Source organism: Harpia harpyja, chromosome Z, assembly GCF_026419915.1.
Source record: "Harpia harpyja isolate bHarHar1 chromosome Z, bHarHar1 primary haplotype, whole genome shotgun sequence".
Lineage (NCBI taxonomy): Eukaryota > Metazoa > Chordata > Aves > Accipitriformes > Accipitridae > Harpia > Harpia harpyja.
The window spans coordinates 47,754,051-47,817,757 of NC_068969.1; the positions used below are offsets into that span (position 1 = coordinate 47,754,051).

Genomic DNA, 63,707 nt, shown 5'->3' on the forward strand with positions numbered 1-63,707 from the left:
CACAAACAGAGCTAGACAAAATAACCTGTTAGCTCCAAACCCTCCCCTCTCTGGTCTGTAGAGGGAAGTGCCGTTCATATCAGAATGACCTTTGCGGGTACAGGCGGAGAGACCTCTCTGCCCAGCCACTTCACCCTGCTGAGATGCATTCCAGAGGCAGCTGCCTAACGCCAGGCTTACTCCTCATTCAGTAGCAGTCAGTGCATTCAGACTGAAGTATTTTGACAGGTAGGAGGATACCATGGCACAAAGCCATAGTACCGGTGCTGAAGAGAGAGGGGAGAGGCCTTGACAAAATATACTCCCTCAAAGCTAGCTGCTTACTGTAATCACACGTAATTTATTGAACATGAAAGACAGGCTGATACAGGCAGGGTGTGATGACCTTGCAATTTATTTCACTTTTCTTTGTCACAGACAAGACACAGCTGGGTCAGACCAAGGTTCTTATCTGCTCTGTGACCAATATATGCTTTTTTCCCCACCTAACATTGGTTTTCTTTACACAAACCAATTAGGAGAAATTCCTATTCAGAAGTTAGCAGCTCAGATACAGTGCAGGTGTTTACACTGACCCGGCTCAACTGCTCACTGCCAAATCTGTCCAGAACACTATCCAGTATCTCTGTGGTCTCCAGATACTGTAGGGACCCTGCCTTGCTAACCCTGCCTGTGCTTGCTCGGAGAGGGAGGGGAGACCACCAGGCCTCCTCCCACAGCCATTGCAAATAGCGCTTGTCCTTGCTTGGTGCATCCTGACACTTACCAGCTTGGACCACCAGAAAAGCAGTGTTGAGGTTTTTTTCAGATACCATTTTGGGAACATCTTAGGGTATCACTCTGAGTTTCTCGCTACTGGAATGTACAGCCCTTATTACATATGTCTATGCGATTCCAGGCATTGGATGGTTTACTTGAATTCTAACAGGTTCATTTCTTTTGTGGCAAACAACATTACCACATGTAAGATATTTATACAGAGTAAGATGGAACATGTATAAAAATACTAGTCTTGTCTGAGCTCTCCTCTTTTGTTTAAATAATTAGTGTGTTTTGTTGACATTGTTAGGCTTGAATGACTTAGAAAGTTTAAAAGTATACATTCACCTTCCTTCACTGCACCCAAACTCCCTTGCACTCTTTTCATAGCATACAGTGCTATACTCCTTAGAAACTTGACTGACTTCATTTAACTGTAGACAACTAGGATAAGTATATTATTGACACATAGGCAGATAATAGGGTATGAGTGACTACCTAGTGACATGACAAATATGCTGCTTTCATGCCAAGTGCCATAAACAACCATGTATGTGCTGCCTTTTTATAATCCACAGGGCAGGTTACATAGATAGGACAGTTCAGAGATCCGTTCTTATGAAATACATATGCTGTAGGTAGTAAACATAGATTTACTTACTTAATGGGCTTACCTGCAGAAAGTCACTAACTCTTAACACAGTAGCTTAGGATGAGAAAGCACTGCATGTGTATTCATTTAGCAGGTACTGCAGTACTCCTGTGGCAAATATCCCTTTGTTCCAAGTATACTGTAATATTTTTTGTTTAGTTCTGCTAATTAATAATCAGACAGTGTTCACTATTATTCTCCCAGGAAAGCACTGTATTATTTCCTTTTGCCTGAACAGATCTTCCCCATTTGTTAATGTACTGTTTTCTCTTTGTGTGTTACAAGGCATTAATATGGTTCACCTGTACTTGCCTGATCTCTTGATCTGATGCCACAAAATTTCATAGTGCAAAATGCAGTCCAAGGTTTTTTTCCTCATAAATGAAAATGAAAGCAAAATATTCAGCTCTGTAGTGCTTTCACAAATCAAAGAGTAAAAGTGAAGGATTTAGGATTCTCTCTGATTAAAAAAAAGCTTGCAGATAGTACTAAGAGTCAGGGATAAAGTCACATAAGGCAAAGGCAGATAAGGTAAGAAAAAAGTTGTGTATTCCTCCCAGTCTTCACAACCTTTTCTCCCAGGCACTTGGGATGCTGTTAAACAATAACAAGAAACAGCAGATTATTTCACCTTATGATGGTCTTGCAAGAACGAAAGGAGACTAGCTTCAATAGTAGTAGAGTCATCCAGTCACTTCTGCGTTCCCTAGCGAGTTGGGATCCAACCAGTTTAAGAAAGGGCTCTCCCAGATATCACATGGTGGATGTGGCAGAACACAGTGTATAGGTCCCTCCAGAGTCCCTTCTATGTTTTGTAACACTTAAAGCCATGCAAAGAGATGTAATGCTCAAAGAGTTGGAAAAATAAACCCAAACTGATGTGAGAATGTGGCTGGGGAAAATCAGCTCATGAAAGCCAAATCTGACATTAGTTTTGGACTTCATTGAATTTATTTTTTGCACAATCATAACCTCAGCAGGTTGCTCTGGGAATTATAACGTAATGTTTTTCTTCATAGCCTTTAGGCCATCAATTAATGAATTCTTGGCGATTGTTACTATTTGTATAACATAAAATATATCAAGTTTATCTACTTTCCCATGGTGTCCAATGAGAGGATGATGGAGCCGTTCTCCTAACTGAACTTTAATTGTAACATCAACGAACTAGATCCTGATTCACAGACACTGCTGGTGTAAATGTCCTGAGTACACTCCATGTCAACTCACAGTGCTTCTTAGAGAAAAGCTTGCTAGAAATTGTATTTCTAGCTGCTCTCTGATGAACTAGCTCATTACTTTCATCAGTGGAGCCTTCGACTCCTCTACTTATTTTCATCTCTGTTTTAACATATACATTTATAGACCTTTTTGGATGGATGTTGTGGAGACAATGTAAGACTGGTGAGAATCCTTTCTTAGCATAAAAGCTGGCTAACAGCTCTGAAACAGATCCACCTCCTAGGAATGATGGGAGGCCCTGCATATAAAAAGAATTCCTGTGAATTTTTTAAATTGGGGAAATACAGAACATTTTTATATTTATCAATTTGTCTTCTTCAAGGACCTACATGCTTTCTTTCTGGTAACTATTGGAGTTCCTTGTTACTGCACCTAACTTTTCTTGCCTACTGAAAAGAAAGGTACCTTACATAAGTCCCAATATTTGGGGGGAATTCTCCAGAATCTTCACTGAAATGGATGGGTGTCACCCAGACAACTGCTCAGAGCAGATCAACATAGATTTTCCATTTATACAAGCAAATGTCACATGGCAAGTTACTATATGTGCACTAAGCTCTCTCTTGTTCCCTACTTTCAGGGCAAATGAATCTTTTCTATCAGACGTTCAGAAATACAAGACGTTTCTCAACTATTTTAATTCTTTTTCTTGAAAATAGAGTATAAAATTAAACATAAAGGTCCAAGCCTAATGAGTTATGTTATAAATAACCCAGTGCTTGACATTTCTTCTTTGTGCATAAACTTTTTTCTTCTTTTCCATTTTAAATCATGATTTATAAACTGAGTTTCACAATCCAGCTGCTAGCCTTGGGCATCCATTCCAGAACAGTACTGGAAAGGACAGCAGGTCATCTGGAGCAGAGGCTGTCATCGGTTCTTCCAGCTGGTCCGTAACCTGACAATAGCACTAGCTGCAGAACAATGCAGATGTAGCAACAGTTATTGAAAGAGAGTAAGAGAGAAAAAAAAAAATCACAAAGGAGGCTGAAAATTGATTACAAAAAACTCTGCAAGAATTTACATTATTGAAATCCAACTTTAGCATATCTAAACAGCTTTGGTAACACATGGGTAGCCTGTACTGCATCATCATGGAGTTTAGAAAAATGGGATTCTATTCTCCAGGCAGATTTCATTAATTTTAAAAAAGCATTCTGTTTTACAGAGTTATTTCCTGCCTTCAGGTTTACATTGGGTGTGTGAGCACCTTCCAAGAAACAGGCTGGATTTTTCACTGGGAGTTTTTTTCCAGCAGATCAGATTCCCACAAGAAGTACCCAGGTGGGAGGTCAGCCATGACTTTTGGCCCAGCTTTCAGTCATGCTCCTGGCATCAGGTCCATGCTGAAAGAGCCGAGAAGGGAATCTGATGTCTAGGGGAAACAACAAGCAGCTGCCAGAGAACTGAGGGCGGGAAAGAGCTGCTTGGATGCAACACAGAGTAATCATTGTGTCCTTATGTGGCATGTCCAGACCACAACATTAATGCAATCAAAGCAGGGAAAAATGGACTGGGAAAGTTTTGAGATTATTATCAACAATTACCAGCATCATTTCTGCACTTATTGCATTTCCATTTTCTTCCGTGGAAAGATACAGCGCTGCTGATGGCTCTTCTATAGCAAGTCGTTTCATTCAGTTCTCTTTGCACCACCATCTGTGAAGATAACAGAGGAAATAAAGGCAAAAGAAAGACAGAAGCTAGAAAGCAACAATTCTAGAAAAATAAGCTGTAAAACAGCATAAGGAGGAAAAGGAAAACAAAACACATAATTTAATAAGTTAATAGAGCAAAATATTGGAAGGCAGGCAGGGAGGATCACCATATTGTCCCAGGTTCTGTTTAGGCATGCAGTATTTTTTCCTCTACCTTGAAAGTTTTATGTCAGTTTATTCCAAAAATTAGAATGAAAAACAAAAGATAGTATGTTCTAAAAATGGATCTGTGCATTTTGTCAGATAGGAGACAGATGAGCATAAGGCAGTGGGATGAACCAGAAATTTCTTGAGCTCCATTCCAACTCCATCTCCTATGATACTATGATAAGGCAGAATGTTGTCACAGACAGATACGTAACTGACAAAAATAACTGATCAGGTTGAACGAATGTGAGAGACAAGATAATTTTTTAAAGAATTCTTAAGAAAATACTGTATACAGGATTTATATTGTGACAGAATGATCTAAGTGATTTTGGTGTATGTTTCAGGATTACTATCTTGCTTCACGTGAATTGGAACACTTGTTTGTGTTGGATGCTTCCCTTTTAAAAAATCCCCTGTGGCTTCTTTTTCAGATATAAATAAAGTTGAAAAAAAAATCTGAAGTGTGGATGAAGGAGGAAAAACAACCAATCCAGACTCCCTGGTACCATTCAGTGGCAGCAGATGCCAAACATAACAAATAAGTTTTACAACAAGCTTTATGCACTAGTCACCTTTTTCAAAAAAACTCTGAGGCAAGAAAAAATGAGAGTTTAATTCTGTGCCCCTTGATAAGGACTTTTCAACAATCCATGAAACATGGGTATCTCCAGTGCAATGAGAGAATCCAGTGCTTGTTCTTACATTTATGGCTACAGTCAAAAACCAAGCAAAAGGAACCAGTTTACAGAAACTGTGTAGGTCCAAAGGTAACAGATGCCACCCTGCAACCTAGAAGAAAGGAAGTGACCCAGTCTTCTCCCTATTCTGACTAAGATCACATATATACAGACCACTCTTGAAAGACATTGTTCAGACTACTCTGTCGTGTCTCATGAAAGAGTTGATCCACTCATGATCAACTCCACACGTATTAGAAAGCTTTCTTATTATCTGCCCAAAATTTGCCCATATGCAAATAAGCCTTTACCTCTTGCCACATTATGCAGAATGGTTCACCATCACTTTTCTTTACACTATTCTTTACAAATTCTCATAGATTAGTATCATGTCCCTCGTTTTCTCAACTTTTCCTCACAGATCATGTTATTTAGCCTCTTATCCTTTTTGTTGCTGTCCCTTGAAGTCCCTTTAGTTTGTCTACACCTTTCTTACTGTGCTCTGCAGACACAATATTCTTGACCTGGGGCCTGAACACTGAGTTGAGATAAAAAAAAACCCCTAATCTGTTTCTCATGCCTCACATAAAATGCTCCTGTTAATATTCCCAGAATGAAAATTGCCTGTTTTGCAGGTGATGCCCTCAGGATCAACTTGTGATCTGCTCTACACTCTCAGTTTCCTGATACAGTTTTGTTTCTTCATCAGTTAGTCCTTGTTTTGTATTTGTGCATTTCATATTTGCTTCCTGACTGTGATACTTATTTTTTTAAATTCTAACAGACAATTCTCAAGCTCTTTAATTTCAGAATTTAATCCTCTTTCAGCTCCTCTCACTTATCTATAAAGCATCTACAAATTTATTAAGTCTAAATCTGTTTCATCAACTAAATCACAGTTGAAGGACTGACCCAGAATAGATACCTGTGGTATCAACTTACAACGTCTTTGCATTTTGGCTGTGAAACATTGACTATTCCTTTTTGATATGGCTTGTTGACTCCTGTTGTGGTAGATGGATGAGATAACAACTTGCTGCCACTTCCCATCAGTTTCAGATAGCTTCTCTGGGAAGCAGATGTGTCTTTGAAATTGCATATTATGGTAATTACTCAAAGCTATCAAGTGAAATGCTTTTTCTAAAGACAACAATCTACTTAGGGTTGCTGGTCAGTGATGTGCAATGGCTTTGATTCAGTAGATTAGCATTTTTCAATATTGCAAGCCATTTCTTACTCTTTTTTTTGTTGATATATTCCTCATCTACTTGGATGGACAATGTGTGAAGCATTTTTTATCTGGCTAAGTGGTGCACAGGCTTTATGATGCTTTTCTGGTGTACATCTCTGTGACTTTTGTGACTGAATTTGGTGTCAACCTTATAAACAAGCATGAAGACAAGCTCCAGTCACATTACTTTCACAGTAAGTTTTGATGCACATAGTTGTCTACCAATGTAGCTACTTATCAAACCTAGAGAAATGGTGGTCCCTGGACAGTCGAGGTTTGAAGTTAGCCACCAGATGGAGTCTACCTAGCTCCAAATGTAACACAAAATACTCTGTGATCTCATAAGGAAAGGACAATTTCAGACCATAAATTTTAAAAGTCTGAGAATATGGAACATAAGGACATGAGTGGCAACCTTGAACTACGTTCTGGGTATAAACTGTGTTTCCAAGTGTAGTTTACACACCTGTGTTAGAAAAGGAAGTCTCTTGATTTACTGAATTCATAAAATAACATGTTGCTTATGCCAGCTTTGACATAAATGTCTCAGAAAAATTAAATCCAATGCATTGTTTTTCTTTGAGGAAGAAAAAATACAAAATCCTTTGACTGAGACCAATTAACTTTTCCAGAAGTCACATGCTCATCTAAAATAATAGGTTCCATGTCAACATCCTGCCTTAGCAAAGAGAAATATATTCTTGGCAATAGCTTAGAGCTGTTATAAGAGAACAAAAAGCTCACTAGTTCAAAATAGCATTTGATTCATTTTTTTATACTTCTGGTTAGATAACAGTATGGGAATTTCCTAAGGCTGGTGGTTTATGTTCATGATTTTTTAAAAGAAGTGGCTTCTAAATAACATTTACTCTAAACCAGAAAACCCGCAATGCATTCCTGTCATACTGAAGTCATAATTACAAATCCACTAATGTTTTCCATTTGACTTAATTTGGATATTCTAATGCTTGGATCTAATAAAGAGTACAATGTCAACATTTAAGTTTTTCATCCATCAGAACCTCAGAGAAGACTTTAATTTCCTCTATGTTTTAAAAGGCTTAAGTAAAAATATATTAGCCCCTGAAAAAAAAAATCAAAGGAATTTATCCCATGTAATTTCAAATGGGTTACACTAATCATGATCTTGACTCAGTATCATAAATTGTGTAGATCATACTGAAAGATGAAGATATATTAAATACTTTTAATTCTACCCTGAATCCCACATTGCCTCAGGGCATACAGAAAAACTAAGCAAATGGCCGTATCTTTATATACCTGCCTATGTCCTCATCGCCAGCTTTCAAGATACCTCCTGAATGCTCCAGCCGTATCCTCAGTATGACACAAGTACAGGGGACAGTGTACACAGTGCCTCAAGATATGCCACCCTCCCCCAATCCCCATCCACTCCTCTGTACCCAGTGGAGGGATGTAAGGACCATTGCCAGACTGTTTCCTGGAGCCTGGAACAGGGAGAGTGCTGAGCAGGGGTCAGATCCAGTTCTTTGAGAGATGCTTAGCCTTCCTCATCCTTTCTCCATGACCAGTTGGTGCCTGGACCTGGCAACCTGTATTGGATAGCACAGCAAACATCTGTCTTCACAGGTTCCTGCTGCCTAAACACCTGCACAAAAACATTGGTGCCAGTGCTGTGCTTGCATTTCTCCCAGTCCTCCCAGTCTTCACCAGTTCTTCAGGTAATGTTGCCTCTGGGTCAAGCCCTGCTACATGAGTAGCCTGCTCACAAAAAGGATATGCCAGCATAATTTTTTCAGCCGTTCCTTGATGAATAGGTACACAGAAGTCAGCCTGGCACACTCAATGACAGTAAGTGCTGGGGCACATACCAGAGTCACAAAATGAATAAACTGTAGCTGCCAGATGTATACTCCTGACAACATGCTGTGATGGTGAGGACCACACAGACTGCCCCGAAGTCTGTTTCTGGACCACGAACCCGCAGCCACCAGCATCCTTTCCTGCGGGTGCACACCGTATCCTGTCGCTGCATGGGCTGTGCTCCATCCTCTCCTGCTCCATGTTACCTGTCATCTGGAGAGGGGATGGGACGTCTCCTGTGCTCCAGACAGCATGGATGAGGCAGCTGCTTACTCTGGTCATGGCTCCTACCGCTCTGAGAGCCCCAAGTGGATTTTTTCCTTGATGGAGGCAGGCACCTTCCCAGCAGCTGCCTATTGCTAGCACAGTGGTGTGGATTTCTAGGAAGTCTCTGGAGTGTTTAATTAAAAGCCAAAGAATAACTAAACCTCAATCCACACAGGTGTGCCAGTGTCCAACTCTTTTGATCTCATTAGGAAACAGGTACCTGAATGATCCTGGGGATGTGAGGTAAGTTTTTAGATAACTAAAAACATGCAGATAGTTGCTGGTCTCACTGCACGTCTGTGCAAATCAGAGTTGTATGCACTGCCTTTCTGTCTATGCTACTGACAAAACTTAGCCAAATGTAGGAACAGAGGAATCACCACAATAAAGCAGAACTACGGTCCTATCCCAACCACTGAAAAAAATTCTTCTCCCACATAATAAAATGAATATAGGGTAAATCTTCCAAATGTCAAGAAGCAGATTATTTATATTTTAAAACATGAAGACTAATTAACCTTACAAATATTTAACTTAGTTTAACTATGGGTGACACTACACCATATGAATGTCTAAGCCTTTCTCAAGGTTTCAACTAGCATGTCTACATTCAGATTTTTGTACTGAACCAGATTTATTTAATTTTTATAGATCAAAAAGTACTGCCCCTGAATAATAGTTTAATCATTTGGTATGACAAAATAAATACTCTCTAAACAGGAATCTTAATTCTTAACTATTGTTCCAAAACCATTATGTTTTCTTCACCACTTCTCACATGTGCTATTCATTACTTATTTGCCATGCAAGACCTGTTTAATAATTTTAGTCCTGTGTTTCTGTCACCAAGTATGTGGGAGTTGTTTCCAGGCCACTTGTGGCAAAATCTGCCGGGCTCGTTCAGATGGCAAACCCAGCTGGATCCTGCCTGGGCTGGAAAAAATCACTTCTGACTGCTCATCTCAGCTGGTTGGTTGGAGGATCAGCACAGCAATAACCTCCCGTAGGACACGGCAACAAAAAACAGAGCACAATTTCATCCTCAGCTAACACAGGGGGAATGGGGCTGGATTTTTGGGCAGAGCCATGTGACCCATCTGCATTGAGCAGGTACTGCTCCCAACACACACCTTGTACTGCCCATTGCCACCAAGCAGTTCCCAGCATGTTGATCTTACTCATTTGGCTGTTCATCTGATGGCTTCCAAGAGCGATCACTCCCAACGGCATTGCAGGCAGGTCTGCTGTGGCGAGAGGTCAGCAACCATGGACAGCCAGGTGAGCAGCTGGAAAAACATAGTGTCCTGGTTTCAGCTGGGATAGAGTTAATTTTCTTCCTAGTAGCTGGTATAGTGCTATGTTTTGGATTTAGTATGAGAATAACGTTGATAATACACTGATGCTTTCAGCTGATGCTAAGTAGTGTTTAGACTAAGTCAAGGATTTTTCAGCTTTTCATGTCCAGACAGCAAGAAGGCTGGAGGGGACACAGCCAGGACAGCTGACCCAAACTGGCCAAAGGGGTAGTCCATACCATGTGACATCATGCCTCGTGTATAAACTGGGGGGTGTTGGCCAGGGCGGAGGGGCTGCGGATCACTCCTTGGGAACTGACTGGGCATCAGTCAGTGAGTGGTGAGCAATTGCATTGTGCATCACTTGTTTTGTATATTCCAATTATTTTATTATTAGTATTGTCATATTATTATTATTATTATTATTATCATTATCATTATCTTCTTCCTTTCTGTCCTATTAAACTGTCTTTATCTCAACCCACAAGTTTTACATTTTTTATAATTCCCTCCCCCATCCCACTGGGTGGGAGTGAGTGAGAGAGCGGCTGCATGGTGCTTGGTTGCTGGCTAGGGTTAAACCACGACACATAGCTTTGAAACACCACAAATATGAACATCTTTTGAAAACAAATGCTTCAAAATAGCACATATTTTGTAGAAACTGAATTGGTCTATGATGAGGAAGGTGGGTACATTTGTTGCAGGAAATTACTCAAAATAATTCAAAGAGCTCAAATATCTTGAAATAATTAATTCCATGGACTTGATGTGTTTGTTGTTGTGGATAAATCATCTTGTCAGCTATATATGATCTGTATTCCTAGCATCAGGCAGGAAGTGGAAGGCTGCTCTTCCTTCTTCCGTTTTAATCTGTAGAACTGCAGACAAAAAGGAGGAACTGAGATATCAGTCCACTATCCTTACATTAATGTCCCAGTATACTAGCAGCCACAGGAAAAGAACTTAGTGATCTCCAGGACAAACAAACTTTTTTTGTTATACACTAAAAAAATTTGTTTTTCAAATGTTTGACTGAGAGAGAGAGAGAGAGAGAGAGACTGATAGATATATATACACTGATATATGTACAGTCTGTATATAGAGTACCAATAGATATAAAAAGAGTATATATAGAGACCGTATATATATTCTGTATAGAGTATATATAGAGTATATATATAGTCTTTATATACCACATATATACACTACATATCTATATATATAAATACCCTATCTATATATCCTGAGACATATATATTCTATCTTCCCACCCTTCCACTCTCTATGTATTGTTTTATAGTGGCTTTTTCTGTGTGGATCAAAGAGGACATCCACCTGAGTTGCCCAAGGTAAGAGCCAAACGTAAGGTAAGACTTGCTATAGGTTTCCTGTATGGTCAATAGAAAGAGATAAGGGAGATAAGTGGGGGTGGTCTAGAGTAAATTGGAATTGCTCTCTGAAGGTGTGTATCTCCTGCCAACTAAACAGGGAACATAGAAATGAGGATGTTTACATTACAGGCAATTTAATATCATGCTTAAAATTAGGTAAGACAAAGTTCTTTACAATCTGGCTTTATCTGAAAGGGAAAACGTGCCTAGGATAGAAAGTCTCTCCTTAAAATAGTGCTAGGTTTTTTAAGGAGGACTGTCTAGGTAAAGTTCAGGCAATCCCACCATGTGCCACTCTGGAATGCTTATGTGGAATTTCATTAGTATCACTTTATGTTCATACTAAATTCATCCTGAACAAGTTCAGTGATTCACTCATTAACTTACTGGCAGAATCATACTTGTAACGTATAGATTGAAATGAGATGCTTGATGCCCTGATTTTTGACATACACAACACTAGGTTAATCAAAGCAAGGAAAATATATTGTAGGATACAACATAAACTAGATAAATAGAAGATTAGAAAACCTCATGCACCTTTCTGTAGCTAAATTTCTAGTTTATCTGGGTCAAGCACTCGAAAAATCCCTTCTAAGACATCAAGTGAATCTCAGCAGTTTGTTTCTGAAGCTCCCACCTCTTTACCAATGGATTCCTCACTGTCTTATGACTGCATGCTCTTCTAAGGACTTCCATGAGGTCTTGAAGATGTTTTCTTACAAAGAAATTTGAAAATGTGAGTATTAACTTATTTAGACAATATGTTGATTGCCTTCTCAATGCTTGAGAGATTAATCTTTTTTTCTTACTCTGTGTTTAGCAACTGTTATCACTTGAAGCACAAACTTGAAGGAAATAGATTTTCCAAGCCCAAACTTACACCTCCACAGGATAAATTTAGCTGGAGCATTGTGAAATAAAATTTGTCAAAGAAAGACAATCTTGTAAAGCCAGATTTTGGCTTAACATGTCTGAAAATACCTTAAAGAAAACCAAATATATGTATTAGATATACAAACATATGTATTAGATACCGTATTAGCTCTAGTGGCAACAGTGCCAGACTTCTTTTGCACTGTTGTTCAGTGGATGTTTGCAAGCTTTCCTGTTACTTATTGGGAAAGCTGTAATCAACATTAAATTGATAAACTAATTGTTGTAACAGTCAGAGACAGTACTATTTGGTGGAAATCAATTATGTTAGAAGTTTTTCATTTTTCCTACTTATCTTTTGCCTGGTCTGGCTATAATGTAGACAGATGCCCCAAGTCAGTTTACAGCAAAATTGTAAATGATGTAAATTACAGCTGCATTTGGGCTATGGAACTTTGAAATAAAGCAAATACTGGTTCGTGCATACTCACTGCGCAATTTTCAATGAAAAATTGCTTTCACATGCGCTTATCTTATATGTTCACAAAGTGGAAAAAAAATCTCAGTGGATTGTAGATTATGCTCTGAAAAAAATGACTGGAGACATTTGAAACAACTTCTTCTGGCACCTAGTTCTCTCAATCCATGCAAATACAAACATTTTGAGAGATATTTTTAAGTCTGAGTGTGGTTTTTGTTTTCTTTAATTTTAGGGCTCTGATTTTTCTAAAGCAGCAGCAGTACATGTGGCAGTGCATCTGCAGGGGAGGGAAATAATTTTTTCTCAGACTAATTTTGGATTAGGTATTATTAATAGTATTTTGTGTCAGGTTAATTCTACAACCACTTTATAATTTTTATGATGATGAATACCATAATCAGCCAACAAGCCACATTTAAGATTAAGGCTCAATAACTTAGAAAGTTTATAATTTAGGATATATGCGTATGCTTTGTTGAATGAGATTTTCTCACCTAACCGCAGTTGTCCTAAAGTCAAGGATCTATTTATGTATTTGTATAAGCATCCTCTCTGGAAATGGAAATAGGCACTCATCAGGCAATCCATCCTAGTGCAAGAGTTAAAGACAGGTAGGATTCTAGAGACATCGTCTTTTCCTTTGACTGTCTCCTGTAGCCTACAAATTGAGCTGCATAGCTTAGACTAGATTCTTGCCTTTTAGCCAGCTAAAGTTACGAGGGGTAAGATGTACCCAAAATGTATATGAAAATGCTAAGGGAGAACCAAAGGGCAGGGGTTTGGAGCTATGTGTTGGATGTGCACGTTCTTAAAATTCCAACAGTGGTCTCAGAGAGATTTATGTTTTCTTACTTTCTGTTTTAAAATCAAAGTGAATTACCTCAAATGAACCACACACAGCAAGCTGAGAGGGGCAACCTATTTTGAAGCACTGAACACCTATGTAACAGCAGACACAATACCTCCCTCCTTTTGCACATACGTAATTCCAGCAGAGGAATGGCTGGAACCCGAAACACCAACCCTCCACAAGCTCTTTGGAGACTCTCGTGACAACTCCCTAGCAATGGCTTCAAAGTCATGACAACATACAAAATACATTGTCTCCAGTGTCTGAAACATAAATAACAAATATTGCTTCTTATCTATCCCAAAGAACTAGTTGCAATGTCACCCTTGCCTTTTAAGCACATTTTATAAATGGATGAATTAGCCAGCACTACAGTTTAATGTTTTAAGAATACAGCTCTTCTTTCAGAAAAGTCCTGTGATCAGTAAAACCTGCTTTTGTTCCTATGGTAACAACAGAAAACTCTCAGCCACCTTAGGATTTAGCAAGGCCCCCATCACTGGGATCCCACAGAACAGGAGTAGGGTGCTGTACGCGAGTATCACAGCCTCTGCTTTGCGCCAAGCAAGCAGGAAAATAATCTTCCTTCCTGCAGGCTCAAGACTTGGCAGAACAATACAGTGCTCCCAAGGTTTATGTTTATGATGGTGTACTGGAGAGGTGGTTACACTGATTTTTGCTGCATGTCACTTCCACTTTCTTCCATGCTGCCATGTTGTCTACCTTCAGGTTTTTGCCATGATTCTCCATAAGGTTCTCACACATGCAAAAAGCTTCCTCTTCATTCACGTTCTCCCCTACTCCCTCCTCAAATCTTCTAAATTAAGATTAGCTGGAGAATTGTAACTCTTTGAAAGAGAAAGACAATATAAACTTTCTTCACCTACCAAGTGATAACACACAACTATTTTGAGCTCTCATCTTACCAAGTCCTACACTAGATGGGGATAGTACTGCTGGCTAAAAGACGTACACTGAGATACAGCTCTGGTTACAGGATTTTTTTAACAAAGTGTGTGCTTTCAGCAGGTGATTTTTTTTATTCTTCTAAGAATGGACATTTGGAAAGGGATTTTGGGTTTGTTTTTTTTCCCCTGAAACTGTTTTCATTACGGTTCTGACCCTAATGTTCTCACTAGATTAAATTTCCCCTGGAGAAATTAGATAAAAATAAATGGTAATGTTAAATTCTCCCCTGGTGAGGCAGAGATGGTAAGAGTTAGGAGGCATTTCTGAGCAGTTCCTAATACAGTACCAGAAACTAGCTGCAGAAAAAGACGATCACCTCTGACCCTGTTTCCCAGCTGAGGAATAGAAAATGGTTCACAGTTGAAGAAACTTGGAATCTGTTAAAGAAAAATGGCATAATAGCTACATGAAACCTTTTCTCCGACTGGAGGGATTTTCAAATGGTAACACTTGATGTGCCACACAGGGATGGCACCAACAGAGACTGTGCACTTACTCATCTCTGAGACTGGGCTGAAGGTCCAGACTTGTTCCCCACACTGTTCTGTTTTTCTAGGTACCCTTGCATTGTCCAGTGTTGGTTGAAAGAAAGAAGACAATTCAAAACATCAATATAAACAGATAGCTCTAAAAAAGGAGTCAAAGAATATGTATTGAAATTAATTGCTACCCAGCAGCTAAGATTGCATATGAATCTTTAAGCAGACTGACCGCTTCTAGTGCTTCTACCTCTAACTGAAAGTCTTAGCAAGTTAGAGAATAGTAAAAAATGGATGTTGACTTTATTGATTTGTTGTCAAAAAATCTTGTAACAATTTATCCCTCATAAAATGAGATAAAATTGATTAATAAAATGCTGTGAATGTTCATACCTTATGTGGGACCAGCTGCAGACTTTACATGATTTCCTTACATTCTCTGAAAGTAGGAAAGCAGGTCAAGACAGCTTTATATTTATAGAAATGTATGAAACTGAGTTATGCATGGATCATGGGCTTGCAGTTACATGACCCAAAAATTTTACTGGGCTGCAGTTGAAACAAATAATTACTTGTCATTTAAGAACGCTTAGCACACTTTAATGTGATTAAGACTATACTCCTCTCTGTGGCCATAAGCAGATGCTTAAAGAAGGGCTTGCTTCAGGCAAGTGCATATGATGCTTCTTCCAAGTACTGTCCCACCTCCAACCATTCTGGGGCTTTTTAGATGCACAGCTTCTCCTTTAGCAAGGAATGTCTCAGGTCTACCACCTACTAACATCCTTATATTTGTTTTCAGCATGACGTCTGTTTTGGGACGCAACTCCTTACGAGCTTTGAGAGACAGTGGTCAGTGAACAGGTGACTGAAGCCCGAAGCAAGTCAGGATATCTCAGAGGTTGCTGTGTGTCTCTTATCAAGTTGCAATGGCCCAGTTTAGATTTAAGGCTAGTAGTGCCAAAATAAAAACACAGCTTTGCTGGAAGGCATTCTTTCCCTTGTGAAGCATAAGCAGTGAAAGACAATCCCAATAGCAGATAAATGCATGTCAAAGTAACCAATATTTCTTGCTTAGTACTCACCTGCCATCAATGCTTATGAAGATGGAAAAAAATTACTATTCTTCTACATCATCTTATTATTGTAATGGGATAAACATACCCAGCTAATGCTACTAGAGCTTTATATTTTAGTGTACTGCAACATTAGATGAACTGGGGAGCAGAAATTCCCATCCCATTAATTGACTGAGGGCACTACCAGTCACTACTCCAAACGTGAATGAAGTTTCTAAGTGGTAAAAGAACTGGCCTCTTTCACATATATAAAAATTATTTTTCTCTAATAAATGAAAAAACCTGACCACTCACTGGCAAAGAATAATACAAAGGTGACAGAACAAATTAATTTTTTGTAAAATATGCAGTTAAATACTCAGATGGAAAGATGGCATATGTTTCACAGAAGAACAATCATCTTGATCTGAAGTGTAATGTTCATTTGGCTGACTGGATGAGTGGGCATATGTGTCAAATGCACAGACTTTGTAAATATTAGCATTTTGTAATTTTTCTTAGGAAGGTTGACTCACTGAGGACCTTTACTGCTGTGTGCAAGTGCAGGCACCACACAGCTTTACTGCTGTGTGCAAGTGCAGGCACTACACAGTATCACATTATTCCTTTTTTAATATTTTATAAATGGGAAAAATCAAATCTCCAAAATTCATCTACTCTAATTCTAAGCACTCTGGTGGTTGTTGTTCCCTCACTGCACTTAGCCATTTTCTTACAATACCTCTTAGTGAGGAAATATTCCTTTAGTATTTCTTGAACAGTTATCTTTTATGACATTTTCATAAGGAAGCTAATGAAACATTATATGTTAAGCTAACATAGAGTAGGTACAAAATTGGTTAGAAAACAAAGTGGAAGACTATTTTTCAGTGATTACCATTTTTATGGAAGGATGCATTGAATGAAAGATGACAGTGGTCTACCATAGGCCTGATATGATTTAATATTCTCATCAGTGATGGAACAGGGAGATTGCATATTGCATTTGCAAGTGATACCAAACAGCTGTAGCATACCAAGAGAATTCAAATGGTCAAAACAGATTGGAGTAAATGTCGGCAAAAATAAAGACAATATTCAGCAGGGAATGTGAGATTTTACTCTGAAGTCTGACTAAACCACTTCATAGATGCAAAATTAGGCCAGTATCAGTTCTGAATATGATCCCAAACTGAAGGAACCCCAACAGCACCATGCTGCTACAAAGTCATACTTCATATGAGGATGTATAACTGGCAGCATAGCGATGGAATTTTAGGTTAGGGATGAGGAATACCTTTTCTGGTGCTAGATAGCAAAGCACTAAAGCAGCTTGCCTGCAGAGGTTTTGGGTCTTCATCGTTGGAGATGTTTAAGAAAAGGTTCAACAAACATTTTCCAGCAGATGGACTAGAAAACCTCCTGTGGCTCCCTGCAGATTCAAACCACAGGGGCTGACCTAGAGCTTGTATAACTCACTATCACTCTCTTCTCCAAAATAGCTTCTTCTTAGTCTTGAGTTTCTTTCAGTTTCATTGATATTTTCATTATTGAAATGACACAATATTGCAGTGGCTATTACATTAGTACAATACTAAGACGGAGTCAGTGAAGTCTGACACATGTAAGAAGTTACAAAAATCTGACATGTTTGATTACAAAACCTTGATTCACATTGCTTAAAACTTTGCCATCTTTATTTTGCATGTAATCTAAGTTGTTTTGGACAGATGGACAGAAGTACATCCAAGCTAAGCAATAAATGGTATATTGCCCACCTCCAAATAACTTCTTGTAACTATTTCACCACTTCAGCACCTCTGTGGCCTGAGCTACGGAAATGATGTGGAGCCCTAACACTGTTGTATTACTCCTTTTAAAAGCCATTTAAAATGGACAAGATTGCAGTCCTCAATGAAACTTGTTTCCAAGTGAGTGATTATGCAGAAGACATTTTTGATTTCCACATCTCCTCTGAAGGGCTGGACTGCAAAGGCTCGCAGAGCTTACAGATGCTGCAGGCAGAAGCAGGAGAGGTATGGTCAAAGCTTTGTGCAGCAGATGTATTGACTTGGAGGAACTGCTGTCTGGTGGGCCAAAACCAGAAATGACCATTTTTGGAGGATTCTCAGCTTCTCTCAAGGCTAATCAAGAAAAAGTGTGGAACTGACAAGGGCTAACAAAAGGAAAGGAAAGGACAGAATAGAGAAGGAAAGAAATAAAAGTTCGCCCCTAAAGATGGGTGTGGGTAAGGCTAGTACTGTGATATTGAGGCTTGCTGCCTAGGTGAAGAAACTGTTGAAATGTTAGGTACTCTAGAAAAAAACAAATCCTAGCTGCCTCAGGTCAGGCATCCAAATCAGTAAACACTTTAGGTTTTAAATTTTCAGTCTCCGCTCATTGCCTGTGTAATGGGCAATATACTCCCACAGGAATATTCTGAAGATAAAATTCATCACTGCCTGTGAAACGCTTAGATTTTGTAGTGACGAGCCTCAGAGAAAAGCTTATGAGGAGACAAATCTTTTTGTCTTCAGAGTAGGGTTGGAACTGCATATATTAAATTAAGTATGGAGCTAACTGTAAGGCAACAATAAGGAAAAACAGTGTCTGTAACTGTGCAGTCAATCTCCTTGGGAAGAAAGCTCCTATAGAAACGTTAGCATGTAACCAGGTAATTAAAGCAGGCACACCACATATACACAAAGGGCTGAAACAAGTTCCACGTGTAAATTTAGCCTTGATGTTTCTACTGTTCATGTTCTTGACTTTGCAACCTTAATATCCTTCTCACGTAGCATTAGAGGTGGCTTTATTGGCTGCAATGGAAGGGGTGGCTGCAGTTTCCGTTAGGATACGTGGGCAGCTTCCTCTCCTCTCCCTTAGATTCTGACTTAGTAGCATGAGGTAGAGTTGACAGCTACTATGTATTTGTTGAGTAACACACATATTAATACCCATATTGACAGGGATGAGGCTTGGCTTTAAACTGAGGGTTTTTTTGCAGTAACACATCACGATCTCATGTGTGATTGGCTTTTTGCAATCATCCTAAGTTTTCCTGCAGCATTAATGGTTTTCCATTTTTTTTCCTTGATTGGCTTTCTCTATTTTGGATTATTTTTCCACCCAGATTTACTAATCCACAGTTTTTCAAACTGAAATCTCAATTAGTTAAAAATCGAGGTCCTGTACTTACCTTTGTATTACTCCTTGACCCCACTGCCACAAAATTATCTGTAAGAGATTTCTGTGGCCACACATCCCAGAAGCATTAGAAAAGTAAGTTAAGAAAACCCCAACCTATAAATACAATGTTACTTTGAATCAGAGGAGCTAAACTCCTTATATACCTTTCTTAATGAGTCACAAAAAAAAAAACCAAAACGCAAACAAAAAAGCAAACCACCACAGCTACCATCTTGTTTGCTCTTCGCTTTATTCTGCTTCTGTAGCATCCTCAACTGGTGTGATAGACGACTACTTTAAGGTATTTGAGAGAGCTGATCTGTAGTCTAGCCACATGAGTGTTGAAAGCATGGGTGTGAATCCTGATGAAGTCAGAAAACTAGTGGAAAACTATTAAACACCTAAGTACTATGCTAGATTAGTACACTTCCCAGAAATCTAAAAAATTTAATACATATCGTATGATCTTTCTAATCACAGCAAATAAAATTATGATGACATAGCTTAACGTATAATGTCAAAGGACACAGAATTGTTACTGAGGTGATTGTATCATAATTTCTAGATGAAGTGTGCACGTGCCAGTTATTTGAAAAGCTTCCAGGAGCAGCATAGCGGAACAGGAATACCACAAGAAATTAGAAAGGCAGTAAGCATGTAATGATAGTGCCATCCACAAAAAATGTAGATGCCGGAGAACTGCACTTCTGGATAGAAAATGTTTGCATATTTTGAATAGCTTTTTTTCAGTTTCTTATTCTGCATTTTTAAATCTTAAAAAGACCTCTGAATGTTATGTAGAGATATACTGAACAGCAATGGGCTGAGTTAAGGAATAGAGTAAATATGTGAATAGAATATATTTCATCTCATAGTCACTGCAGACAACCTTAGCATCACTACTGTTCTATGCTGGAAAATGTCCCATTCCCATGAAACTTAAAAATACTATTCAACGCAGTAAATGACATGCAAGTTATTACAGCTTCTAGTAACAGTGATATTGTATCTATGTTGGTCTCAAAATACGTCTTTTACTCCAGTAGCAGACAACTTTTTTTGACCTGAGGAAAATGAGAAAGCTTGGCTGTTCCTTCTCAATCTACTTCTATATGTCTAAGAAGACAAATTGTTATTTTCAATGGAACTTTTGCTCATAAATCTCCTCTTTTTGATAACTTCTTTGTTATTTGCAAGCAGAAGCTTGGAGTTCCTGAGCCTCAACACAAATTTAGCTCTCCTGAGTGGGAGATTTACAAGGTCTCACTCAAAGCACTGAGGCATGAAATGTCCTCAGATATCAGCGGGTACAATGGACATTCTCTCTTAACTCAGCAGTTCACATATCTGAGGAGAGAGCTCTCCACAATTTCTCATGTCTTGAGCTTGAACCGTACAGGTAAAATTATGTACAGCACTTACATGTTTCTAAGATAACATGTATTTCTGTTACATATTTACAACTTGCTCATGATGTGATTGGCAAGAGGCCAAAGGAAAACAGTACGTAAGACTGTATTCTTTCCATTTAGCCTTTACTAGGCACTCTGCAAACACTAGAGAGGTGCCACCCTTGCCCCAGAGAGCTTATGGTCTGTAGAAACAGACTCATTCTTTCTATGTGAAGAGTGCTGTCCCCACTAGAGACAGTTTAGAAATTAACTTCAACACAGCAAACATTAACAAAGTCCTCACAAAGCATGAGCATGCCGAGCGGATGAAACCTGTGGTTTATCAATGTGGAAGATCAAGATAGTTTTTGAAACTTGTATTCAATATAGGAGAAGCAACAATAACAGCTCAAATCAAGTGTAAGTGCCCTAGGTAATGCTTACTATATAGACAGTGTTGACATCCGAATTGAGCTTTTTTAAAATGAGTATTAGAACTTAGAATTTTGAAAGAATTGGTATCATTTGTGAGCTAACTCACAAATGGAGGGAGGGAAGAAAAGCAATTCGGAAATAGTAACTTAGGGAACGGGCCAGCAAACACTTTATTTGCACGAGACGTTACTTCAGTGGTCGTCAATAGTACCGCACCTGACCAAACGACTGCAAGAGTGGGGCATAACACTTCTAATCCTCACTCCCTAAGATCTCATCTGAAACAGTGTGATGAGTGGTTTCCTCACGGAAAACCTGTTCTTAATTCAATGACTGACACGAGATGGAACATCAAATTTCTTGGAAGTTCCTCCCAACGCCGTAGTGCAGGGCAGGGGGTGGAGGGTCGCAATGGCGCCAGCGTCAGTCAGTCACGCCGCGCCGGCTCCTCGCGAAAGTGGGACAAGGTAAAACGCCCCGCAAGGTTTCAGTGGGGGGGCGGCAGCTTCCCCTCCAGCGGGGGCTTCCCCAGGCTTTGTTCCCAGCAGACACCTCACGTCCAAGGCTCACGGCTACCTCAGGCTGCACCCACGCCACCCCGCTGCAGGCAGGGGGACCCCCGGGACAGCCAGCTTTCCACGCCGGCGGGTAAAGCACAGACACGCGTGGACGCTGCCTCCCTGGGACGCAGGCTTTGAGGGGTTCCGCAGACAGCGACCGACTTCGCGGAACTATTTCACGGCGACGGCGGGCCCCGCTGCCCCGGGAAAGGGAATCTCCCGTCCTCCCGCCACCGCCCCCCCCCCCCCCGGCCCCGCTCGCTCGCTCCCGCCGCCTGCCGTGCCCCTCCAGTCACGTGGCTGCAGGGGGCGGTGCGGCTGTCACGTGAGCGCGGGGCTGGCGGCAGGGCTGGAAGGGAAGATGGCGGCGGAGAGGGAGCCCCCGCCGCTGGGGGAGGCGCGGCCCGCCGACTTCGAGGAGCTGGAGGAAGGCGAGGACCTCTTTACCAGCACCGTGTCCACCCTGGAGGTGAGAGCCCGCCCGTCCACCGCGGGGCCCGAACGCCGCGGCCGCGCCGGCGCCCGCCGGGCCCTCCCTTTCCCGCCAGGCCGCAGGTGCCGCGCTCCTGGCCGGGGCCCCCGGCCCTGACCGGCCCGGCCCCCGGCTGCGGCCCCGCCGCCTGCCTCTGTTCCGGTAGCGGCGACTCCTCGGCGCTTCCCTCCCGGCGGGCGAGTGGCCTCGGCCCCGCGGGGGCTCGGTGGTCCCCCTCAGGTCTTCTCCTGCCAAAAGAAACCCGAAACTCTTTCTCCAAGTACCGCTGTGCCAGGTCGCCGCTTTCCTTCGTCTTACCCCCTTCTCGTACAGCCGGGCAAATAAATATTTCCACCTTTCCTCTTCACACGACGCCAGTTTCGCTGGTCCTGTCCCCCCCCCCCCCCGCCCCCTTAGCCCTTGTGTGGATTGATAACAACCCATTTTCTGTCCGAGGCTTCACCCCCTTCCCGTTTGCCAAAAAAAAAAAAAAAACTTGCAGAAACTTCTTAATTCTCTCTAAGCCTTCTGCCGCCGGAGCCGGCGCAGCGCGGGGCTGCCGGAGGCTGAGCCTGCCGTCGCCGGGCGGCCGGTGACTGCCCCGCCGCGCCGCCCCGCCTGCCGCCGGTGCCCCCCCCACGCCCTGCCGCCGCCGCCTCCGAGCAGGAGGGGCCGTTACGGGCGGCTGAAGGCAGGAGGCATGCATGCGTGCAAGGCGTTGTGAAACGTGCAGTTGGTCAGAGAAAACAGAGTCTGGAAGGTCTGAAAACTGGGGGTGAGCACATCTCCAAACCGTGGTTGCTTTCCGTGCGTGCGAGGCAAAAAAAACCAAACCAAAAACTGGAACAACTGAATGCGTAAATAGGTCCTCGTTCTGAAAAATGCTTCTGCGTTCATTCACTACAGCGGGAGCTTTTCTTGCTGAGTTGTTGTGGTCATGTTTCACCTGTGTGTTTTACCAGTACCTTGTGGAACAACTTTGTTCTTCCTGTGTGCAGCTGCCCTTTTAAAAAGAAAATTGTTCCTGTTCCTCTTTTCCTGAAGAGTTTCCTGTCCCTGACCTTTACAGTAATTGGATCAGTGCGTGGTTCTTTGTTTTACGCTGGCTGTTGCTTGTCATTAACAAAAAAGGCCAGTATACAAAGAGGCTCTTAAATGTATTTTAAAGTCACTTGCCTTCTCTCGAGTCACTTTTTTTTTTTCTTTTTATTGATGCATAATCTGTGCATTGGTAGAAAAAGATCTGTGGAAATATGCTGTGAAGGAATAGCAAATGATGTGAACCTGCAGTTGACAAGAATTGTATCAAAAGATTTCTGTGTATCTCTGTGTGATACAGTGTGTGTTATTGGAGTCGTGGTCTCTTCGCTAAGAAAGGCTGCAGTATAACATAAACAAATGTCTTTACTGATGTGGTCTGGAATTAAAGCTGCAAGAGAGAAGATAGATTTAGAGTTTAAATCACAGTTACAATGAGAAGTCCTCATCTTAATGATTAAAAATGTTTACTGAAAACTCCTCTAACTGCAAAAACTGGCAAAGAAATGCACTTTGGTTTGGGTGGTTTCGCTGACAGTTATGTTGTGCTGCTTTGTGTTTGCAGAGAGTCTATTTGAAAGAAAGTAGCTAAGTAGAAAGGGGAAGCGTCTTTGCTTAAAGAGAAGCTTTGAAAAGCTTTGTCAGTAAAGCTTTTTTTGATGTCTAATCAGCTACAGCATTTAGGGAAGAGCCTTAATCTCGTGATTTTCCTGCAAATTTGGAAGGAAGAGATCCTAAAAATTGAACTTCTCACTAGCTTGAATGTAGATTATTTAACTCAAGTGTATAGGACACCTTAGTCCAGAGAAGAACAGTTATCTCTTGGTGTGGGCCTAATTAAACTTCTGTCTTGAGTGTTGTTTTAGTCCTGTAAATATTCATGAAGTAGCTGTTACTAAATGGCAATGGAAGTTCTATAGTAACAACAGAATGGCATCCTGCTTTTCATAGTTGATCACGTATTTGTTTGCTGATACCAGAGGAGAGAGCATGGCAAAGGACGGTGAGGTCCAAAGCCAACTTAGATGAAGGCTATGGTACTTTGAAAGGGTTCCCAACTGGTTTATCTTGGAGCTGTCCATTTGCTTTTTGCATGATTAATTTCAGCCCCCCTCCTATTTTTTCTTGTTTTCATTCTCTTTGCAGCTCACAAAAGGCTGTTCCTTCCTTACCTATGATTTTGTTGTGCAGTAGAGAAGCTACAAGATTTCTAACATGTCTTCCAAGTAGCTTCCATGTTAATGAAGTCTCCATTTAGAAAACACATGCTAACTCATCTAAGTTTCATCTGACAAAATACAAGTTCAGTGTATATTATGAACAGCAAATATGAAATATTTAAATACAGGAAGGCTGACTGACTTCGGTGGCTTATCTGTATAATGAAATGGAGAATATTGTTTATTTCAAGTTGAATTCTCTGATGCAAAGAAAAAGAAGCTGGAGTTTTAACTTTCTTTGTGCACGTACTAAAAGTTAGTGACTTAAATTAAATCCTCTTAATTCTAGAATGTAAAACACACTGAGCTGTAATACCTGGCATTTCTGGGATGCGGTGAGAACACGTTTTAGGACTTGAAAACTTGTTGGATGTACGAGAATGAGAATGCTTCCCTTTCTGTGAACGTAGGGCACCTATGAACTCTGGGCACCTGGCTGAGCAGCAGCTTGTCTGAGCTGGTGGGGTGCTTATTTCCTCATCAGATACCCACAGTGCCTAAGAGCAGTAGAAGGATTGTTTGGTTTTCGTTGTGCCAACCATATTGTAATGTCTGGAGGACTGCTTCCATTAAATTCATGGTCACTGAGTGGTCTGCCTTTAGCTGTCAGAGTTGCTTTCATCAATGAGAACAGCTGGACTGAATCAGAAAAATAGTCTCAGCCAAGACTGCATTTACAACGATACTCAGTGGTGGATGCCATGTGAAGAATATTGCTGATGATTGTATGTATGTGCTGGTAGTCACCTGCAGTGCTCTCTCAGATACCAGTTTTTTGTAGCTCAGGGACCTCCTGAGCCCTAGGTAGCATTACAATACTAATAATCTTCCAAGGACTTACCTACTTGCTGAATTTTTAAGTGCATGGGGTTTTGGTTTGGTTTGGGGTTTTTTGTTTCAAAAAAAAAAAAAAGTGTCTATGACACGCGCAACAAGAAGTTCTGGAAGTTAACTGTGCATTATGAGAAGAATCGTCCTGTTACAAGTTTGTAATCAACAATTTGCTGATTTGCTGTCCATGTCCTCTGCCGCTCTTAGGAGGGACCACAAACAACTGTATGAAAGTCACTTTTGGCAACATATATGAAAAAAGAGTATGTTAGATTTTCTGAAAAATTGCATGTTTAGTGTTACTCTCATTTCATCATTTCCCCCTCCTCCTTGCCCTAGTCTGTTTCTCTGCCACCTTCCTTGTTGCACCACTTCTTACTTCATTTCCCCTAAACTTCTCATTTCTGTACTGTCTGTCTCTGTTTTGTAAAGCAGGTGTTGAGTGAACATGTAGCTAAGCTGCCACATATTCATTTCAACTGGTATTTATATTCCTGGGTTTTTTTCTAATGGAAGAATACATGGAGGCACTTGAAACCAATCAGTAAGCAGTAGATGTGGTAATCTATCAAGGACTGTCATTTAGGGCAGGGTGTGTATATAATCTCATTGCCAGTTTATCAGTTGATGTCAAAGATCTGCAACATGCATTTGGTTTTTGCACAGAAGGCAAAACATTAGATAGACACAGAAGTCCAGATGTCTTTAATGATATCCATTGAATTTAACAGTGACAATTATAGAGGAAGCAGTAAAGATCCCGTTGGAATATCTGAGTGGAAAATATTAAGTCCTTCAACACTGTACTCTACCTCTGCACAAAACTAACTCTGTATCCAAGATTGATTGGTGTAATTCTACTGGAAATGTGTGTCTTGTTCCTTGGTGTTAAATCCAGGCTGTAATGGAAGTACATAGGCATTCGTTCTAGTGTGATTGCTTGCGTCCTCTTACTTTCTGCTGAAAATGTTACTGTCCTGCTGTTGAGTCTGTTCTCTCTGCCCATGCTGTGATGTGTGAGCTTCTGTAACCCTATTTCAGACAATGAGCCTGGTTAACTTGAACAATTAGAATAGTATGCTGGTTAGCTTTTGTCAGCCTATTATTGTGTTCTGACCGAAGGAGGCTAGGAGGGGTTCAGACAAGTAGTTCAACTGGTTTGGGGGGGACTCTACTATTAAGAGAAGAGAGGATGTCCAAGCATCTAGGGCTGTAATTTCAGCCAACAGAAAATGTGAAAAGTTGTTCTTGTTTCTTCCTAAGTCAAAGCTATAAAACAGTTATTGCCGCTGAATGTAATGCACAATAAAAGAGGAGAAAATTGAGCTTGTTATTGCCCTTGCAAATTGGAATGGGCCCATAGACTTCTCACCAGAAACTTGTTTTCTAGGAAACAAGTAAAGCAGGATCCTGACTGCCCTGCATATCTGAATGTCGTGGCCATTGGGTATCTTGGTTGTTGGATGCTTCACCTGACTTACTTTCAGCTCAGGAGTCTCTCAGAAATTTCACAGGCCAGTACCTTTCAGGAAATGGACATGTTTGTGACATTTCGTGAATTGTTGGCGTCAAGTCAGTTTAAAATTTCTAAACAGCTATGCCATCCATGTGTGTCTGGGCCATGAGGTTTTTTGTTAGGCACATCTTCCATTTCTTGTCTGATACTCAGATTTTCACTGCGCTAACTACTAACTCTTCTAACAGCTATTTTAATCACCTTTTTAGCTGTACTTCGCAGAGATAAGAGAGCAAAGTTGGGGTCCTGTCTTTTAGCTTGCACCTGTAGTAGGGTGTAACTGGAATAGCTTAATATGTTAGTAGTTGTTTGGGTGCATGGGTGCTTTTTTTGAGAGGCTGAATAGTACTCTCTGACCCACTGACCATGTAAAATAATCAGATTATTAGGAATTAATTGACTGTAGTTTCTGATACATTCAGAGCTGTGGCTTTCTGGGTTTTCATAGTTCCCTGAGGACTATGTCTGTTCTGAAGATAACTTTTGAAGATAATGAACTGAACTTTGTTGCAAAACTCTTAAAAACAAGCTGATGGTGTGTTCAGACCAGTAATGATTTTTAATAAGTTTCTACACATTATCTTTTTCATATAAAACCCCAACTGTCTGTGAAATTATTTAACCCCATCCTTAATTTATCTTGTTTGAGAATGACAGCTGTTTAAAAATACCAAAGAGCCACTGAAAAATTAATAGGCCAGGAAATACCTTATTCAGCTGTCAGCTTGTTGCAGTTGAACTCCAGCTGGCAGCTGAGCCCTGCACAGCCGCTCACTCACTCCCCCCTGCAGGATGGGGGAGAGAATTGGAAGAGTAAAAGTCAGAAAACTTGCAGGTTAAGATAAAGAAAACTTAACAGGTAAAGAAAAAGCTGCGCACGCAAGCACTATATAATGAATTCATTCACTTCTTCCCATTGGCAGGCAGCTGTTCAGCCATCTCCAGGAAAGCAGGGCTTCACCACACGTAATGGTTACTTGGGAAGACAAATGCCATGAACTCCAAATATCCTCTCCATCCTCCTTCTTCCTCACAGCTTTTATTGCTGAGCATGGTGTTACATGGTATGGGATATTCCTTTGGTCAGTTGGGGTCAGCTGTCCTGGCTGTGTCCCCTCCCAGATTCTTGTCCTCCCCCAGCCTTCTCACTGCAGGGCAGTGAGAAACAGAGAAGGCCTTCATGCTGTGTAAGCACTGATCAGTAATAAATAACTAAAACATCCCTGTGTTGTCAACACTGTGCGCTCACAAATCCAAACTGTGGAACTATACAAGCCATTATGAAGAAAATCTATCCCAGCCAAAACCAGTACACAGCTGAAAGGGTATTTCAAAGGAAAGACATTTTACTTGTAAATCAACTAATATCTCCTATTCTTAAAAACAGAACTTGAATTTTATAACAAATATAAATTTGTTATATCTTCATAAAACAAATAACACACAGACAGAACTTCTGTTTCACTGGAAATCTTTCTGAAAGAGTTACTTCTAGACTTTGTGTCTTGTATACAAATTATACCAGCTGCATGAATAAGCTTTGCCTCTTGAGCTTTCTGAGGTGCTCCTAAGGTCTGAGTCCTTTCCTTTTGCAAGTATCCTCCAGTTGTGGTTTGTGGAAATGGAGGTATGTGAAATTTGGAGAAAGCCATCTGTAACTGGTACGTTAATGACAGCTGTGAAGCCAGGTATCCAGAGAAGAATTATTGGCTTTCTTTAACCGTACCAATGGACAGTATCTTTCCCATGTTTTGGGTTTGTGTGGTGGGGTTTTGGTAGTGGGGGAGGGGCTGCAAGGGTGGCTCCTGTGAGAAGCTGCTAGAAGCTTCCCTGGCTCCAAGTCGGACCTGCCTCTGGCCAAGGCCGAGCCCATCAGCGACGGTGGCAGCGCCTCTGGGAGAACAGATTTAAGAAGGGGAACCAGTAGTGAGTAGTGGAATTGGAATGTGAGAGGAGCCCCTGTGCAGACACCGAGGTCAGTGAAGAAGGAGGGGATGCCCCTGCAGCCCGTGGTGAGACAGCAGGCTGTCCCCCCCCAGCCCATGGAGGGGAGCGGGGGAGCAGATGCCCACCTGCAGCCAGAGCAGGTGGATGCCCCCAAAGATGGCATGACTCCGTGGGAAGGCCCATGCTGGAACAGTCTGTGCTGGAGGGACTGCAGCCCGTGGGAAGGACTCATGTTGGAGGAGTTCATGAAGGACTGTCTCCCGTGGGAGGGACCCCATGGTGGAGCAGGGCAAGAGTGAGGAGTCCTCCCCCTGAGGAGGAAGGAGCGGCAGAGACAACGTGTGATGAACTGACCCCAACCGCCATTCCCTGTCCCCCTGCGCTGCTGGGGGGAGGAGGTGGAGAAAACCAGGAGTGGAGTTGAGCAAGGAAGGAGGGAGAGGTGGGGGGAAGGTGTTTTAAGATTTGGGTTTTACTTCTCATTATCCTTGGTTTGATATGATTGGTAGCAAATCACATGGATTTTGTTTTTTCCCCAAGTTGTCTTTTGCCCATGACCTTACGTGGTGAGTGATCCCTCCCTGTCCTTGTCTCGACCCATGAGCTTTTCTTCATATTTTCTCCTACTCATCCCACCCCGGGGCGGGGAGGGGGTGAGTGAGTGAGTGGCCTCGTGGTGCTTTGTTGCTGGCTGGGCTTAAACCACAACACCAGCTCAGTGATAGAAAGGGACCCATAATCCTACCAGGACCTGGTAGCTATTCCTAGGACGAATCTGTTCCTTTTTTCAAAGTGGGAATAGCTTTGTATAGGCCTTGGTTAACTTGTTGCTTTAGGCACGTAAATGTTTAGTTTTTCATATTATGCCATATGTTGATCAGGTTTAAATGTTCAAGGTGAATTTTGTGTCTTGTAGGGTTTCTTTTTGTGATTAGAAGCCAGGTATAGTCAAAATTAACCATCAGTAATGAAAATAGCTACCTCAGATAAAACTGAGAAGATAGACTGAGGGAATAGCTTGAAGATGTCAGTCTTCTCTAAGGGCTCTTTTCCACCACTCATTAATCAAGAGCACAATTAAGGGATAAAACAGAAAGCCCTTTGCTATGTGCAAGTGTGCAGGAAGACTTGTTCCCTATGTCTGGCTGTATTACAGCTGTTTTTCATGGAGGTGAATTGACAAGCATGAGCTACACGCCATTCTGCATCTGTCGTAATGTGGGGTCCCCACTATGTCCTGAACCCTAGAGCTATCAAAATGTAAGTGGGCTGCTGTTCAAAGTTGAGTAGCAGCAAAACTGACTTGGAATCAGTATCTGTAACTTTTTTGTGAAGAGTTGCTTTTGCTGATAAAACTTTAAACTGCTTGAACCTCACAGGGAAATCAAGCATTTCCATACTTTGCTGTTCTAGCTGAAGTACAAGATATTGAACCCACAGCTCTGTGCAGCTCTGCCTGGAGAGACAGACTGTTTCTTCTGGAATATGCCACTTCTGAGTTCTGAAATCACTTAAAACTATCGACTATTACATGTGACACATACTATCTGTAGTATCATTTGTAGAATAATAAAGCATGTCAAGTGGTGAGGTTTTCTTACATTTCCTAGTTAATTTTGTCTAAATTAGTTGCAAATCTTGTGATACAACTTAAGGATCATACTTCACAGAGTGAACAAATAGACCTTTATTACCTCAGAGCACTCTATTTGCCGTGGGATCATTTCGGCATTGGTTTAGTACGAGATGAGAAGTGTACATGTGGCTAGTGGATTGGTTCCTTGTAAGGTTGTAAACTCTACTACCTACATACAGTTTGCAAGTGTTTCTGCTTTGACTTCCGTTGCAGGCTCTAGGGCAAAATGCAACAAGCAGTCTGAGAGGCTGCTCTTTCATTGCTCATCACTTTGATTTGTTTATTGGTTTCCCCACTTTACATATGGGCTTTTCAGAGAGTGGCAGCCTTTGGCAAAGGGAAGGCGATATAACCTCTTCTGTCATTTGAATGGACCGGTTCCTTGTTGCAACCATAATCTTGTTTAAGAAATATAAATTTTCTGGTATTCTCGTATTTGCTTTCATCTTCCTTCTGTCTTCAGCAGGGAAAACCTTGAGCTAACACCTTTCCAGGTCAACAGAGCCTTGATTTCATATGTCCTCTGAAAAAACATTTTGTACTGTGTCTGAATTTGTCTGGCAGGATTTTTACTGTTTCTTGCTTAATTCCTCTGTGCCAGAATTTCAGGTGGCTGCGGTCTGGATAGATGCGGGGGCGAGGATCTTGCTCTCTGCTGCTTGAAGTAAAGCAGCAGTGCCATACTCCGTGTCAGGACGTACACTGTTCTTGGACAGGCAGCTATAAGAAAGGCCTTCCCTTAGAACTGCTGCCTTGCTACATTTATGAATGTGAAAATAGAATCTGGACAGACTTTTTCAGTGGCTTTTCTGTATTTTTCAAGCTTTTTTAAATCTTTTGTAGCCTGTGGCATTTGTTGCCACAGACATGTAGCCTGAAACATTTACTACCTGTTTTGAATTCTGGTTCTGAACTTAAATTATGACAACTCTATGCAAAAACTAGGAAGCAAGTAGTGACACAGTTTACAAATGCTCCTTTTAAAGTGCATGCATTCATGAATAAATACGCTGTTGTTGAAAACTCCTTAGTTAGCTGTCTTGGATGAAGTTGTGAGAAGTGAGCCTTGCAGATTTTCTAGTACTATGCAGTAATCATAGTTGATACTTGTATTCAACAAGGATTTTCTAACTGAAGCACTGATCTTCAGTCAGATGTTTGTTTATTTTGTGAGTAAGCTATAAATTGCTTTAATTTTCCTCAGCGTCTGCAAGTATTTCTCTTTTTCACAGGGCAAGTTCTAGTCTTCAGTGAATTAAAAGAACTGTATCTATGGCAGGCCTAGCTTCCATGTACAGTACAATGTGACCCTCTGGCAATAATCCCCAAATTCAACCTGTTGCAAAGCTATCAAAATTTCTTATGGCCACAAGCCGCGTTGAATTGTTTGGATGGCATTAACGCGTTAGTTTAATCTCTGAAAAACTGGTATAGAGTTCTTGGAGATTTCTTTATTAATTTTTTTCTATGTATAAATCCAGCTTTAAATCTAAGCCTTTCCAAAAGGAACTTAATCAAATTACATTCAGCAATACTAATAGAATTATTCTATATATTTCTGTAGCAGCTTTTGTTTCATGTTACTTAAACCTGAGGAAACAGGTGACTTTTTTTCTCTCTGACAAAGAAATGAAAAGAGCTGTTGACTAGCTCATATCCTTTGTTCATTGTTACCACGCCAGGAGTAGGAAATGGAAATAGCTGGCAGGGTTTCCTTTCTGTACATCTTGCCTTGTTTCTTTGCAATGAAAGAATGTTTGTTCCGGTAATTCTCATATACTGACACATGGCAACTGGTTCTCTACTAATTACTTCACTTCTTTTTTTTTTTTAAACAGTCAAGTCCTTCATCTCCAGAGCCAGCAAGTCTTCCTGCAGAAGACCTCAGCACAAACTCCAATGGTCCAAAGCCAGCAGAAATCATGCTAGATGATGACAGAGAAGACCTCTTTGCTGGTAATTGCTCTTTGCTTCTAATGTGTCCGCAAAAACTCTTTTGCTCTTGGACTGAAAGAAATGTGCTTTTCTGGGAAGGAGTGTTAAAACCTTTTAAATAGTTTGACAATGATGTACAGTTTTTTTCTTGTATTTCGTAACATTAGTTAAGTTTGTTTACTAAATGCAAGTTTCTCAGTGGTGTGTACTGTCAGTGGCAGTGTGGCAGTGTTAGCTGGTTAGTAATGTGTTCTGCTGACAGTAATAATAGTATTTATCATTATGTAATTAACAATATTCAAATCTGTGTGTAAAAACATGACTTAAGTTTCATCCTTGTTTTCTACTTGATAACCATACACAACCTGTCCCAGTCTTTTCCAAGTACAAAGATAATTGAGGTCGTATTGCAAGCTGGAGGGTATTCCCTTTTTCTTGAGACTCTTTTGTTACAATAAAAAGGTAACAAATTGGTGTACGGGACCAGTCCTATCATTTCACTAGGGCATGATTCTGTCTTTGATACTTGACAGTATTGCATGTTTTGGAGAAAGATGTATGAAAGTTCTGATAAGTAATCAGTCAATAGACAACACATTTCTAGTGCTTCATTAATCAGTCACTACTCTGATGTTGGTTTTCGACTGTCCTAACGTGGGTTATGGTTGCTGTCAATTACAGGTGTAGGACCATTAACTATTCAGGAAAGGAGATGTTATATTTGAAGTATATTTTGTACGTCGAAAGATGGTTCTGAGTGCTGCTTCTCAATACTAACACTTTACCTATTCCTACCTATTGAGTGAGTCAGTTGGCAATCTGCTTTGAATACAGTCCTCATCTCAGTTGATTCCCTGATGTAATTGTTTGAAAGTAAACTTCATAGCCTTTAGTTCTGGGCTATTTTGTATAGATACATGTATATACATGCCTATTAACCTTTGTTCTGAAATTACTAAATTTGTATTTGCATGTATTTGAACTTGTGTTTGCTCATGACAGTGTTAGAATGTATTGACTAGTTTAACTCTCTGAAAGGGTTTTAAGAGAAAAAGTGAATAAAGAATAGAGGGGTAATCTTACTTCTTTTGTATTTATATTACCTGATCTTACGACTTGCAAAGACCAGCAGCGCTTTAGTTATGAAACTTTCTAGTACCAGTAATTTAGTTATTTAGCTTCAGTATATAAAACCAACTTTTTATAACCATAGAGCCATCTGGAATGGATATTTTAGGAAAGCCAATTCTCATTTGGATGATATTAAGAAAAAAGGTGGCTGGAGTAAATATTGAGGGGAACCAGACAGAAGGAGCAAATGTTAGCATCCAGATTGTTTCAACTGAAATGAATGCTGCGAGGAAAACACACAGAACTGATTTAATGAGTTTGAATTTTGCTATGGAAGACATTCTCTTAAATGCATGCAGCACTGAACTAAAAACATCTAACATACTGCATGTCTAACACAACCAAGACTGGTCTTTAAAAGGTCAGTTTATATAGAGACAGAGGTTAGTACAAATGCTCAAAGAGGGGAAAAAAACAAGAGTGATTTATGGAGCCTAGGACAGAATATGACATCTTTCACGGTGTACCGTTCTAAGCAGGAAGTTTGCGTAACACAGTTGTACCGTAGTGATGAACTTCTGTCTTTGTATCACTGTCAGCATAGGCGTTCTCAAAAACAATGTCTAATTTGTGTTCCAGTGCTGTGCACTCACAACTATAACTATTCTTTTCTTTCTTAGGACTGTTTTGCTAGACAATGATATTAATCCATCTGATTAAGTTTCTGATACTGATTTGCAATGAATAGAAACAATGTGAGAAGGCAACATGAGATACCTATTTTCTTGCTTCCAGTGTGATTGCATAAGCCTGGCTTTCTATGAAAGCAAGACTTAATTAACAAGTGAGTGTGACTGGGTTTTTTTTTCTTCAACATGTTGAAATTCCAGAGGAACCTATCTTGTTACAGCTTGTAGGAATGCTTAACCGGAGAGGAAGAGAACGAAGTTCCACAGGTTTCTAACTTACGTTGTTCCTTCATACTGAATTATTAGACACTATAAAATCCAGGTAAAGGAAATCCTGTGGGTGGCTCCTGAAAAGAGGGACTCTGATGCTTTGGGGGCATAAACAATTCTAGTTTTGCAGACTTATTTGTAAAAAATGTGACGGTATGCTTCTCTAGCTATTGTAGGCTTGATAAATCTTTTTCATTATTCCATCTAATAATGCAACCTAATAGAAAAGGAGGTAAGGGAGAACAAATTATATGATTTCCTATATTGTTTTAATGCAGTTCAGAACCTGGGATTTTTTTAGGCTATTTGACTATACTTAAAGCTTCTTTGCTATTGTGTTTCTGCGGCAGCTACAGGATAGTATGTGCAATAAAATGTTTTAGGTATTCATTACCTCGTCTCTGGTGACTCATAAGTACTTTGGCTGAACTATTAAAACTGGGTTTCAAAGGTGAACGAAAATGAGTTTTCCAGCTGTCATTGGAGACCAGTAAATTTTGCTGCTGCATTTATTAGTATTGTTGTTCTTAGTTCTGGAAAAAAGCAAACTGTCTTGCTAAACCCACTTAAGCACTTTTACCCTTAGAATAAAAGTCAGTGTGTTGATTATTTGGCCAAAAAAGAATTACTTTATCTTACCTTGTAGAGCTTTTACATGTGGAGACAGTAATGGTCAATGCTCCAAACCAGGTAGTTGTCGTGGTTTAACCCCAGCCAGAAACTGAGCACCACACAGTCGCTCGCTCACCACCGCTGCTCCCACCCGGTGGGATGGGGGAGAGAATTGGGAAGAAACAAGTAAGACTCTTGGTTTCAGATAAGAACAGTTTAGTTGAACAGAAAGGAAGAAAATAATAATGGTAATAATTACAATAATAATATGACAACAATAATAATAATAAAATAATTGGAATATACAAAACAAGTGATGCACAACAGAATTGCTCACCACTCGCTCACTGATGCCCAGTTAGTTCCTGAGCAGTGATCCCCCAGGCCAACTCCCCCCAGTTTATATACTGGATGTGACATCACATGGTATGGAATATTCCTTTGGCCAGTTTGGGTCAGCTGTCCTGGCTGTGTCCCCTCCCAGCTTATTGTGCCTCTCCAGCCTTCTTGCTGTCTGGACATGAGAAGCTGAAAAATCCTTGACTTAGTCTAAACACTACTTAGCAACAACTGAAAACATCAGTGTGTTAGCAACTTTATTCTCATACTAAATCCGAAACATAGCACTATACCAGCTACTAGAAAGAAAATTAACTCTATCCCAGCCAAAACCAGGACAGTAGTCTTAAGAGTGTCTATGAGGCTTTGGGTTGTGTCTTAAAACCTGTCCATAAGCTTCTGCTGTAGAGTGAAGAACTAAATTTTGAATTAGTCTTCTAAAATCTTGGCCTAAAGTTCTGTGTGTAGCTGCAGAAATGTGCCATGGACTGCCTGTGCATGACATAGCTGTCTGTGCCTTCTCACTGTAGTGCTCATAGGTGATGAGCAGGTCTATGAAGTTATGTCAGTGCTCTGTCACCACTTTCAGAAAAATGGAAAATTATGATTTTTTCCTCTTCCCTAGTCTGGTAAAAGATTAGTGTTTATGTTCTTTTATTTTTTCAGCTCTGAAAGGTGTTTGGGAATGGATCATCTTATGCAAGTATCTAGTTACTGTGTCCTGGGGGAAGGTCAATGAGGTGGAGGGGGGTGATGTTTGTTTTTATTGGGGTTTTGTTTTGTTTTTCTTCAGGTCCTGATAGGTTTGTCTTAGGCTTTTTTCCTGGAAGTTGATACAGAAAAGGAGATGCTAATTCTGCGGACCAGACAAGACACGTACTTTAAGACCAGCTGAACAGCAAAAGTTTCTACCTGATGTTGTCTGTCAGGCTGCTGTCATGGGGTGTGTCTGATCAGAAGAGATTGGTGCAGATGCCTCGCTGCTTTATAGAAGCTGGTTGTTCAGTTCTAGATCTCTTCTGCGAGAAACAAATGCACAAAAGCACCTGTGAACCTACAGTTTTGAAGTCAGAAGGCAGCCTTATTAGTGGCTGACTGTTCTGTTAAAACTATTTCTGTTCTCATTAAGATTATCCTTAGTACTCCTGGTGTAACAGTAAGGGTCATGGGCTATGACTTAGGTGTAGTAGTTCTCACAGTTCTGTTAGGGTATCTGTCTCTGAAATGTTGCTACACCTGGAGAAGCCTTTTTTTAATAACTTCTCCTCTGTTCTGGACAACAGTTTCTACTTCAGTTTACTTCTGCATTTATGTGATCACCTGAGTAAACTTTCAAAGATAATCAGCCAATTTAAACAGTCAAGCCATGTCAGAATGTTAGAGGTCTGACATTTAGAAGTGTGACCAGTAAAAATAACTTAGCTGAAGTGAGCTGCTAGTGAGGAATTGCAAACTTGCACTTTCTAAGATGATGTTTGACAAATACTAGAGGTGAAAAGTAAAGAAACAAGAGCTGTCTAATGCTGAGATTGAGCCCCATGCTTGAGGGCTGATAGAAACTTGATGTAGTTGGCTGTAGAATGTTAATTAAGCATAAATAGTTGTCTTCTGCAGCAGGATGAGATGTTTCATATTCTTTTGGAGTTAAGCATCTTGACAGTGATCCATAACAAAGACTGTTTATGGATTGCAGAGTAGATATTTGTGTGTAGAAGTCTTACAGCATTAGATTGGTGGCAGTGCTTAATATGTGCTGATAACTGCCATGGCTGATGTGAGTGTTGGATCTCAATGTTTTCCTCCTAAAAGTGGGGTAGAGCAGTTGCCTCTCTTTATGCAAGAAGAGCTCATGCTTTTGAGAACTTTCCAAGAAAGCAAGACATCTAGATTTCATTTTTCATGCAAATACTAATACAGAATATTTAAAAAACAAACCAAACAAAAAAATGCCCACAAAACCACAATCTAATACCAAAGTTTTCAGGGAAAAATCTAAAATGAATAAATCAAGCAAATGTTTCTGAAAGTGCCATAGCTTCTACTCTGAAACCTACCAAATTCATCTTTCCATGAAAAAAATACCAACAAAAAGCAAACAGAAGAATTTTCAATGACACTTTTTAATCTAGACCATGTCATCTGATTTCTCAAAGTGAAAGAATGTAAGAAGCATAAATGCCAGAGTTCATCAGAACAATCTATTTCTTGCAAAACAGATCTTCAGCTTATGTACTACTCAAAGACTGCTTTTCTGATGGGGAAAAAAATAGAAAGTGTAAGAGCCTGCTGTTGTTATATAAAGCTAATACTTCTTTTTCCCTTCAGAATCTTTTAATACTTTTGTTTTAAACAAAAAGTACAACATCCTTGTCTCTGTCCTGCTCTGTACCATCACCCCCTTCCACTATCTTTTGCATTTCACTCCTCTAGATTTATGTAAAAGTTCAGGATGCATGAAAACTTGGGGGTGAGAGGTAACAGGAGGGAGGGAGGCATAAATTCTCTTTTCTTCTTCCTAAAAGAACTGACCTGCTGCTGTCAATCAAACAGGTACTATTTTCTCTGGGTAAGTTCCTCCAGGAAAATAGAAAAGGAGGGCTAATAGGCAGCACCTTTAAAAATTTGCTCATGCCCAACCAACCTGGGGTTGCACGGCTTTAAAAATACTGGTGTGGATGAAGTCTAATGTTGCTGGTCTTGCTGAAAAGAAACCTCCTTGCCTGTCCAGCTGCTTTTTCCTGCTGCTTTCTCTTTTACAGAAATAATGTACCAGCTTAGCAGTAGCTTCAGCTATCTGCTGAACAGTAGCAGGGGGCTAATCCTGGTTGGAGTTCATGTGATACACAACCTGGATCAGTTCATGATATTAATGGGTGTGTAGATACAAGTCTGAAAAAGAGGTGTGCTGGGAAGGAGTGTGCTTCCGTTTCATCAGATAGCAGTGCTGGTTTGTTACATTGAATTCTCACTTTTTTCATGAAGTCATGATTTTACAGTAACAGGAATGTTTTTTCAGCTGATGAGAGTGAGAAATCTGTGTGCTTTGAATTGTTTCATGGCTTGTTTTATAAGCCTGTCTAAAATTTGAAGGTACAGAGAAGTACTTAGTGGTGATTAGTAGTTTGTTTCCCAAACACACATGCTGGAATATAGCTGGTGATAGAAAAAGGAAGAATTGAAGTGGAATGGCTTCATTTTATAATTTTTTAAATATTTTATATTATATCATATTACATACATGACATGTTACATATGTATATATAATTTTTTCTGTTTCTGTGACATAGTCATTTGTATAACACATGTTGAATACTGTTAGCCACTAAAGGAGAGATTTACCTCTTTTCCATGTTTAAATGTTGTTGTTCTACCAATCTAAAAACTTTTTTTGCAACTGCCTCAGCATGACTTCCCACCTGATTTGAGGTTTTGAAATAAAGTTCTTTATTGGTGTAAGATGCCTCCTGTGGCATCTGAGGGCAGGAAGATTCAGCAGGATTCTTCAGAAAGATTTAGAAGTAAGAATAAAGCAATGGTAGGAAAATAAATCTTTTCAAAGAAAGCTTTAGGTACTTGTTTTAAAGTTTAGTTTGAAAATACTATGGAAATCTGTAACTTGAAATTAGGAAGAGAATTGCCAGCAGATTGAGGGACGTGATCATTCCCCTCTGCTCAGCCGTGGTGAGGCCACGGCTGGAGTGCTGAGTCCAGGTCTGAGCTACCCAATACAAGAGAGACATTGACAGGCTGGAGTGAGTCCAGTGGAGGGCCATGAAGATGATTAAGGGCTTGAAATGTACGACATATGAGTAGAAACTGAGAGAGCTGGGGCTGTTCAGCATGGAGAAGAGCAGGCCTGGGGGGAATCCTACAATGTGTATGAATACATGATGGGAGGGAATGGAGAAGAGGGAGCCAGACTTCTCAGTGGTCCCCACTGACAGGACAAGAGGCAATGGGCACAAATGGAAATACAGATAAAACATAAGAAAAAAACGTTGGGTTTGTTTTGGTTTTGTTTTTTTTTTTTAATGGTGAGGGTGGTCAAGCACTGACACAGGTTGTCCAAGGAGGAGGTGGATTCTCCATCCTTGGAGATGCTCAAAACCCATCCGGATGTGGTCTGGCGCAGCCTGCTGTAGCTGACTCTGATTGAACAGAGGGGTTAGGCTAGATGATCTGCTGAGATCTTTTCCAAGCTCAGCAATTCTATGATATACTCCAAAACAAAGTGATGACAGCAAACTTTTGTCAGCCTCAAGCCAGAATGAGCATCTGCTTCAAACCAGGTTAAGGCATAGTGACCTTGAAGTTTGGTTTTCAATTTATTTTGAGCTTCAGTATCAAACAAATTTTAGGCACAGAGTCATTTTCATCCCTGAAATAGAGAAGTGTGGTTTTGTTCATTTATGAAAAAAATCAGGGACTGGCAAAAAAAGTGTTACAGAAGAACAGGAAACAGAATTGACTAACAGAGTATCTCTAAGCAGCAGCAGGGATAAAGCTGAGTGGTTTTGATGTATTGATTATGAAAGATCATAATACTACTTTTTGCAGTAATAAATGATACAGTTCATTGGATGCTATTCCCAGTTCTATTTCTACATTGCTAGTAGATTACAGGCTGTTCTGGAGAAGCAAACAGTCGTCCATGGGACAAAAATTGGACTTTTATTTACACACAATGTAACTATCTCACAAATTTTAAAGTAGATCTGACCTTTAAAGCTCCTCTTTTCTTAACTGTTGAGTAAGGACTAGTTCTATGCACCAGGCTTTAAAAAAGTTTGGAAGAAAGACAGTGTATTTTCTCTTGAAAATTCAGTGGTTCACACAGATAGAATTTGCAAGCACAGGTCTTTTCCAAATTGCATAGTGAACCTTTTTGGTAACTTTGTGTAACTTAGAGAGGATCTGTTTTAGTGCCTTTTACCTGCTTGGTAAGGTAGTTGCCACAGGAAGTCTAGTTTGTAACAAGACTTGAGATCAGTTGCGAAGTCAATTTTGGTATCAAACGACTGTTCTGTGGTCAATGTTATCTTTTAAGGAACTAGAATTCTTGAAAATGTGCATTTAGCGACTACAGCAGCATTAGTTGTTTAAACTAGAACAGGAACTTCTCTATACCCAGGAAGTGTGTAGTTTGCCAGTGGTCAAAAACAGTGGAGAAAAGCATGTGGGATTTGTCGAGCAGAGATTTACCACCTCTTTAAAGATAGATAAACTGTCTGAAGAAAGTATTCAGTTCAAGTGAGCTGTTTTAAGCCCCAAAGAGACTGAAGATAGAGACTAAAGGTAGTTAGTCTTACTAGTCGGAATGTCTCACCTGCTAATATTTCTATTTTACAGGTTGTGGGCTTTTGGCAGGGGTCGGGGCGTGTTATGGTTGTGTAATTTCATTTAGCACATGGCTTGGTCTGCTCAGTTATCAGCCTATATGACTAAATCAGCTGTTGTTCAGAGTGCAAAAACTAAAATTGGTACAAGTGCTGAAAAAGAGCTGCTTGTGGTAAAAAAAAAAAAAAGTCATTAGTTTTCACAATATCTCATGCAGAAATACATGACTTATCACTTGTGACTACTTTAAAAGGCTCTTTACCAAACAGTATATATTAAAAAAAAAAAAAAAGGCAATATTAATCTTACTTTAACCCATTATGCACTACAAGCTCAAATGTTTAGCTATGTATTGAAAGAAATTATCTGGCACAAATGGATGCTGTTTACAGATGATCTTATTAAACTTGTATATCGTTATTTTTTAGTGTGCATATGTGTTATCTTTATCTTTGTGATGCATATCCATCTCTATTGCACAAAAACTTCTTTGCTAACTCAAAATGTTTATCTAGAAGCAACAGAAGAAGTTTCACTGGACAGTCCAGAGAGGGATCCAATACTTTCACCAGAACCTACTCCTGCAATCACTCCTGTAACACCTACATTAGTAGCTCCCAGAATGGAATCGAAAAGTGTAACAGCCCCTGTGATTTTTGATAGATCCAGAGAAGAGGTACACAGTAAACTTCTAAATTATGAAAATGTCTTGTTTGTTTTTTGAAGTTTTTTCTTCTTTTAAAATCACAGTTCTTACATGTTGACTCATGATCATCCTTTGCTAAGGAGAAGTATGTAAAAGACGACCTATTCTGTTTATCTTGCATATAAAGTTTAGTGTGAATTTGACTCATGAAAATACCATAAGATTTCATTACTTAGGTGATTATATTGGAGATCTGTAGTGTGAGGAGTAAGAAGCTTCATTCCTTCAGAATAGATATTGTAAAAGTGTACGTTAGAGCAAGCCGTTAGCTCGATACAGCAGAAATGTTTATGATGTATAATAACTCTTACTAGCATGTTACAGGTTTCAGCTTGGATTTCTAAAGCTGTTGTTAATGGGGAAATGGAGGAAGCACTTTCTAGCATTATCCTGCATGCTAACAAACAGCTGAGGCTAATGCTAGTTTTAACATTGCTATTTACATTTGGCATTCCATTCAAAGCCTGGGCACTGCCGAATGCCATTCATCCTGGAGTGTTTTCTTACTAGACAGTGCCTCTGCTAAATGAGTTTGCAAACAAGACTTGCCTGTCACTCAATGATGGCTGCTTCCCCAGATACCACAAGATGGCATTTTATTCTGATTTTCCTCCCCTTTAGTCCTGGTACACTGTCCCTTCTTCCATGGTGTTTCTTAATATCTCTGTTTTTATCAGTCTTCTGTGTATTACGTGAAAGATTATGAAATTCTGCATGATTAGAGCTCAGGCAAGTATCAGAAAATTCTCTGTTACTTTTCCCTTCCCAAGTTCTTCTGCTACGGATACCATTAATAAAAAGGAATATCTGTCCTTTCATTAGAGGCGTACGGAAACATCGCAAATGAGAGTGGTTTTTGAACCATTGTATCTGCTGGCATTGTAGGAGATACAATGAACATACCCCTAAGATAAGTATTTACTAAAAATTTTGAAGCCAACAAGTCCTGTGAAAAGGCTGCCATACTAAAAGCTTTTGCAGAAAGGCTTAAAACTAAAATCACAGAATCATAGATCATTTAGGTTGGCAAAGACTTTTAAGATCATTGAGTCCAACCGTAAACCTAACTCTGCCAGGTCCACCGCATGAACTTTGTTGTGGTGACAGTCAATGTTAGAAATTATATTTACTTAGCACTGGATGGTCGGTCTGGAATGGTTTTTTAGTTATACAAACATACTGACTTCCTCCTTCCTCTATACCCTTATCCTTGTAACCATACATAATATGAATGCATATTACCTGATTATATATGGCATATCTTTTTCCTAGATTGAAGAGGAAGCAAATGGAGATTTATTTGATATAGAAATCAATGTATCTGACCCAGAGAAAGTTGGTAAGTTCCTTGAGCCTAGTAAGTCAGATGGTAGACTTGTCTTATCCCTTGAAGACTATTCTGAGATTTTAGCATGATTTCTTATTCTGTTATCTTTTGACATTTTTAAGTATCTAAATGGAAAGCTATTTAATGTATATTTTGGAATAAAAGGTTTGTGGAGGGATTAAAATAACTTGACCTAGGATAAGTGTCTTAATTTTCTTACAGGAGATGGCATGAATGCTTATATGGCATACAGAGTAACAACAAAGGTAACTAGTGCAACAAACGTTTGCAGATAACTTTGTATCGTAGCTAAGTAGATGGATCAGTAATTCATAACGAATTTTTTTTTTTTTAAGACATCACTTTCCATGTTCCACAAAAATGAATTCTCGGTTAAAAGAAGGTTCAGTGATTTTCTTGGCTTGCACAGCAAATTAGCAACAAAGTACATGCATATTGGTTACATTGTGCCTCCAGCTCCAGAAAAAAGTATTGTAGGTAAGTGTAGCGCCTGTAAAGTTGAATTTAAGCATGTTATTTAAGTACTGTAATACAAATTAAGTATTTTAATACCTGTTGGGCTTGTAAAATAAATACATTTCTGCACAAATGTTAGTTGCTGCTTATCAGGTGGTCCAAACTATTAAATATTCTTCCTGTCTGTATTTTTAAAAAGTTCAGGTTAATTTGGAAAGGTATGTACTGGCCTTTTCCCAACTCAGGCTGGCATTGATAGTAATGACATTTGTCTTAATACATGGCTGCCTGTTTCTTGCCTATCATTCTTTCTTCACTGTAGCCCTTCAAGAGCTGATTAGTCTATCAAAACAAAGACATTAAATGAAAGTTTTTTAACTTGTGCTGTTAACAGTTGCCTGCAATATGCAAAGCTTCATACATACTCTACCTTTCAAATACTTCAGTTTGTTTCTTTTGGTTATGGTGAACACTAAAACCCCTAGTTAATTCTTCAAACTTCTAATTCAGAAAACACTTTTGAGTGATGCTAGTCTTTGTGAACGCCTTAAAGGATCAGATCCTTTCTTCGTGAACTAAGAAGCATGCCTGATGCATTGAAGCAACTTCCGTTTTATAAGCTCTAAGTAGTAGAGGTTCTTTCAAAATAACTGAACATTTAAAACCATAAAACCTGTTGAAGTCTTTTGGCTTACCTCTATAAATAAGTGATTGGACTGTAGAACGCTGTTTGATATGTAGGGAATGGCAGGACTTCTTTTCTGGTAGTTTAGTCTGTAAAGCTAATTGGAGCAGCAGCTTTTCATATGAGTAGGAATAGCCAGACTGAGTAGATGTAGGCAGCAGAAAGCTTGGGAAAATCACGCTTTTAATTCTGTGGAAAAGCACTGCATTTTTCAGTCTGTAAGATTGGAAATTTGATCAGAATTTTTGGTACTTCTTGAAAGTAATGTATGATTCTATAATAACCAATTTTTCATGTAACAAGAATAAGTTTAATTACAAATGCTAACAGGGCTTATAAAGATGGAATGAGGCTTCTAGTCATGTCCTTTGGATGATACAACATTTAAGGCATTTACGACAGTGTGCAATTACATGGAAATGCAGTACTTGCATCACAGTCAAAGTCATCTGTAAGACAAAGCTTGGACTGGATTTGAAGTACCACTTGAACAAAACCAGCATAAATATCGATAGACCTGGAAGTGTGTAAAATGGTGGGACTTATTGCAGTGTAAGCAAGCACTGGCTGTCACTTCAGAACCTCGTATAGAGACTTTGTCAAGCTACGGATAAGTTGGGAAAACTCACAGACTCTGTAGGACATTTTCCAAAGAGCATGAAACTCCTGCTTTAAACTTGGAACTTCAGTGCACCTGTGGTATTTAGTTCTGCCCCAAAATATGTAGTCCATACCTTTCTAATTCCGGAGAAAATAAGGGATTCTAGGCTGATTTAAAATGTGGCACCATAAAGCACAGAGCTGGCAAAACAGCTGAAAGTGAGATGACATATTGCGTTTACATCACAGCTGTTTATTTTTAAAGTCTTAATACGAAATATCATACATTCAGTGTTATGCAGTGTGTATTGTACAAAAGCCCTTAGTCTGTTCATTCTTTTACACTGTTGATAACACCTGGAGTTTTAAGCTCCAAGTTTATTTTGGTGACTGGTGGGAGCGGCTTGCACTTCAGACCTTAGCCACGAATTCAAGTCTTCAATTACTGGCTATGGAGCAACAGGATAAAACTGAGTCAGTGGTGAGCTAGAGTTGGACGTTCATCCAAACTGATGAACTCACTACTTACATATATGTGTTGGAAAATCACATTTTCCGTTTTTAAGAAAATAATCTATTAAGTCATGGATCCTTTCCTGCAAAGGATTAGAATGTTTGGGCTACCGAAACTGCCTTTACACTTGCATTTAAATAGGCTTATATTAGCAGCAAAAGAAACCTGATATGATATCTAGAAATAACTGCCAATATCACAAGTTAGGAATTCCTCATATTGGTCATTTGATTACATATTCAGGTTTTTTCCTATGAACTTCTGTTGCTATCAAATGTGAAGGATCTTTTGAATTAAACTGCAGCATTTCATGCTTTCTGCAGTTAAATATTAATGAATAGTAATACTCTAATGCAAAAAGATGAGGCATGTGAATTACCTCACCTTTGTTTCAATACTTTAATCCTTGTACTTAAAGACACACTCAATTTTACAGATAAATTTGTGGATTTACAGTTACATTACACTGTGTAGTATACCTTTGGAAAAAAAAAAAAGCCAATCGGATTTATTTTCATCATGTTACAGAGAAGGGAAAAACTAAGGCTTCACTGAGAGGTTAAGGGTCCCTCCTTGTTCCTGTAGGGATGCTGTTTGTCCCCTCCATGGATTACTCTGTGAAACTTCTAAAGCCAGAAGGGAGATCTGGTGAGGAACAACTTTGGGAACTGTTGACCTAGCAGATCACAGAGTACATATTCAGAATCTCAGACTTAGAACTTTTAGCTGGAGAAGCACAGAACTAACAGAGCAGGAATACACTACAGGTAGAAATAAGATGTTTGGACTGTATCATAACATACCTCTCCTGTGTTTTAGGAAATAATAATTATGAATGTTCAGTGTTTCATGGTGGTTTTTAATAGGACTCAGGTTCCTAATCTCTCTGAGTTTGGGTCTTTAGCATGAAAAATATTGACCTCAGTCTGACAGTTTTAGAGTTCTTCCATTGCTGAGGTTGAATGTATTTCCCATACCACGATCCATTAGTAACTCTGGCTCCCCTGTCATAGTTTTTTGGCCACTCTTGACTTGGGCAGAGGAAGTGATGTAAAGCTGCATACATGTTATACTGCTAATTTTATTCTCCATTTGGTTTGTAGTTGTTCATATGCTTCAGAATTTTCAGAGCTGGTTAGTTTGCCTTAGTTGACTGAAAAACTCTTAAAGAACTTAAAAAAGTAATAGAATGAAAATATTGGTAATAAGCTTACCAATTAACAGGCTCATAACCTGAGCTTTATTTTCCTATTCTGCTTTATTTGGGTAACTGTTGTCTTCTTCTGAACATAAGTGACCAGTAAGACTCTGATCTTCAGTTAGATTGTCTTAAAAAATGCAAATTAAACTAGTTTTGTGTAACTTATAGTCACAATTAATATATTACAGGAAATTGTGTATTTCACAGAGCTGCTTCCACAAAACCATGCAGCATGCAGTGTTGATATTCTTTCTGTTCCTGTCTAGTGTTTTTCATTGTAATTTGACTTAAATACATAAACTTAGGTGAGCTATATCTTCTAATCACATCAATTATGTTCATGATTTATTTATGATAAAATAAAATCAATATGATGCTATTTTCTTCAAAGGCATGACCAAGGTTAAAGTAGGCAAGGAAGATTCTTCATCTACTGAATTTGTAGAGAAAAGAAGAGCAGCTCTAGAAAGGTAATGTATATATCTAATCAAAACTTGTTTGGCCTCAGAATGACTTGTAATATGCTACATGGGCTCTGTATTTGGGCTCTGGGCCATCTGTGCTTAGAAGGACACTGGAGGCTGTATGCTGCTGCCAAATTTCTCTGTAGAAATGGAATAATTCCCATTAGTAATGGGAAATGTAGCCTTATTCATTGAGAGGATTACAGCTAACTCTTTCCAAACTGGTTGGTGCTTAAAATTAAGATTGCAGAGATTCAGTAAGTAAAACTTTAACAGCTTACATAGGCATTTTGGGTTTAAGGAATTAGGGCACTTCAGTATATCTGTGTTGTGGTTTAACCCCAGCCAGCAACTAAGCACCGCGCACCTGCTCACTCACTCCACCCACCACCCAGTGGGATGGGGGAGAGAAAACAGTAAAACTAGTGGGTTCAGATAAGAACAGTTTAGTAGAACAGAAAGGAAGAAAATAATAATGGTAACAATAATAAAATGACAATAATAATAATAAAATAATTGGAATATACAAAACAAGTGATGCACAACAGAATTGCTCACCACTCACTCACCAATGCCCAGTTAGTTCCTGAGCAGTGATCCCCCAGGCCAACTCCCCCCAGTTTATATACTGGATGTGACATCACATGGTATGGAATATTCCTTTGGCCAGTTTGATATCCCATGGTATGGAATATTCCTTTGGCCAGTTTGGGTCAGCTGTCCTGGCTGTGTCCCCTCCCAGCTTATTGTGCCTCTCCAGCCTTCTTGCTGTCTGGACATGAGAAGCTGAAAAATCCTTGACTTAGTCTAAACACTACTTAGCAACAACTGAAAACATCAGTGTGTTAGCAACTTTATTCTCATACTAAATCCAAAACATAGCACTATACCAGCTACTAGAAAGAAAATTAACTCTATCACAGCTGAAACCAGGACAATCTGTTACATAGAAAATCAACTGTTGGGCAGAGAGATGGGAGAAAGAGACCTTCAGTCACTTGGAAGTAAAATGGCCTTCTGATACTTACAGTACATTGATGTGACTAGCTGAATTGTGGCATGAGAGAGATTGACATATTGAACATAATCAGCTCATTTCTCCAAGATTTCCTTTAATTCTAAAACAAGTCAGCCAGAATTATCTGTAACAAAAAGCCTGTCCACTGCACTGTACAAGAATGTTTTAACAAGCTCATCTGTTTTTTTCTGGCATAAATTGGCTGTTACTAGAGGAGGAGGACTTCACTCAGCTGTTGAAAATACGAAGTACAGTATTTTACCACTGTGCAACATAAAATTATGGCAAGCCCCACTTTAAGGAGTTTCTGGTGTAAACAAACTATATTAGAAACCACTGCCCACACCTCTGGTGTGTTATGTTGTGGTATGGAGTGCATGGGGCTGCATCACTTTCAGTCAAAAGTTCCAGGTTTTGTGGCAGCCTTACTGGAGTAAGGCTTCAGTGAATGTTTCAACGGATTAGTGGTCCTAACTTGTAACTCTGTGTAGGACTTAGCCTAAGTGTTTGTTGGAGGAAGGTGACAGATTGCATACATATGGTTTGAAGAGTCAGCAGAGAGGCAAAGGATTGAAGGGGCATGGAGACTGAACTATCATCTGACCCTTTAGAGGTGACTTTTTAAGAGTATTCAAGCCCCATTAGATAATGAGGGAAATTGTGTGCTGCATTGTACCCGTTTTTTAGATGAAGGACACTTTTCAATGCTGTCAGGCATATTAAATCTGTTTTGTTATCTAATATTTTAATTTTTAAAATCATAGGTATCTACAACGAACAGTAAAACACCCAACCTTATTACAGGATCCAGATTTAAGACAGTTCTTGGAAAGTTCCGAGGTATTTTAAGTTTTTTTAAGTTGTCCTGTTTGTTTCTAGATATAGTAACCTACAAAGCAATATATTCTCTTTGTACTGAGACCTAATCCCCTAAACTCATATGAAATGAAATTGGATTGTACCCTTCATGGGATAGAATGGCAGAGGCTACTTAGGTAATGGTGTGCCTCTGCCTCGGATAAAACTTGGAGTGGTAATGACCAAAAGCTATTTGCTGTTCAGCGATTTCTCAAGTGAGTTGGTCTGTCCAGTTCTGAGTGAAGCTTGTCATACATGGTGAAAACCCATAATTGATGTTACTGATTGTTAAATAAGATCAAGAATTAAACTGGCTTGGAAGCAGCTCTCTTGCCTCTAGGAGTCCAACTTGAGGTGTATTGGTAGGATAATGTGAAAATGCTAGCAATGCTGCAGGCCAGACTAGATGTTTTGTGAATAGAGGACTTCAGTCACCTGTGCTATCAGTTTGGCACCTTTTGCAATATTAAATATATTGTTAAAGATGCATAATATCTCTTTATAAATGTACATAGCGGATTCAGTGTAATACTGAACTGTCCTTTGGCCAATGTCAGTATCTTAGTTATACTAATAAGTCACAGAGACCTCAATACTGACAAAAACATCATTGATAGATAACTTACAGTGGATTTGTCAATGCTGCTGACAGAGAAAACGTCTCATGGAAAGTAAATAGTCTGACATAGGGGCCACCTTGTATGGCGTATTCAGACTAGCCTGAATAACAATATCAATTAAATTTAAAGTTTGTTAACTTACCGCTGAGGATTTCTAAGTACCTAAGCAAATACAGAGGTCTCTTGATATGCATGAGGTAGGTTTTGAAATCTGGCCTATACTGAAAAGCAAAAAGATACTAACCTTTTATAATCAGCACTCAGTGCAAATCTTGCATTGCAATTAAATGTGTTACAGAATTTCTTTCATCTAATTTGTTGTAAATCTAAGCTTTTCTGTTCCTGTAGCGGCAGTTTGTTCTCTGTAGCGTATAGGTGGCTAGTTAGGACCTTTGGCTAGTGCATAATAACTTTGGACAAGTGGGTTGTTTGTTCCATTTAAATGTAAAAATGTAGAAGAAAAGTAAATAGTCTATATTTTTAAGTTTTCCTCTTGAGAATGTAAAAGTAGTAAATCAGAAATTAGATTCCACTATATTGAAACACATAGGAGTAAAGAAAACCCTATATCCTTTTCTTTCCCCCTTGTGCCCAGTTAAACCTCCATCCTTTTAACCAGTCTGTTTGCCCTTATTTGTCATTCAATTCCAGCTGCCGAGAGCAGTTAACACCCAGGCTCTGAGTGGAGCAGGAATATTGAGGATGGTGAACAAGGCTGCCGATGCTGTCAACAAAATGACAATCAAGATGAATGAATCGGATGCAGTAAGAGCTGATTTTTTGGCTTGAATAATGAGACAAATTAATGAGCCTCAACAATTGCATTTTAAAGCTGTAGAAGTAGAAAATGGGTTATTAATTTGCTTATTGGCTGGAATTCTTAGCTGTATCAGTTGACCACCCTGGCAGTATGTGGATAATTTGCTTCTTTAAAACCAGAAATGTTGTTGGTAATCTAGTTTGTAATGCTTGACTCTTTCATCTTTTGTCAGTGGTTTGAAGAAAAACAGCAGCAATTTGAGAATCTGGATCAGCAACTTAGGAAACTTCATGCCAGTGTCGAAGCATTAGTCTGCCACAGAAAAGGTAACTTTACTTTTATGTGGCTGCATGAACTGAAGTGCTTAGAACTTTAGGAAATGGTGATGAAACGAGCTTAGTATGTCAGAGCTCTTAACTAATTAGTTATGCAGTATAGTTTAATGCTAAAATATTCTAATTGTACCTTTTAGTTTACACTGCCCTAGCATTTTTCTATACTTGTTTTTAATCTTAATTTTAACCAGAATATCTGCTATTCCTAAAGTCACTGTATTGATTTAGCATATGAATCTTTTTTTACAGAGATTCAGTACCATATCTAGCAAGTAATTCTACTACAGTAGACATCCATAAATGTATCTGTAGGTCTCATGGCAAGAGTAATTTCCTTCTGAACAAAAAGTGGCTGCGTAAATCCATTTAAATATCTTTTGGTTTAGTGTTGTTCTGTTAACTCAGTTTAAGCTCTCAAACAGGAATTTACTATTCTTAACTTGGTCCACATAATGATACATCATCAAGTTACTGTTAAGGTAAACTTTTCTGGAAAGATAACTAGTCTCAGAATGTCGGCTTTTGGTTTACTTATTTTAGAGAGAAGCAAAGCCTGTAAGTTTATATTTTAATCACCTGTGCTGCTGTTTTGTCAAAGATTGCTTTCCATCAGATGATTTTAAAAAAACTAAGACACCAAAACTTTGATTAGTAGTTCAAGGAAGACCATAAATGTGCCTTCTGACACTGCTGTGTTATGTTAAAATATGGGGTCACCTTCCAGCTCTACACTTTCAAAAGTATATGAAAATATCACAAGTTGCTTTCTCATGACTCTATCAGGAATTATTCTCCACAGTAAAAATCTTTGGCCAGATGTCCTCAAGGCTAAGGAGTATTTTAAGAAGAAATGGAAAATGGAAGTGTTTGTTTACTGTTGATTTGACACCTGCTTATAGATCTGAAGAATTGGTTTTGCTTTGGTTTTTTTTTTAAGAGTTATGCTTAAATTGTAAGGGTTTTAAATATTTGAAGACATTTTGCTTCTACAAACATTTCAGGTGTTCTAATGATTCCATAGATGCAGCATGGTTGCAAACAAGCCTGCACTTTTAATCCTGAAGCAGTTTGGATTAAACATTTGCTCAAAGTTCCTTTATAGGACTTAACTTTGTACAGGATGACTTACATGGGATTTGATGAGACAATTGCCCTAGTATTTGTTAATAAATAAGCTCAAAAGTTGACATTCATAGATGCCAAACATGCTGGTATGTGTTTTTTTTTTTTTTCTTTTAAGGCATGTCAGAATGTGGCAATACATTACAGTATGCACAGTTAAAGGTACTTTAGTCAATAAAAGAGTCCAACAGAAATAAATTCCATTCATGGGGGTGGTGGTTTTGTGAAATAGTTAGGTTTTTTCCCACTCTGAACTGCATGGAACAACTGTGCTGTAGACCTGTTAAAATTTTTTCGTATTTGCTATGTAGGTGACTTGGCTTTTGTTTTGTGGGCTTGCTTTTTCTCTGAACTAGGCAGTTGGATAATAGCAAAGTGACAGTTTTTTCCATGTCTTTTGGTAGACAGAGTAGGCATGATATTAACAGGCTCAGCAAAACATTTACTTGTGCAGATTTTTTTGTGCAGGAGTTGTTCTCCTACATGTGGTTTCCTTGTGATCTCCTTGTGTATTTTATCATGAGCTTTAGGAAATGCAGATAATATTTTCCAGTTGGTGAAGTTAGGGTTGAAATAGGGTAGAGGTCTCTGCTCCACTGATCTATGCTACAGAGTAATGTAACAAATTAACTATATTGTACTGAACATTACTTCTGTATTTCAGAGCTTTCAGCCAACATAGCTGCCTTTGCTAAAAGTGCTGCCATGTTAGGTAATTCTGAGGACCACACTGCTCTGTCTAGAGCTTTGTCTCAGCTTGCAGAGGTTGAGGAGAAGATAGATCAATTGCATCAAGAACAAGCTTTTGCTGATTTCTATGTGTTCGCAGAACTTCTTGGTGATTACATTCGTCTCATTGCTGCAGTAAAAGTGAGTACTACAAGGCAAAATACTGATTTGTGTGTTTAAAGTCATATTCCTCAACTTGTACGTTTAGGGTAAATGAATGTGTGCATTTGCACACATCATAACACAGTCAAGACTAAGTTTTTGCCTGAAGTTCTAGCTGAGTAAAATGAATGCATCCATGATCAGTTATTCCAATGATAAAAATGGTTGTGATCAAAATTAGGAGTGGATTAATAAGATACAGACAAAATGTCAGTGGTGAACACCTTCTACATTGAGCAGTACTAATTGTACACAGTATTTGGGGATGCCATACACTGCTGTGACTAAGCATAATGTACTTGTTTATTTCAGGTTACTTATTTTTACAGTATGCCCATAACTTTTCAAGAATATAATTTGGCTGTATTCGGTAGATAGCCAATAGTTTCTGTAAATAAGAAACAAATACAATTTGTGGATCTACATGTCATTAAAGAAAATACTCAATTTTATTGTAAGTTATGCTGCACAACATAATTAGGTTTTGACATGGGAAAGTGTGTCTATGACTTTTATCCAGAAATAGCTTTGAACTTGCCAGGTTGCTGGGAGTATATATTTTTCTTTCTAGTTTCCTTTTTTTTTTTTTTCCTCCATATGTGTACTTTAATTCTGCTGCATTAGTCCATTGCTAACAAAAATGTATTGCTGAATATGCATGTAATCTATATGCATAAAAAGTTCACTAGAATTTGCATTTAGAGAAGTATTTGCATAATAGAGCACTTTGTAGTTGTTGTTTTGGTAGTGTTTTGATGGAATGAGAAACATAAAATGGTCTGGAGCACTAAGGTGACTGCTCTGAAAAGGCTTCTTGAATACCCTGTTATTTGTGGAAGGTATTGAGCTGTGCAAGCATGCCGTCAAATGAAATGCAAGACGACATGTGGTAGGCATAGTGACGTTTCTTTGAGTATACTTGTTCCAGCTTTATCCAGAATTACCTTTTCCTACTAGGAATTTAGCCCTAACAATTCCAGTTGTTTAATAAATTTGTCTGTCCTTACAGGGTGTGTTTGATCATCGAATGAAATGCTGGCAGAAGTGGCAAGATGCTCAGGTCACTTTACAAAAAAAACGTGAAGCTGAAGCAAAGCTCCAACTTGCCAACAAACCTGATAAATTGCAGCAAGCTAAAGATGAGATAAAGGAGGTAATGTCTGTTATCAAACATTATTCTGGAGGTCAGACTTTCTGCATTAACTCATTCATTCTGCATTAATGCACTACTTTATAGCATTTTATTTACAAATCACTTACTCATTTGCTGTTTTCCATATTTACTGAAATTGTTAAAAGGAATTTATTTAAAATATTAAATGTATGCAATTGTTACTCATTGTAAGATCTGTAAGGCAGTTAATACTGTCTCTACAGAGTCTGGGAGATGGGAGGAGGGGAACATGGACAAGTTAAATAATGCTTTTAACTGTTAACAGAATGCTTGGGTAGGCAGAGAAGCATCTCTTGGCTTCTAAAGCTAAAATCTAGCTAAGATAACTAACGGAGAACTGTTCCCATGTTTTGCTTAATTATGCAGCTTATCTACCCATATATATATATATATGTATGTATATATGGTGTAATTTCAGTAAAAATAAATCTAACATGTTGAAGTGTCATAATTTATACACTTTTTCTATCATGCTTCACTAAGGAAATTGAAGAGGTAGGACAACTTAATTATTTAACATTAATGCATTCTAATTACACGCCAGTATTCTCCCATTAAATAGTGGGAGAACATCATTACAGATTTCAAGCTCTCTTACACAGTTACTTTGTTTGGCTTCCTCATTGGTCACTAACCACATGCTGCTTTGTTCCTTCTGCCCCTCAATGTATTTTGCATACAGTGTTGAAGTTACTCATTAACTTGACTTTCTTTTTCTTAAAAAAGGCCTTTGTTTACTGGGAAAACTTAGTGTCACTCTTGTGTGACCACGTTCTTGCTGGTTGCCTCTCTTGATGTCACCCATCCATCCACAATACAAGTGAGCTGGAACGCCTTGCTGAAAATACTTCCTGAGTATTGGAAGTAGTAGGAAATACTTGGTGATCCTTTCCTAGTCCCAGTATTAAAAGAATTAATTATGTTGTTCCTGAAGATTTATTTTTCCTACTTTATTGGATGATTAGAGAAGGTTATTAGTAAACCCACAATTTGAATGTGCTGATTGAAGTTATTGCCATTGAAATATGTTCAGAGTTGCTGAATTCTGTAATAGTAGTCCCTTCTGGCAGAGAAACTGCAAAGTGGAAGCCTACACAGCTTGAGCTTCATCCATGACTTAGTTGCTTTTTGCCAATAAAAGGCCAAAGAACAGTCCTAGAAACAGCATATTGAATAAGGAGAAATTTCTTTTTGTCAGCAACTGTAAGATGGCAGACTATTATCTAGTGATAATTCGTATAGGACCTGGCATTTGGGCATGATGAAACTGTGGGATGTTGGATCCATTAGGCCTATAGAAGCTTTCACTGAAGTCGTAGGCACCTCTAGTTGCTGTGGTAGGAAGGCACAGGCAGTCTTAATCTACCTTTTCCTTGGCTGAGTTTTGTATTGTTTCAGTTATTAGATAACTCTTCAGGCTGTTCTTTCGTGAAGGACATCCTATTATGACTTACTGCATAGCTTCATAATGTATATCTGAAAAGGCAGTAAGGGGACTCTGAATAAATATAAACTAAAAATATAAATACGTAGAAATCTGTTGGAACATAGATGATGTTCATCTTACACCACAATAGTAACTTGGCACTGCACCACAAAATGCTGCTGTGAATAAGTAAGTAGCACCCCAGGACTGCTAACAGGAATATGGTATATTGAAGTATGTTGCTTCCCTGCTGCCTTTTTCTGAGGAAGATAAGTGTTACTGGGTATATTGGCTCCCATGACTTGGTTAGTATTTTGAGGTGAACAAATACAACTGCATTTTAAATATGGTAGCCTGCATGCGTCTGAAGTGTGAGGCTCATAGCTTAAATTTAACAATATTAATAGGTGTATAAAAGCAGTTATAAGGTAGTGTAGATAATGATGATCTCTTATTGTGTAGCTGGATGTCTTTTCCTGTAAACTAAGGAGAAACATAACCTAGTGTCATGTGTTGTTACATGAATGCCACACTCCCAATATGGCAAAACCCCACAAGCAGCATCACTTACTCTGAATTTTCCTTTTGTGCTCTTCTTAACTGCAATAACTTTTGTACTCCTGCTTTCTATGAAAACAGTTCCCACAGAACAAGAAAGTATGTGCTTTGGCTTGCTTATGCAACATGCATTTGTTCTGACTGGAAAGCCAATAAACACATTCTCAATAGCTTGTCACCTGCAACAGAAACATGACAGAGGTAATCATATACTTGACTATAGGCAGAGATGAAGATCTAGTCATCTCTTCTGGGATTAGGAAAGTACAGGGAACTGACTTTTGAGACTCTTCCACACTTGATGGGACAGGTAGTCACAGAAAACTTACAGGTTTAGATTCCTTTTATAATGGTGTTTGTAAACAGAATAGCAGGTAAAGCTTTAGAGATCCTTTCTCCTTTCTGATGAATCTTTAAAGAAATGTTATTAAGTGTTCCTGAACAGCAATACTAAGATATTTTCACATTTCATCTACAGATAGCATTACCTTAGAGATACTATTGTTCTAACTGATTTGATTACATCCTATTACACAAATTGTTACTTTGAAATTGTTATTTTAAGACTCCCTTAAGTATGCCAAAAAAACGAAATAGGTCCTTTTCAGCTCTTGAGTGACTATCACTGATATACTAAAAAAAGTTCAGATACTGATAGACTGAATGGACAACACAAATTCTTATTATCTCTGCATGTCTTTCCTTTGCCAGTGGGAGACAAAAGTTCAGCAAGGGGAAAAAGATTTTGAACAGATCTCCAAAACCATTCGCAAGGAAGTGGGAAGATTTGAGGCACGTATAATTTTGTGCAAGTAAATGACAGTTTTACTTTAGATAATATTGACATTCCAAGTAAAATTGGTTAAGAGGTTAATATGCCATAATTTATTTATTAACAGAAAGAACGAGTGAAAGACTTTAAAACTGTTATTATCGAGTACTTAGAGTCATTAGTGCAAACACAACAGCAGGTAAGATAAATTTTAAGTTTTGTACAAGTTAATATTTAATACCTTCCATATTAGGTTAGTTAAGAAAAGACAGGCTTTAAGTATAGCAGTTTCTAAAACATAAAGAACTATTTCTAGTCTGTACTGTATTGGAGAGTAACAGTGATTGCAGTTTCCCAGCTATTGCCATGCTCCCTTGCACAGCTCTAATTCAGGGAAGCAAGGGAGAAGCTCCCATAGGGATACGGGCGAGTGGAGGGTCTTGTCGTCTTCTGAAACTGAAGTAATACTTTCACTTGTAGATTGGAGTAAATTGTAATGAATATGTACTTAGACTGACTGAAGAGACTTGAATACTTAAATGTTTAATGCTCTTTTTTAAACGTATAAAATATTACTGAATATTGTGAAGCAGTAAAACAGTTTCCAATGACTCAGAAATAGACCTTGTTCTCAAAAGAGTGTCTGGAGGCTTTCCTTTGTTCTTTCAGGGAATATAACCCTCTGGCTTTGTTTAATTTAAAAAAAAAAAAAAAAAAAAAAGTGGTACCCTTAGAGGTACGAATAGCAAACTGAGCTTGCAAACAAATTCTGTGTAACTGTATTCTATAGCATTGTGTTCAATGTGTGGTAACGCCTCTGTTGCTATGAGCTGATTCGTCTATTTATTACTTGTATTTTTTATTGCATTATGTAATAATGTAAATGAGTAATATGAAGCACCTATGTTCTTACTTTGTCCAGTGGAGACAAGTTTACCACAAGAGGAAGAAGGTATATGTGTTTTCTTTTCCAACATTTAGTACTTAATAATGAGTGGTTTTCCCTTCTCTTCAAGCTAATAAAATACTGGGAGGCATTCCTACCTGAAGCCAAAGCCATCGCCTAAAAGAAGAATATTCCAAATGACAAGACACTCTGGATGTTTGTCCTGGATAAAACTAAATTCCACAGTGAAATCACTTTAAATCATCCAAATAAACCACTATATATTTTATGAATTAACGTGTGGCTTTTTTATATACTACAGCATTTTATTAACAAGCTGCATGTCCTGACCCTCTTTGAAGTGGACTGTGGCATGATGTTCTGCAATACATTGCTGAATTGAACACTATTGTGTCTTAATACTTGCACTAAAATGTGCACTGCAAGGCCAGAAAGCTGATATTTTTTTCTTTACAATACAATGTTCTGTAGTAAGTTTACCTGATCTTTATGAAACAAATTTAATTGCATTGATTAATGTTCACTTAAACATTCCTGTACAAAATCATGTTTTTGTGATTACAATAATAAAGGGATGTACCTTGTGAACCATTGAACACTCTGGGTTTGTGTCTGTAGATATTTACTGGTGTTCTTAGAAGTAGCATTTAAAACAAATTGAGATTATATCAAAGCCAGAAACAACATTTAGTAAAGAATGCTGGAGATGGTACTAAAGATCCACAAAAAAGCATTTGTGGTAAATTATTCTGTTTTTTAATTCTGAATCTCTTCATTACAGGTATTCTTTTCACCTGCTGTTATCACTGCTTTGGTAAACTGTAACGTGTTAATACTCATAGGGTCAAAAGACTGATGCTTGGACAACAGACAGGCATAAACCAGAATCTCTTCCAGGTGTTTTACAGAGCTTCTGAAGGGCTAAGATCACCAGCATGGTCAAATACTGATGTCCTACTGGACTGATAAATTTCTTCAGTGGTCTCAGGATACAAAAAGAAAAAAAATCTTGCAATAATTCTGATAATTGGGGAGTAAGAAAAGTAGGTAATTCAGCTGAGTGTTGTAAGCTAGTTGTAAGAGCTAGTGTTCTGCTTGGATTTTCTTGAGTAGAAAATACATTCGCAGAGACCAGTTATATCTTTTTAAGAAATCAGAGCAGCTAAACATCTTTCTGAAATATACCATCTTAACATAGGATGTGCCTCCCTGACAGTTTAATGACATACTGAGCTTGTAAATGGTGTGTATTAATATTGGTGGACAGTATTAATATTAACAAATTTTAGATAAATGTCAATCATATAAAATACAAGAGAACCTGTTGCTTTCAGCTAATCTAAGACTGTAGGATAAGCCCATGAATTTGGATTGTTTGTGGTCAAGCATAAAGAAACACCCAATACTAATTCTGAACAGAATGGAAACCTGAATTCAGCTGGAAGATCATACACTGATTTATGCAATGAAACTAGTGTAAACTTTCCAGCTTAGAGTCTCCTATTGTTTCTGTACAGAGTTCTGTTGACTCAGTATTTCTAGGAATTTTCGAGGAAACTAGTACAGAAACGTTATTTTTAAAAAACATTTATCAACCCTTTATCAAGCATCTTTTTAAATGGTGAAATGCTAAAACCTTAAGCTTGTAATACCTTCTGCATTAGTGTTTAAGTCATTTAGCTTGTAACTGCTTTTTGCAAAGCTCAAGTATGCAACAGGTTTATGATGAAGAAATGGATCTAGGCGTAACACTCTACTAAGTGTTACGATACACTTGGCTTTGGCTGGCTGGGTGCAAATGAAAATTGACCAACAGCTCAACATTAAACTTCAGATTTGTTCCAGTGAGAGTGAAGGTGGGTACTTCCAGAATTAAAGACTCAGTTTGGACATGCAGAGCTCAAAATGGGTAAAGATAAACTTTCATGATCTTTTTTCTTTTAAGTATTTTATCTAACTTTCTTAGCTGTTGATCTTTTTTTTTTTTTTTTTTTTCTCCTAGCAGGATTGTAATTCAGTTGAATTATGGATCAGATTTCTTCCCTCTGTGACGAGAGAATGGGAAATAGCTTTTACATTAGTCTCCTAGCAGGGATTAGTGTGACTTTCTTTGTCTATACTAGATAACTGAAAATGAGAATGAGTTGTGTAGGATTTTTGTTTCTTAAAACGAAAGCCTGTTGGAGAACAAAAGGATAATAGCATTTCTGGAGTTCAGTGTCACAGAGGGTTGCTAATACAAAAAATTTGTAGGTTTTTTTGCATCACAAGTGATTTTTTGAAAAGACCCAGATCAGCTGTCACATTAGGCTAGCATATGACTCTTGCTGTTTCAAGCATGTGTTAATTTATTTTGTGTATATTCCCCTACATTATGAAGACTGAAGGTTTGCTTATTGTCTTTCCTAGTACAATTAACATCCGTATTAGCAGATGTTTCTCAAACCAAGTGAATGGAGGTGTTGCTGAACTGTTTTCTCTGTGGAGCTCACTACAGGATCTTGTACCAAGTTTAAGTGTTTCTCTGAAACAACAAGCCAGCATACCACTGAAGAATCATAGCATGAACAAAATGAATGTTTGCAAAATGGTGAACTGCTTTTGGAATACTGTATAAAAGACAAGGTGCTACTGAAGTCTAGTTTAGTTTTTAGGTTAAAATAAACTCTGTAGATGTTTACAACAATTTTAAATCATCCCCATTCTTGTATCCATCATGTCCATGGTGCTTTTTGAATTAAAAATATATGACGTGATGTGGCTCAAATTGAAGACATTGTTCCCTCTTTCTTAAACTCACATTCAGTCTGCAATAAGTCTCTGATTCTTTAGTCACTGGCCCTTTTAAAATGGAATATTCTGCTTCCCTATCAATTGTTCCTCCTTTTACCTCTCCTAATATATTTCCCTCTGAATGTCTCATATGGGAGTTTTTGTTCTGGCATCTCTGGAATTCATGCCCCAGATACATCAGTTTCTTTCAAATTCTGGTGGAGATGAGCTGCTGGTTAGTATATCCTATGCATTTAAGTGAACAGCCAACATCCATTAAAATTATGTGTACAGTGAAATGATTGTCTTAAAGAAAAAGAAAAAAAAACCAACTTTTTTTATCTCTGTCATTCCACTTTATAGTAGAACAGGCTGTGTAATAATTTGAATCTTTGGCAAAGTATGAGTCCATTACAACCTGTGAGGGAAAAAAGTTCAATATTAAAACATGTAAGGAGCTGAAGTTTCAGGTTGTTCACAGTGTTACTTGTTGTCTGCTAAGGGGATTCTTCCTTTTTTTAAAAATTCTTGTCTTCCATAGTTGAATGGGGGGTGAGCTTGCTAATAAGTAAAATAACTTTTAACTTCACTGCTCGAACACTACTTTTTTTTTTTCCATATCAGCAAGGAAATTACTAACATAGGGAAGGGATATAAAATACTCCAAATCTGTTTTCTGTCATTAAGAAAATCTGTCATTAAGAGAGAGAGTCTTGAAAGAGTATGCAAGGCAGCTTAGGCAGAATACTTCCAGGAGGATATTTGTATGAAAACTAAAGTAAAAGAAATATGCAATGAAAATGGAAGGGCCAGAAAATACTTGAGGTAAACCATGTATCTATGGCTTAGAGAGATCAAGATAAGAGCACAAGGAAGGAGGATAGCAGAGATCATGAGAAAGGAAATGCTTTATCTTAGCCTCACATCTGATGTGGAACTTCCAGGGGAGGTCTCAGCATGGTAGAGGTGCACCGCACCATATGAAAACCTGCAGTTATCATACATCGTACTAATACATTAATTTTCCCCCCTTGCCCCACCCACCCATGTGCACACACACTTGAGCTGTTCAGGAAACTACCTACTTACCAGCTCCAAATGTTGTGGCTGTTAGAAGTACTGAGGTTTTTATTTCATTCTGTGCATTCATGTAGAAAATTGACTAACCTTTCTGGAGTTAAGATTCAGCCTTGTCTTCTTTCCAAGTGGTCTTATACTCACTGGCTGATGGAAGTGCTTTGTGATGTTTTAGAAACAACTACACCGCTTTAAAAAAAATGCAACTAAATTTTTAGAGGAATGAGGAAGACATGAACCCCTTAAAAGGCAAATGCTGTTTTACTCAAAAGTTTTATCAAGTACGTTGAATTTTGCTACTATTTACTTAGGAGACCACCATCTGTAGGAGTTCAGTGAGGTGAGGTGCAAGTTTACTTAAAACCAGTCTTTCTGGCAGGAACTGAAAAAAAAGCAAACTGAGGTTGTGATCTTGTAAGGACTACCTTTTTTTTTAATCTGACCTCTTGTTTTGATGTGTACTTTACTTATCACTTTGATTAAAATTTTTATATGCATTTCTTTCCCTACTTCTGTTCTGGAAACTAGCTGTTGAGAAAGTCCTTGAATCGTGACAATTAGTGGAAACTGATCTTTCAGAGTTGCCTTTTTCTCTCTCATGAATCATTCCAGCACGATGAATGCTGAATCCCACCCTGTAGGAGGAATTGCACAGTGACAGCTTTGGAAAAAAGGAAAAACAGCAGTGGCCAACAAAGAGGGAGTTTGGGGTTTTTTTGTTTTCAAAAATATGTTTCATTTTTCATCAGGTAGTCTGAAAGTTTGGTTGTGAAAATGCCACATTCTTATTCAATTATTTAAGTGTGGCATACTTCACTGATTGGACCTGATTCTAAACAGTGATAATTCATAGCTTCTCTAATGGAAGGTTAAGCTAGAGTCTAATGACAGGTAACAGTTAAAACTGGAGTATATTCATTCATTGATTTTATATTCTGGATCAAGTTAGCTTAGTAATATAACCCAAGATACTGATAGCTGTAACAAAAAACAGCATTGAAGGCAAATACCTACAGTTCCTAGAGGACCTTTTGGGGCCTGGTCAACAGGTGAATTTGAAGGCAGCCTATGTAATTGTTACCAGTAGAGCTCAACCCCTTTACAGTTTTGCTTTAAGATTACTGACATGATTTTAATACATGTAACACCAGTTCAAATCAAGCGACATTTAAAATCTATTCTCCTTGCTTTGTTTGTGGGAATCATTGGATTATTTGTGCAATTAGCTTTCAAAAACAGGAATCCTGGATGGTTTTCAACACATGTTGGTAGCGTTTTATGAATTAATGTTTCTTAAATTTTTGCTCCTCAAAGTATGAGACAGAAAGACAATCCTTGGCCAGCCAGCCATGTAGAGAAATCCTATTTTTTCTTTAGATGTAACTTTAAAGATTAGCCAACTAATCATGATATATTGTGCAAATTAAGTATTTAACATTCCAAAACATATCGACGTATTTGAATTCAGCTCACCATGTAATCTTCCTGGTTCCTCTTGGCTGATGCACAGTCAAAAGTTCCATTATGTACTATTGAATTTGAAACCAGATTAATGTCTCAAACTTTTCTTTGTTAATAGGTTATATGATTTTAGGGAGAAAAGTAGCTTTTTGTAATAATTGGTTATGAGATTGCAAGCAACCACAAATAGTGCCCCTATGCAATTTTCTGCTGGCTTCTCATCAGCATAAATGCATTATGGCGTAAATGGTGTCATTAGAATTGTCCATCCATTTTGTATTAGGGGAAGAACAGAAGCTAAGGTTAAAGACTGGAATCTTAACCAGAAACTAACAATAATGATGGCACAATAATTATTCTGTAGCATGCCCACATTTACCAGATTGATTAAATGATTATTATATGGCCTGTCTTTCCTTGGGATGTTTGTTATGTATTTATCAAGAGTATGCTTTGCGGGAAAATGGGACTCATTCACTCCCTTCAGTCATCACCGTGTTCCAAGGACATAGTCCCTACACTGAGAGCACATGGGAACTGGAAATCTGTTTGCTGTTGTCACTGCTACCACAGAGCAGCGCTGGGACTGTGCTGCTGGTCATCAGCAGTTGAGGACACTGGCAGAGGAGCAGAATTGTGCAGAAACAAATGTCAGAGGACTATCGTGCTTTGATTTCAGGTCATTTTTTATTATGCACGGTTGTTACTTTGCTTTCATTTAGCAAAGTGAACTACTGTTAGTTTGCTTTAGTCTTGGTTTTAGTCAAAAGCCTTCTATTTTGTATTGAATTCTTCAGGTCACAGGTCTTTGCTTAGGGCAACATATAATTAAATTTTGCTGGCAGTAAAACAAAGAGAAGTGTAGGGAAAAAGAGCTTGTAATGTTTTTCCCCTGATGTTACTAGTCTAGAAGGAAGCAAGTTAGTTTTCAGAAGACGTTTCAAAAAGCTGATCTTAGAAGCACTGAGATAATGTAACCGCAGAGGTCAGATAAAAGTAATCATTTGTTTTCTGTCCATTTTTGAGGTGTATTTTTATACATGACTCTGCTTATGCAAAATCAAACCCTGCCTACACATGAATTTATAATGGTAGCTACTCTTTAAAAGATCTGTGAGAGATGGTTCAGTTGCACATCTTAACCATTTAGCCTCTGAGACTCTCCAGCATTCAGAAAACCTTTCGAGGTAAGTTTTAAGTTACTGCCATCTAATTAATAGAGGTGTGGTTTGTTGTCATTTTGTAGGGCTTCCAAACGGTTTGAAGCTTGGGGTCAGCAAATTCGTGTGAGGTCGGAGTACTGCCCTGTGCAACAGCATTGCCTATGAAACGCAACTAGTATTCCACCTTCTGTTGCTGCCTCCATTGCTTTTTAAGTCATCAACACAGCTGCTTATTTTAGGGAGTAAGAAGTTTTTATTTCATTTCCCCAATGACTAGAAATCATCTGCACTTCGCTAAAAGGGTTTGGTTCGCTTGGCTAAGTAACGAACTGAGAGGAAGCTTCTCGGGAATAACCACGGTACGGGCAACTTTCCTCAGCGCTGAACT

General features: G+C 38.8%; 1 protein-coding gene across 2 annotated transcripts; it reads left to right on the forward strand.

The window, feature by feature from the left end:
• Positions 1 to 21,830: 21,830 nt before the first annotated feature.
• SNX2 (sorting nexin 2) lies at positions 21,831 to 57,442 on the forward strand. Of its 2 annotated transcripts, XM_052778061.1 has the most exons (16): positions 21,831 to 21,987; positions 32,017 to 32,134; positions 34,075 to 34,140; positions 40,947 to 41,107; positions 42,410 to 42,476; positions 42,687 to 42,730; positions 42,821 to 42,962; positions 46,333 to 46,411; positions 48,188 to 48,263; positions 49,553 to 49,666; positions 49,894 to 49,987; positions 51,783 to 51,988; positions 53,019 to 53,162; positions 55,879 to 55,963; positions 56,071 to 56,138; positions 56,956 to 57,442. In XM_052778061.1, exons 1-16 carry the CDS (start codon positions 21,880 to 21,882, stop codon positions 57,004 to 57,006), a joined length of 1,623 nt encoding a protein of 540 aa, XP_052634021.1. In that variant the 5' UTR covers positions 21,831 to 21,879; the 3' UTR covers positions 57,007 to 57,442. The 2 variants fall into 2 exon arrangements, with proteins under 2 accessions (XP_052634021.1, XP_052634020.1); XM_052778060.1 differs by lacking the exon at positions 34,075 to 34,140.
• The last annotated feature ends 6,265 nt before the right edge of the window (positions 57,443 to 63,707 follow it).

What these genes read in the sequence shown, in the direction of transcription:
- SNX2 (XM_052778061.1), top strand. Translation starts at nt 21,880, where the DNA reads ATGGCGGCGGAGAGGGAGCCCCCGCCGCTGGGGGAGGCGCGGCCCGCC. An exon ending in AGTTCTTGGAAAGTTCCGAG is followed by an intron (nt 48,264 to 49,552) that starts GTATTTTAAGTT and finishes ATTCAATTCCAG; the next exon opens with CTGCCGAGAGCAGTTAACAC. An exon ending in CTAAAGATGAGATAAAGGAG is followed by an intron (nt 53,163 to 55,878) that starts GTAATGTCTGTT and finishes TTCCTTTGCCAG; the next exon opens with TGGGAGACAAAAGTTCAGCA.